Raw genomic sequence first — 68,165 nt, 5'->3', positions numbered from 1 at the left:
TGGCTCTGTGCCACACTCACGTGCCAAAGCTCTTCTGGGTCTCCTTTGCCCTTCCAGCCTGCACCTCACCGGCAAATTCCACCCCCGCAGAGCAAAGCCTCCTGCCTTCCCCAGCCCTGCCCTCGCAGGGGGCTGAAGCCAAGTGGTCTTTCCCCCTTTCTCCTGCAAGTAGTATGAGGCCACCCGAGTTTGAAGGAGCAGCCAGTTCCACTGGAAGCTGTTCTCTGCAGAAGGAAGGAGGGAGGGCGGTCCTGACTGACGGACACCCCCAGCTTTGTCCTCCCGGAGGGCCTCAGGGAGGGGCTCCTGACTGACGGACACCCCCAGCTTTGTCCTCCCGGAGGGCCTCAGGGAGGGGCTCCTGACTGACGGACACCCCCAGCTTTGTCCTCCCGGAGGGCCTCAGGGAGGGGCTCCTGACTGATGGACACCCCCAGCTTTGTCCTCCCGGAGGGCCTCAGGGGGATGTCTGCACTGGGAAGGAGCTGGGGGTGGTTTTCCAGCACCGAGTGGGTGGAAGGGAAGGGAAAGGAGGATATAAACTTGGGGAAAAGGTCAGACATGCTATAAATAAGTGGCATCCGGGAAAAGAAATGTCAGTGTGCGGCAGCAGCGGCACACCAGCGCCCGGGATGAGGAGGGAAATACCAGCAGGGGGACCAAATCCATGGGAGTCGGGGCCAGGGCAGCGGTGGAGAGGGCTCTCCCCGCATTTGGTGGGTCAAAGCACGGCTGCTGTGCTGCCTCAGTTCTTCCTGAGGAGGTTTGGGGACCCCAAGAGCTGTCCTGCTGCTGTCTGAGTGGGAAACTGCGCTGGAGCCGAGGATTTCCAGCTGCTGCACTGCCGGCACTATCGGCACAGATGGGTGCATGAGGAGAGGACCTCCTCGTGGTCTTCCTGCGTGCGCTGGGAGCTTGTGGTTCGTGAGGATGATGCAGGAGTGGGAGAGCATCCCGGAGAGGGGTTCGCTTTTGGGGAGGGGGGAGAGTCAGCAAAGCAGGGTGCTGTGCTGCCCCCACTCTCAGCGAGCTTGGGGGCATCCCTTGGGGCTGTGCCACCCATTCCCCAGGGCTGATTGCACATTTGTCCCCAGAGTGGTCTGACTCGCTGCCTAATCATCCTCCTGCTGAATGCAGGGCTGATTGCTGCCTGGCTGCGGGGGGTGGGGGGGGGGGAGGGAAGCTGACTCGGGGCCAAGCCCAGCTGCGGGGAAGCGATGCTGGCAGCCACGGTGCCCTTCCCCAGCCGGGCTGGCTCGCTGGGCTGGTTTTGGTGCTGAGCTGATTGAGGGGTAGCCAACTCGTCTCTTTAATTTGTGCAGGTCTCAGTTGAAGGGACAGGCTTAGGAGCTGTGTATCTAGGTGGTCCCCAAGCCCTGGGGGGCTGCCACCTCTCCCCACGATGGCCAAATGCTTTGTGCCCCCTGGGAGTGCCATGGCAGGGCTGGAGAGGGGTGACCCAAGGGAGGTATCACTGCCTTCCTGATTGCTTCCCTGTGAGCATGGGGAGGCACTGGAACAGGTTGCCCACAGAAGTTGTGGAGGCTTGGAAATGTTGAAAGCCAGGTTGGATGGAGCCTTGAGCAACCTGGGCCGGTGGGAGATGTTCCTGCCCATGGCAGGGGGCTGGAACTGGATGAGCTTCAAAGTCCCTTCCAAACCAAACCATTCTATGATCCTGTCTGGGAATTAACCTCCCTGTGGCTGCAGTATCACTTGGCCATTGCACCTCTGTCCCTCAACCCCTCCATGTTCCTGGGGAGGTTTTGGGCTGTCACTATGATGCCCTGAGCTTGAGGGGCACAGGGTCCAGACCTGTGCTGTGTGCTGTGGGACAGAATGGCAAACGAGCACCCTGTGTTTCCTTGAGCCCTTCATTACAGTGACCAGGCTGCAGCTGGAGGGGACCCATGGAAGGGACCCATGGAAGGGACCCATGGAAGGGCCATGGCCTCTCTTCATGCTGCCTGGGCTTATGTGTGCAGGAGCAGACAGCTTGGGGGGCTGTGGCCTCCAGTAATCCTGTTAGTTCTCTCTGCTCGTTCTGGGAGGTGAGGATTTGCCTGCTCACTGCGGGGCAGGGAGCAGTGGAAGGGGGGGCTGAGGCTGGAGTGGCATGGCTGGTCCCCCCCAGAGCTAGGGCTCTGCCAGCTTCCCCCTTCATGCATGCCCCCCCCCCCCCCCCCCCCCCCAGTTTGCTCTCCACAGCTTGGTTTCTGCTAGCTACTTGGCATGCCTGTGGGGAAGTGATGCTGTCACGAATGATCTCTGGCTCTTCAGTCCTTGGGCTCCTTGCTGAGCCCCCCAGGAGGAATGCTGGGTTTGAGGGAGGAGAAGCACAGGGGCAGGGGGGTGCAGGGGGGTGCATGGCTCCAGCCCCCCTCACGTGCCTGCTGCTGCCCTCTGAACAAAGGAGGCTCTGAGCCTCCCTTGCCTCCTGGCACGGTACAAGAGAGCCCTTCTCTCCAGCAGCAAAAGACTTTTGCAAGCCTGGCACCCACCCCTTCCCTGGACTGCAACCCCCTTCACTGCCCTCTGCCAGCCCTGCCCAGGTGGCTGGAGCCCAGCCTGGCACCTGCCTGCCTGTCCCTTTCCCGGGGTGCTGCCAAGCTCAGCTGCAGAGGGGACCCCAAGATCCTTGTCCCCCACTGCATCTGGTCCAGAATGTGCCCTTATTGCCGCGATTTAGGGGGGGGATGGGGGGGGGGGGCGGGATGGGAGGGAGGGCACTATTTACACGGCAGAGAGTCCTGGAGCCTGGTGCTGAAGGTCCTGGAGGAGTAGAGTGGGGCTCAGCTCGGTGTGCTGGTCAACCCCTGCACACTTCGGGGTGTCTGCTGGGCTGGGGTGGGCTCTGGCCACAGGCAGCAGGGTGCCCAGCAAGCCCAGCTGCAGCAGGGAGCAACGGGGACGGGGAAAGAGCTCCTGCCGGCGGTAATTACCGGCGGGGCTGGTGCCACATGATCGGGGGACGTCAGCAGAGTGTGTCACAGCTGATGACACGCTGCATGTGCAGGGGCTGGAAAGGATGCCAGGGCGAGAGGTTGGAGCACCGGGACAGCAGTGTGCTGAGCCAGCCTTACCGCCCGACCTTCAGTGAGTCACCTCCTTCCCTGGCCTGCCGTTGCACCCTGAGCTGGCCCAGCCTGCCCACCTCCCTGCAGGAGCCCAGGGCAGGCATGATGCCAAAGCCCCCCTGCCTCAGTTTCCCCTTGGTAGGTGGCAGCTGAGCAGCTGCCGTGAAGCTTCCCCCACCCCCCAAGGAGATGTAGATTCATGCTGCTGGCTTTTGGGGGACGTGCTAGGGGAAGCCAAGACAAAGTGTCATTACTCACGGCGATGACAGCGCTGATGACAAGTCCCCCAGCCCCCAGGAGCACGTGCTGTGCCCATGCTCCCCGCACAGGGAGGTGTGTTCCCAGTTCCAGAGAGGCCCAGTGAGTAATGGGGTGGGCGGCAGTGCTGGGGTGCCATGGTGGGGGGAGGGGGGGGTGGCAGCTGCAGCGTGGTGCTGCTGGGGGCTGGCACTGAACAGAACACTCTGGCATCCTTTTAGGGTTTGGGGGGGGGGGGGGGGACACACTGCTACAAGCCCAAGGAGTGCTGGGGGAGGGAAGGGAGGGGGAGGTTGTGCCCCAATGTGGGGCAGTAGGATGAGGGCATGGGGACAACAGTCCTTGTGCTAGGGGTGAGACAGGTCCCCAGAGTGGTTGGTGCTGCCTTGCTGCCTCTTTCTTGTCTCCTGCTTGCTGTCTCCTGCTTGCTCTCTCCTGCCCAGGGCTATGCAGATGCCTGACCCTCCACCAACACAGTCGCAGGCAGAAGGTGTGGGATGCTTCTCCCCAAGTGCCTGCATCCTCTGCAAGGGCTGGGGCTTTGTTTGCCTCTTTCCAGGACACACAGAGGAAGAAGGAGTGGGAAGATCAGCAGCTCTTCCAGCCCTTCCCCAGATACTTTCACAACAACTGTGCCAAGGGGATGATGGTGAATGCCAGGGACAAAATGGCATGCCCCCCCCCCCCCCCCCCCCCCCCGTGTGAACTTGTCCCCTCCTGTGCTTCCCGGGGAGATCAGTGGTGCCTTGCTGCCCCTTGCATGGGGGAGCAAACCCTGACTCTTGCTGCCTCGAGGTGGCTGCTGTGGGGCTGGGATCTCTCCGCCCCAGCCAAGGTCCCACGGAGCAGTGCCCCGAGGATGAGCCCGACGGAGCCGGCTTCCACAGGCAGCGCTGGGACAGGGCTGCTCTGTGCCGGGGAGAGACATATTTTGGCTGGAGAAGCAGGTGATGAGATAAGGATGGGGTATCGTGTTACCAGAGCCGGATCCTTCTTTGAGGTTAATCAGACAAGACAGACAATTGCTGCCGCTTGATCCAGGGAGTGCTGTGTGAGTGAGTCTATTAGTGGGCTGATGAGTAATCAGCTACGTTGGAGACCTGCTAACTGCAGGGGGGGGAAAAAAAGTTGCTAACGTGACTCAACTGACCCCTCTGTGCAGAAGTTGGTGTGTCTCTTCTGAAATACCACAGGTGGATCATTCCACGACTTGGCTGTGCAGCCGGGAAGCCGTGGCAGGATGGTTCCCCTTGCTTGCCAGCTGGAGCCACGCACCGGCGATGAGCCACCGGCGACGGGCGAGGGGCTGGGGGGAAGGGGGGCGGGGGGAGAGTGGAACCAGCCTAACCCCAGCTCGGCTTCAGCTGAGCCCATCTGGCTGCTTGTCCTCCAGTGACTCCGTCGAGGGGCTTTTGCAGTCCTCCCCGTGCAGGCTGGCTGTGCAGGCAGCTCACTGCAGGCTGCCTCAGCACTTCCCGGCTCAGCTCCTGCGGTTTCAAGGTTTCTGCCTTCCCTGCCCGGAAGCCATCCTCTTCGTCACGGTGGCAGGGATGGGGCAGGCTCCTTTCTCCCGGTCCCGGTGCGGAGCAGGGAGGGGGGGGTGACAGCTGGGCAATGTGGGATGCCGTGAGACACCGAGTCCCACTTTCCAAATGTGGGCCGTTGCCTCCCGAGTGCAGGAGGCAGCTCTCAGGGGAGATCAGGTGTTGTGAGACTCGTGACTCCACCATGCAAATGCTGGAAGCTGTGAATAATCCATGTTCTTGTGCAGGGAGACTCAGCCCAGCGTGGGCTGGAGCGTCCCGTGGCCAGGCAGGAGGCAGCTGAGCCCGGAGCTCCTGTTCTCCTGGCTGGGTTGCTGGCAGTGAGGGGCTAGGAGGAGAGCAGCAGGGATCTGCACCCCAGGAAGCCACATTTTCAGGCCAGCCCCTCGCCAGCAGCAAGTATTTCTGCTGCCCTGTGTGGAGGTTGAAGCACAACCTCTCTGTTCTGAAATCTCTGAATTTCCAGGCTGGATCTGTAGCTCACTCCTGCTTTTCTTGCACCAATACCCAAGCCTAAACCTGCCTGGATGTGTTCCCGTGTGACCTGCCCTAGGTGATCTTGCTTTGGCAGAGAGCTTGGACTCGATAATCTTCAGAGGTCCCTTTCAACCCTTACCCCATTCTGTGAGTCTGTGATCCCTAAATCCTCAAAGCCAAGTCCCAGAGAGCTGGCAGCAGGACCTGACCAGGGTTGTGTGTATGTCTCCCAGCTGACCACACATGTGATGGGAAGAGCTGCACCCCCCTGGAGTCTCTCATTCCTGTGCTAATCTGGGAGCTCCTGCCTCATCTGCTGGAGTTTTCAGGAAAAAAAAAGAGAAGCCCAGCTGCCAAAAGAAGAACATTTTTATCCTCCTTGTCAGGCAAAGTGGCAAATTTATTGCTGGGCAGTTGTGAAGTGACTCAGTTGTGTGTGGTGGGTTGTGCTCCCCGTGGTGGGGTGGAAGGTAGGGGCAGCCTTCCCCAGTCCTGCTCTCCAATGGCTTTTGTCTCCTTTTCCATCACATTTTGAGCCAGGGAGACCATGGGAATCCCCAAGCAGGCATTACAGAAGATGGATGGGGCTCAGATTGGAGAAATGCTGCTGCCAGAGCTGTTCTACCTTGGAAAGAGAGATTCATAGGTTGGGTTGGAAGGCACCTTAAAGATCATCCAGTTTCAGCCCCCTGCCATGGGCAAGGATACCTCTCACCAGCCCTGGCTGCTTAAGCCCTCATCCATCCCGGCCTTGAACAACTCCAGGCAGGGGACATCCACAGCCTCCCTGGGCAAACTGTTGCAGTGTCTCCCCACCCTCACACTAAAGAATTTCTTCCTAGCCTCCAGTCTCAATCTCCCCTCCTCAAGCTTCAATCCTTTCCCTCTCAGCTTTCCCCAGCAGGGTGGGATGGTGCCATCTCCACGACCACCCACATCTGATGGGAGCTGCATCGCTGCGCTCGGATGGGTCCGGGCTGTGCGTGGCTGCTTCGGCTCCCTCTGGTTCCCCAGCAGCTCCTTGCCTTGGCAGGGAGGGCTGCCTGCCTGCCTCCCACGTGGCGGGCAGGAGGTGGCCACGGCCGAGGCCTTGGGTGCTCCTTGCCTTGCTGCTTGCTGCCTTCCCCTGCTGCCGGCTCCGCAGACTGACGGGAAAGTACATGGAGTGCCCTGCTCATGTAAATAAACCCGGCTATAAATAGAGAGGGAGAGAAGTGTGAAAACAGCGGGGAATGGATTTCATAAAGCCAGTAAATTAGTCTGGAGAAACAAGGGTGTGAACCAGCAGCAGTGCTCCAACCCAAGCCCACATTTCCAGTTTACTGGGGGATGCTGCTGCGGCCCTGGGTGCCGTGCGCAGCTCGGGGAGGCACACGTTGGGTGCAGGGCTGGGTCCTCCCCATCCACCCTGGGCTCCTGGTGGGGCTGTGCTAACCTTGGTGTCAGCAATGCCCTTTGGTATTTCTTTTTTTTGCTTCTTTGAGATGGTGGCAGCACCCAGCTAAAGACATGAAGCAATTCTTGACAGTGAGGGGTGGGGAGACACTGGCGCAGGTTGCCCAGGGAGGTTGTGGATGCTTCCTCCCTGGAGCTGCTCAAGGCCAGGCTGGATGAGACCTTGAGCACCCTGGGCTGGTGGGAGGTGTCCCTGCCCATGGCAGGGGGTTGGAACTGGATGATCTTTAAGATCCCTTCCAACCCAACCCATTCTGTGAGTCTGTGATCTGTTTGGTAGCAAACTCTAACTGGGCCAGAATATATTGACCCTGTCTGGCTAGGTACAGGTGGATGGAACTCTGCCAACCTTTTGCTTGCTCCCTCCCAGGCAGTGGGTGATGGCTGGGAGTTTTTGGGTGCTTTGAAGCAGGGAGGGTGGTGGCAAAAGGGCTCTGCCCTCCTGGCTGGTGCAAACCTGACTTTCAGGAATCAGGTGGCACCGACCTGGCTGGGTGAGTGATCCTGAGAACGGCACAGGGAGCAGACCTGCCCCAGCAGAAGGGTCGTCCTGGGCTCTGCCAGCCCTGCCAACCCACCTTGCAGATTTGCAAGCTTTCAGTTCCGACCTCAGCACTAAGAGCTGAGTCAGGCATTTATGAGGTCTTGGATTTTGCTAGGGAAGCAAAGTGCCCAGGCGCTGGCGTGAGCACAGGATGGGCTGGGGGATGCTCTCTGCCGGGCCTCCTGCTGCCTGCAGGCCCTTGTCTCCTGCCCAGGGCCATGCTGATGCCTGACCCTCCACCAATGTAACCACAAGCAGAAGGTGTGGGATGCTTCTCCTCAAGGACCCTCGTCCCCTACAAGGGTTGTTTTGGGTTTTCCCCCCTTCTTTCCAGGACATACATGGGAAAAAGAGGTAGGAAGGTGATGGGAAGAGGAGGGCAGGGCAGCCTTTACCTGTCTGGGTCTGCAATGACTTCTGTTCCCTTTCCATCATATTTTGAGCCAGGAAGACCATGGGAATCCCCAGGCAAGCAGCACAAATGAGGGATGAGGCTGATGCCAGTGAAATGCTGCTGCCAGAGCTGCTCCCCCTTGGAAAGAGAAGGGATTCACTAAATGGGTGGGATGGTGCCATCTCCCAACACACGATGCCCTCCCAACATCTCCCTAGATACTCTCCTGGCAGTTGTGCCAAGGGGAAGATGGTGAGTGTAGGGGACAAAAAGGCATGTGCCCCCCTCCTGTGAACCTGTCCCCTCCTGTGCTGCCTGTCATCTCAGGGGAAGTTCAGTGGCCCATTTCTCCTGCTGGCACCCTCCTTGGGGAGCGAGCCCGGCTGTTTGCCCATCTGGCATCACCAGAGGTCTTTGCAGGGAGGAAGAGGTGGACTGAGATGGGAGAGAACAGGGGGGGCTTGCTATGTCCTACCCATTTTTCCTTTGGGATGGACCCAAATTCGCTCTTTGCAAATGGTGGTATGTGATCAGAGGGGCACAGAGCAGGGTGACACAGAGCTGCCGAGTGCAAGGGTTTATGGATGAGGACTAGGGTGTAGAGCAGTAGTAGGGGGAGGGAGATGATGGCACTGAACCTCTGCTGGGGGCACAGATGGTGGCAGGTACTTTACAGTGAGCTGATGCAGAGTACAAGGTTGCAGTGGCATCAGGCAAGTGGTAGAGATGTGACCTCAGGCTGGTACAAGGTGGCAGGGACAGATGGCACAGCTGATGTTGGTTGGGGTGATGTGATGTTGGTGCAGGGGGCAGGTGGCTCATCCCATGGTGGGGAGGTGACCCTGTGGAGGTGAAAAGTGACTCTGGTGGGTCAGAGAGCTGGTGTAGGGCAGCAGGGACTGGTGGCAGAGCCGGGGATAGGGAGGTGACATTGCACCAGGGTTGGGGGGGCGGGGTGGGGGGGCGAACTTCTGAAGCAGGAAGGTGATGCTGAGCTGGTGCTTGAGGCACATCTGGAGCCAGGGAGGTGTTGCTGAGCTCGTGCTTGAGGCACATCTGGAGCCAGGGAGGTGTTGCTGAGCTGGGGTGTGAAGCACATCTGGAGACAGGGAGGTGTTGTTGAGCTGGTGCATAAGGCACATCTGGAGACAGGGGAGTGGTGCTGAGCTGGTGCATGAGGCACATCTGGAGACGGAACTGATGCTGAGCTGGTGCAGGGGACACATTTGGGAGCAGGGAGGCGACACTGAGCTGGTGCAGGTGGCAGATTTGGCAGCAGGGAGGTGAGCTAACACTCTGCTGATGCGGGAGCACATCTGGGAGCAGGGAGGTGGCACCGAGCCGGGACAGAGGGCACATTTGGAGGCAGGGAGATGTCACTGTGCCCATTCAGGGGCATGTTGGGATACAGGGAGGTGACAGTAAGCCACTTCAGGGGACAAATGTGGGAGCAGAACGGTGACACGGAGTCAGTGCAGGGGGCGCATTTGGGAGCAGGAAGATGTCACGGTGCAAGTGCAGGGGGCACATTTGGGAGCAGGGAGGTGACACCGATCCGGTGCAGGGGGCACGTTTGGGATCAGGCAGATGTCACTACGCTGGCGCACGGGACACATTTGGGAGCAGGGAGGTGACACCGGTCCAGTGCAAGGGGCGTATTTCGGAGGTGACACGTTTGGGAGGTGACACCGATCCGGTGCAGGGGGCACGTTTGGGAGGAGACACCGATCCGGTGCAGGGGGCACATCGGATAGCGGGGGGGTGCGGGGGGAAGCGGGAGGAGCCGGCGCTGCGGGGCGGGCAGCGGGTCCGCCCGGGATGTGCCCGTCCGGCGGAGGTGACCCCGAGCCGCCCCGCTCCGCGCCGCGCCGCTCCCGGCAGTGCGCATGATACTGCGGCGCTGGAGCCCCGCGCGCGCCAACCCACCTTGAAACGGGCCCGGGCCCCGCCGCCGGCCAATCACCGCCCACTCCGCCGGGGCGCGGCCAATGAGCGGCGGGCGGGGGCGGCCCCGAGCCGCTAAAGGGCGCAGGCTAGGCTGCGCCCCGCGCCGTGCGGCGGAGGGCAGGTGCAGCGAGGCGGCGGCGGGCACGGGCATGGGCGCGGGCATGGGCACAGCGGCGGCCGGCTCCCGGCCCTGAGCCGCTCCTCCGGCCCGGCCAGCCCCGGGGAGCCGAGCCTTTGCCGCTCCGGCCCGGTCAGCCCTGCCCTGCCCCGCCCCGCCCCGGCCGGGCCGCCCCGGCGGGCGGAAGATGCTGCGCACCGGGGGCCGGTAGTACTATGATTTGGTATGTGGCCGCTTTGGTAGCAAGTCTGCTCGGTGCCCGCGGGCTGCCCGTCCAAGGTGAGTGGGGCCGCGGTTCGTTCTTCCTCCGGGATGCCTCCGCATGCCTCCCCCACCTCTTTCCCCCCCCCCCCCCCCGCCAAACACCGGTGCACCGGCTGCGGAGGGAGGAAGGGGAAGGGATGCGCATGTACCGGGAGCATGCAACGGACTGGGGTGCATGCACGGCTCCGGGCAGCTTGCACCGAGATTGCGGGGAGGGCGGTATGTCCCCCAGTTCTGCCCCAGTAGGGATCTGGGGGCTGCCCCCCACGGGGGTGCGGTTCGCTGCGGCTCCGGAGCGGGTTTGCGCCCTCCTCGGTACCGGTGCGGGGTTGGGGGGTTGCGGTGGTGATGCTGAGCGCTGCCTGTGTCCCCGGGCGCTCCTCCTGCTGCTGCTGCAGCATCTTTATTCCCCCGTGCCGGGGGGGAGCTGGGAGCGCCCGGCGCATTTTCCCCGGTTCTCAGCGGGTTTTTGCGGTGACCTCCTGGAGGGCAGCGGCTGCAAGTCGGGAAGTTGGAGGAGGCAGGAGCCGGTGTGTGCGGCAGGTCCATGCTTCCCTGCCTGCATCTCCTCTGGAGAGGCTTGGAATTCCCCTTGGGAGAACGCAGCGGGCTGTGATGAGTCCTTTGCGGGGGGCACAGCAGGCTGGGTGCAGGGGAGGTGAGGTTGGCAGTGTGGAACCCCGACTAGGGCTAGAGTGCAGACAGAGGGTGGATAAATGGGGTTTTTTTGCACCCCTTGTTCCCTCTTCCAGCCTGGCAGCAGCTCGGCAGGACGCAAGCAGCGTTTGCCCTTCCCTGCAAGGGTAGTCCGGTTGGGCAAGGAGAAATGCAGAAGGGATTTGGTGCCTTCCCCTGCAGCGCCCTGGCTGTGCCTGTCAGCTCCTGGCTGCGGGTTTGGGGGTGACTTTGCTGCCTCCTGCTTGGGGGAGGCTGCCCTCCTTCCCTCCCTACTGCAGGCTGGCTGCTGCACTAGGGGAAACTGAGGCACAGGGTTGTCCAAGGTCAGGAAGGAGACAGTGCTGGGGAATAACCCTGATTTTCCTGCTCAGGCTTCTTTTCCTGCAGCTGCCATCCCCCTCCTTCCCCCCCAGCCATCCCTGCAGGTAGAAGGGGAGCTGCCTGCTGCTGCTGCAGCCCTGTCTCCTATCCCTTCTTCTGGTACCTTGTTGGGCACAGGGTTATCCCTGCGCCCCAGTGGTCCCTACACATGGTGGGACCCAGGAGCTGCTCCCTGGGTGCCACTAAGCCCTGCCTGTGGGGATGCAGTGGCTGCTGGCAGTGAGCGATGCCTAGCTGGCAGCCACCGCGGCGTGGGGGAACACCGCCTCAGTGGGTGCGGGCGGGTTGGGAGGGGGCACCTTGGCACGTGCCAGGGTGCTGCAGCCCCCCTCCTGCATCTTGGTGCACCTTGAGCACGTGGGGGCACATCTGCCCCCTGTCATGGTCCCTTGGCATCCTTGGCAGCTGGCTCCTTGAAGGGGATGTGTGTGTGTGGTGGGGGGGTGGCGGGGGGTGGTTAGGATGGGGCTGCTCTTGCCGGTGAGCAGCTGCCTGCCTGAAACGCATCCTGCGGTGTGGTGAGGCGGTGGCTTGCAGCAGCAGTGTGGAGAGGGATCCTCTTGGAAAAGAGCAGAGGAGCAGAGCAGCAAGTTCAGCACCTGGGAACTTGGAAATACCCTAGAGCTGCTTAGATGAGGCTCCCAAACTGGTGCCAGGGTGGGTGGGTGCGGGGGACCCCTAGGCACGGAGGTGCCATGTGCTTACGGAACGGCATGTACCTGATGAATGAGAGTGCTGTGAGTAATGCCTGGGTGGGTGCTGGGTGCTGTGGGAGGGTTCTGTGGGGACAGTGAGCCTGTAGGATTTGCCCCAGCACTGTCCCCTCCTCATGGGGGGCTGGCATACTGCATTTCTCAGGGCTAGGGCTTTGGAGCAGGACTGGAGCTCACCGTGTGCCCATGCCCTGGCCTTTCCCTTGGCTCTGGCCTTTGTCCCACACCATCTCCCCCTTGCTGGGCTGGGCTGCAGCAGTGCTGGCCCTGGACAGCCCTCTTGCATGGCCTGGCTCTGCGAGGGCTTTCCAGGCGTTAATCGGCTCAGGGAGGGAAGGAGGGCACATTATCCCCTCTTACGGCATGGGGGAGGAGAACCAGGACGTGACCGCGCTGGGAGCGGGTGCCGGAGGAGGGAACTGGCCTGCTGGCACTGCTGGTGGTGCCGTGACACCGAGAGGCTTTTCCTCCCTCTCCCACAAGCGTGACGCGGCACCGCATGGGCACGCTTCTGGATCCGGCGGGTGCAGCTTACTGAGGGAGGATTCGGCTCCGGTTGAAGAGGCTCCCCCTGGACACCACGGCAGGTGATGCTCATTGAGTTGACCTTGGCCAGTTGGAGCTGCTTGCTGTGGCCATCCCGGTGCTGCATCCGTCCCTGACTGGCTACTGCTGCAGAGCCGTTGCACACAAGGGCTGGTGCCTCTTCAGCCAAGGTGGGGCTTGGACCAGCAGCCACCGCCTTTGGCACATGCAGCATTGGCCCTGCTCTCCTCTGGCAAGAGGATGGTTTGGCACAGGAGTGGCCAAGGGGATTGGCCCAGCTCCCGTTTCCATCCATCCATCCATCCTTGGAGGATTTCTGCTCCTCTGGACCTGTTGGACAGGCACACAGGGCATGGAGAGATGTGCGCAGCTTGGTTGTTGGCTTGGCTTGCTGGAGCTTGGAAGATGGAGCTTTGCTGGATGGGTGGACCCTGCAAGTTCCTCTCCTGAGCTGTGGCATGATAGGTTAGTTCCCATTCACCTCCACTCGTCTGTCTTGGAGGTCATGGCTTTGGGTTGGAAGAGAAGCCCTGCAGGTGGGCGAGTGGTGGGGCCAGCCCCGTGCCGTGCCGATGGTGGGGTCCTTCCCCTGTGGTAGGCATCTCCTGAGCTGGGGACCCTGAGCGACCAGCTGGCCTTTGGAAAAACAGCTCCCTTCCTCCTGCTCCGTGCTGGAGAGGCTGGCGTTGGTGGGAGGGCTGCCTGAGCCAGGAACAGCGTGATTCAGGAGCTGCTGGCGGGCAGCTCGGAGCGCTGCCTGCATCCCCGTTCCCAGTTGGGCTGTGGAGGCATCGCTGCTCCGTGGGGAGGGCACTGCAGGCAGCCTGCCCGTGGGTACTGGTGCCATGTGGGTCTGGATGGAGGCAATAGCACCCTGGCAGGGCTCTGGATGCAGAAGGTCTCCCCAGGAGCGATGTGGTGTTTTTTCTTTTGGCTCCAGCCTTCCACTGCAGCTGCTGGGAGGGAGTGCACAGGTAGCTGCTGGTCGTTGCTGGGAGATGATGGCTCCTGTGAGGCAGCTGCTGCGTGGCACGTGGGGACGGATGCTCTACACTAGGCAGGTGGCATTCAGAGGTAGGGAACACCGGTGTCCTCGTTCCCACCCAGGGATCCCCAGAGCGATCATGAGGAAGTAATTTTCTTGCAGGCTTCATTTCTGTGCCTCTCTAACCACTGACCTGCGCTAGTACACGTGCCCACTGAGCTGCCAGCCAGACATGGTCCCACCTGTGCCATCCTGGGGGAGCTGGGACCCACCACAGTGGGTTGGAAGCCACGGTGGAGTGGAACCCTAAGCATAGATGGTCCCCTGGGGATGCCAGGGCAGCTGCTCGCCTGTGTGTGGGTGGTGCTGGCAGGCCCGTGGGTCACCCCCTGTCCCTGGGGGCAGGTTTCCAAGTCTGTGCCGGGGGGCTGTGCAGGGGGCAGTGAGCCACCCCTGGCTGCTAATCCTGCTCCTCGGCTGGCCCCACATGACCTTGAGGCACGTCACTTGACCTGCGCGTCGCCCTCCATCCATCTGGAAAATCTGGTTTAAAAGGCAGGAATCGCGCTGAAAGCCCAGATGCTGCTGCCCAGCTGGGTGGGGGGGAGGAAGGGCTGTGCTCCCAGCCCCTGGGGGTGCACTCAGGGGGCTGTGGGTACCCCTGGTAGGCAGGGGGGGCACTGATTTTTGCGGTGGGGACATGCAGCCCCGTTTAGCTCTCCGGGGGGGGCAGGCAGGTCTCCCACTGCCCCACACGGGGTGCTCCCCATCCCCGACCCTGGGCCACGGTCGCTGCCCTCCTTGTTCTGTGGCACTGGTGGCTGCGTGCTCTCCTTCCCTGCTGGCCTCCATATGCCACGCCGGTGGCCTTGTCCTCAGAGATCTCCACCATATCCTGCCCCCACCGCCGCGATCGGGATGTGTCAGAGCAGATCTCGTCTCCGCTCGGCAGGGAGGAGAGGTCCGTGGCCTGGAGGCCTCATGCCTGCTGCCTTGACTGTCCCCATGGGGAGGACAGGGATGGGCATGAGTGCCTAGGGTTAGGAAGTCAGGATGGGATCCCCTCTCTCACTGCAAGGCACGGGTGTCTGCTGTGCCAGGCACAGCCTCCCTGGGTATTCCTGCATTTGGAAAGCTGCTCTGGCACTGCTGTAACCTCCTCACAAAGCATCTGCGGGAAGGGTCCAGCTTCAGCAAGCGCACCTGAGCTGCCAGCTACCCTCAGCTTCACCAAATCCCATGTCACCTTGCGTCTCTGCTGTTGCAATGGGAGGAACTGGAAGCCCATTCCCTGGTGAGGGTATTGCCCAGCCCCTGATGAGGGTCTTCCCAGCCTGCTGGGGAGCCCCGCGGTGGCACCGTCTCTCCGCAGCATCAGCTTTCCCTCCTCTCCCTTTGGGATGCTGTTCAACTCCACCTCCGCATCTTGTATTCTTGCCTCCTGGCACGCAGCGTGCTTTTATTTTTCCTGGATCTGCTTGGATGAGGAAGCCTGTTGATTACTTGTTGGGTGTGTGGTTTTTTTTCCCCCCCCCCTTTATGAGGCATTCCCCCAGCTTCATGTGAGCTCCCGTGAACCGACGGTGGGCTTCGGAGTTCCCGTCCCCGCTGCGGCTTCCCCTGGTGTCAGCCCCGGTTTCCAGCCCATAGGTTTGAGTCTTGGAACCCTCCAGCCCTGAACTTGGCTGGGGATGGGGGGAGGGGAGGGAGCAATACATAAAAATATCAAGTGGGTTTAAAAATACCTCGTCTGTTTGTGCTCTGTGTCTTCTGGCGTCTGCGGGGTGTTTTCAAGCATTGCCACACAAATGTGGGGGTGAGAAGCGCTTCCTTGGATTGAGAGCTGCAGCCTCCCATCGCTCCTCTGCCTCCAGCCGCCGGGACTTGGAAGGAGAACCTGGGGCAGGGCTGGGAAGCTGGGGGAAACCCGAGCCAGGGGCTCTGTAAAGCGTCTCCCTCCTGCCTTCATGCCGTCTCTGGAAGCAGGGGCAGGAGGGCACCGGGGCTGGTGGTGGGGGCGGGTGGCAGCTGGGGAGAGCTGGGGGCCGGTTAGCCGCCCTGGCTGCCAGTTGGCCCTGCGTGTGGGGAGGTGATGCTCAGCCGTGCGTGCAGTTCCCCACCGGCCTTACCATCAGACACCGGCGCTGCGAGCTGCTGGGGCTGACCTATTTTCTTCCACCCGGGCAGCCCTGGCCAGGCGTGGGTCCAGTGGAGTGGCTGGCTTGTCCATTACTGGGGGCCTTACCCACCAGCTTGCTGGGGAGCCAGTCAGGAGCTCCTGCTGTCGGGCTGTGACTCCCCAGTCCCCACCCCTGAGCATCTGGGTGGCCTGTTGGATGATGGGCAAGCATAGGCATCCTAGGATCCACTGGGCGTTGAAGAGCTGGAAACCAAGCCCCCACCCCAGGAGCTGGTGGGCTGGGGCAGGTGTGGAGCTTGGGGAGGGGGGCTGGGGCGCTGTCCTCTCCATCCTCTGCTGCTGGGGGAGAGTGGGATGGTCCTTTTGGAGGCGGTGAGGCGCTGGGGACCTGCTTGTGCGGGCAAGGCGTCCTTGGATGCTCTTGAGCAGCACGTGACAGCCACTGTCCCCGATCGGCGCTGCGGGGTTGTGGGCAGGGAGGGGGGGTCCCGCCCCTGCAGCACAGCCCTCCTTCCTTCCCCCCAACCCCCAAGTTTCTTCCCAGCCCTTGGATGGGCACATCGAGGTCGGGACAGGTCCTTGCAGATCTTTGCTGGGGTGGTTGGGGAGGGTTGACACCATCCCTGCTGACAGGGTGTGAATGCTTGAGCTCATCGGCGATGCAGTGATAACAAGAGGTGCAAGAGTGTTGCTGGGAGGGTGGAGGGCAGGAGCAGGGTGCATGTCTGCATATTGCACGTGTGTGCTCATCAATCCCACCCCCAGAATGGGGGCCGGGCAGGGACCCGGCTGTGAGGACCTCTGTGCAATGCAGCATCTGCTCCTTGCAGACGCTCCTCAGCTTTGCTCCCTAGCTTCGCCCTCCCTGCTGCCACCAGCCAGCCCTCCCAGTTAGACCAGTCGCCGTCCAGCCTCGCTGCTGCGGGTACCCAGGATGCCAGGGGTGCTTCTCTGAAGCGGGGCGGGGGAAGGTTCGGCTCTGCCTCCTCCCCGGGAGGGCCGCGGGCCGGTGAGCCCGTGGGGTGGCACGGAGCGCGCCTCTCGCCGGTACGCGCTTGTGCCAGAGCCAAAAATAGCCGGTGATGCTCAGCTCCCCTGGCGGGGAAGCGGTGATGTCACTCGCCGCCAATCACCGGCAGCCCCGAGGAGCAGCGCGGAGGAGTGGGAACGTGCTTCCCCGAGCATCCTTCCCCCAGCAGCCCTCCTTCAGCAGCCCTCCCCAGAATCCCCCCTGGAAGCATGCGGTGGCCGTGTGTGCCAGCAAAAGGGGGTGTGTGTTCCTTGATGGGAAAGGAAATGTAGGCCTGCAATTTTGGGGACCCCCCCCTCCATCTCCTAGCTTCCCCTCCTAGCCCAGCCCTGGGTTTTCCCTCTCCTTTTCTGAGAGCTGTGCTGAGGATGCAGCTTTGCTGCTGATGGTGAGAGCAGGATGACGCCAGGCTGCAGCTGAGTGCTGCCTTGGCTCCAGGCTCAGACCAAAGCCCAATTTAATTATGGGGGCTGGGTGGGAGGAGCAGGGTGCCAGACTTGATGCACAGGTTGCAGACTGGTTTGAGGCCTGGGGCTCTCCAGCATGCCCGAGGGTGGGGGAGCTTGGCTGAAGCATCACTGCTCTGGGGGCTCAGCCTGGGCTGGCACATCTGAGCTGTGGGGTGGGGGTCCCTGCATGCTCCATCCCCCTTGCTGGAGGATGTGGGGACGCAGGCAAGGCTGCAAAAGCTTCTTCCCCCTGATGGTGCTGGGTGGGGAGCAGTGTTGGATATATTCTGCTGAGAGCAGGGTGTCCCCGAGACTCCTGTAGGGTCACCTGGTTAAGAAGCCATCCTGGAACAGGAGATACTTGCCAGTCACCGTCATGTACTGGGACAGGTTACCCAGAGAGATGGTTGAGGCCTCATTCCTAGAGAAGTTTGAGGTCAAACTTGATGGGGCTCTGAGCAACCTGATCTAGTTGTAGATGTCCCTGCTGGCTGCAAGGGTGTTGGACAAGATGACCTTTGAGGGACCCTTGTGACCTGATGCGTTCTGTGTGTGATCTGTGATCATGAATCCTGTGGAGGTGGCCCCAGAGCTGGGTGGAGGAGCTTGGGGAATCCCTCTTGGTTCTGAGAGGGTGAAGACCCAAGGGCCACCCGTAGTGAAGCCAGGCAGTTTGGGATGGTGGGCATTGTCTCTGCCACGGCTCTCTTGGAGGCCTCAGGCCGATGGCTAACACTGATGCTGGGGTCCAGCGGTGGGATCAGGCACAGCATCTTCCTTTGCCCCCCGGCAGGTGCCCTCGGCTCGAGGGAGGAGCCCGAGTTCGTGACCGCTCGCGCTGGCGAGAGCGTGATCCTGGGATGCGACGTGATCCACCCGCTCACGGGGCAGCCCCCTCCCTATGTCGTGGAGTGGTTCAAGTTCGGCGTCCCCATCCCCATCTTCATCAAGTTTGGGTTTTACCCTCCACATGTCGACCCAGAGTATGCCGGTGAGTCTCCGGGCCGGGCTGGGCACGCTCCAGGTGCTGGCTGAGGCACTGCCTGGGCTGCAGGGCTCCGCTCCAGCCGCCACTCCGTCGGAGCCCGGGGAGGCTCTGCCTCTCGTTGCTTGCTTTCCACCTAGTTGGTTTTAATTAAGCAGCAGAGCTAGGAAGCCAGCTGGGCTGCGTGGGACGGGAGCAAGTGAGGCAGAGAAACCCAGGGTGACGTGGTGGTGGCGGCTGCTGTTGCTGCTGTGCCCCAGAGCAGCTGTGAGCCTGGGGCGGGGGGATGCTGAGGATGGGGCCGGGGCTGTGTGCCGGGTGGAGGTGGCAGGTTGGAGCTGCAGAGCCCATGTGGCCTCTTGCCAATGTGACACCTGCCCCACGTGGCTGGTGGCTTCTGGTAGGCTGGCTGGGCTGGTGACCAGCCCTGAGAGTGGTGGCATGTGGGGAGAGCCCACTTTCAGAGAACTGGAATTGTTTTGGTTGGAGAAGGCCTCTAAGGTCATCAAGTCCAACTGTTGACCCAATACCACCATGGCCATTAAACCATGTCCCAGAGTGCCATGGCCACATGTGTTTTGAACACCTCCAGGGGCAGTGACTCCACCAGCTCCCTGGGCAGCTGTTCCAATGCCTGACCACTCTTGAAAGAAAGAAGTTGTTCCTCATCTCCCACATAAACCTCTCCTGGTGCAACTTGAGGCCGTTTCCTCTTGTAAATGCCATTCAGTGGGAAGAAGGTCTTGAGGATCTTTCCCTGGGTCTTACCCTGTTTCCAGGCTCTGTGAAGCTTCCAAATTGCTTCCCTGGGAAGTCCTGTGGTGGAGAGGATGCCAGCACCTGAGCCTGGGCTAAACTCTGCCAACCTCAGTGATGCTGGAGCCCAGTGGCTGCTGGGCTGGGGCGGAGGCTTGGCCTGGTTTGCTGCCAGTCTGGTTTCCCAGGCTGTGCACAGGGTCAGCCTGGGGCCACCCTGCTTTTTTGGGAAGCTCCCAAGCTGGGGAGAGGCTTTGGGATGTGCCTGTTGTCTGCTGTACCTCCATCAGCACCCAGGTGGGAGCAGAAGGCCAATGTTGCTGTGGGCAGACACTGCTCTAGGCACCTGGTCTGGCTGTGCCAGCTTGCTCTGCCCTCCCCAGATGGGCAAGTGCATTATTGGCTGCCTGCCACCAGCAGCACTGTGCCATGAGGCGCCCCAAAACTGGGGGTGGTGGGCCTCTGCCTGGTCCCAAAGCTGCTGCAACTGCTTGGTGCCTGCAGCAGGCTGGGATGTCACAGAAACCTGGAATGGTTTGGACTGGAAGGGACCTTGAAGACCATCCAGTTCCACCTGCCCCTGTGATGGGCAGGGACACCTTCCCCTAGACCAGGTTGCTCAAGGCCTTATCCCATATAGTGCTGCTCCATTGGGGCTGGTGTGGTGGTGGTGGTGAGCCATTCTGTGGGACTGGGCAGGGTGGGGGCCACCAGAGTGATAGCTGTGTCCTCCCCACAGGCCGGGCCAGCCTGCACGACAAAGCCTCGCTGCGCATTGAGCAGGTCCGCTCCGAGGACCAGGGCTGGTACGAGTGCAAAGTGCTCATGCTGGACCAGCAGTACGACACCTTCCACAACGGCAGCTGGGTCCACCTCACGGTCAACGGTGAGCTGCTGGGCTGGGGGCAGCACCCAGCATGGCTGAGGGGCTTGCATTTGCTGCTGCTGAGCTGGGTTTGCCTTGGATTTCTGGTGGATGGAATCACAGAGTGGTTTGGGTTGGAACTGACCCTCGGGATCCTCGAGTCCAACCATCAACCCAACACCAGCATGTCCCCAAGTACCTTGTCCACACCTTTCCTGAACACCTGCTTCCTGGGCAGGCTGTTCCAATGCCTAACCATGCTTGCAGGAAAGAAGTTCTTCCTAATTCCTAACTTCACACAGTTGTGGCTTTTCCTTTGGTTGATCCTTTCCCTTGCTTTTGTCCCTTTGCTCATCCCCTTCTTGCACATGTGTTTCATTTCCCCCAATGTCTTTCCTCACTTCTTCCACTTCCTCCCTCCTGGCCTCCCATTCCCCTTCTGTCCATCTTCAGGAGAGTGCTGTAGACCCTACAACAGCTTCTCTGCCCTTCTTTGGATGTGCTCCAGCCCCTCAGTCATAGAATTGTGTTGGGAGGAAAAGACCTTTAAGACCATCAGGTTTAACCTGACACCACCATGGCCATTCAGTGCTGGGCCTTGATGGTGTCTGTGGCGAGCGAGCCTGAAGCCATCCAGCCCGACTGCACCAGCTGGGGGCACAGCTTCAAAAGGGACAAACTTTTATTAGGAGTCCCACAGTTTAATTATGCTGAGCTTGTCTAGAGGAGAGGCATCTGAAAGTGGGGCTGGGAGCGAATCTCCTCTTAACAAACAGATCAGAAAAGGCAAATCTTTGTTTTCTTGAAATTCAAATGCACTCAAACGACTTCCTCATTTTACTGAGGCTCTGTATTAAACTAATTAGCAGATTGTCACTCTTCACCATCAGGAGAGGTCTTGGTATTTTTAGCTGTGCCTCTCTCTCTCTCTCTGCTTGCAGTGGGGTGGCTGGAGAAGGAGACGTTGGGCACTGGTAGCTCCTTCCTGGTCTTGCCTGACCTTGAGCAATTAGTTGCAGCTTTCGGGGCCCGGCTGGGCTGTGGCACGGCGCGGAGCCACCTAATTGAGCCCAATTAGTGAGTGAGAGCTTTGCGAGCTGGGCTGCGAGCTGCACCAGCCCTGTCCTTGCTGCTGCCTCCTTTCTCCTGCTCCCCTGCCCTCCTCCTGCTAACAAGCTCAGAGGATTGGGGAGAAAGGCGGTGAGAGGGGGGGGGGAACGGTGCCTGCTTCACCTCCACCGCATTGCATGAATCCTGCAAACTGCCAGCTCCGGGGGCTGGAAGTGGCAATCGGTGGCCTTGGCCCACCCTGGGCTCAACCCCTTTGTACAGAATGGGTTGGCTTGGGGGTTTTAAGCAGCACAGGGCACACGGGGGCTTAATAACAAAATCACAACTTAAAATAATAACCATAATCTTTCTGACTTGAGGCACTGCTTTCAGAGGAAAAAGCTGTGGCTTTCCCCCCCCCCCCCCCCCAGCGCATTCCCAGTGCTTAATTTCTCCTGGGGGAAAATAAAAATCATTTGGGGAGAAACAAAACATATATGGTTTTATTTTAGTTTTATTCCCCCCCCCCCCCCCCCTTCTCCCCCTGAGCAGATTAACATTGCCAACCTGTCTTCCTCGAAAGTGGGTTTTAACAACTGCTGGTAATTAGGGGCGGGCTGTAATCCCGCCAGCCTCTTTCATCGGGAAGGAGCCTTTCGATCTGCACTGCGGTGTTTTCCCCTGTTTTGACAATAGCAACTTAATGTACACCGGGGGCGGGGGTGGGGGGACGCGGTGACGTGTCCTGGAGCTTGCTGGGGGAGCAGAGGGGACAGGGCTGGCGTGTGGTGTGAGATAGAGGGGATGTCCTTAGCTGCCCTCCCCGGGGACAGCCCCTGCGACAGCCCTGGCTGTCCCCATCCCTCATCCCATGCGTGGTCCCAGCCCTGTCGTGAGGACGTGGGACCCCACGGCCCCCCATTTGCAAGTGGGGGCTTGCCCTCTGTCCCCATGGGTCCTCAGAGTGACAGTGGGTGAAACAAGGGGGGTCATGGTGGTCTCCCCTGCCCCGCAGCTCCCCCCACCTTCACGGAGACACCGCCGCAGTACGTAGAGGCGAAGGAAGGCAGCAGTGTCACCTTGACTTGCATGGCATTCGGGAACCCCAAGCCCATCGTCACCTGGCTGAAAGAGGGAGAGCTTTTGGGTGCCAGTGGCAAGTACCAGGTAGGTGGGTGCTGGGGGAGCTCCTGGGCGTCCCACTGGCGGGGATGGTATCGATGGGACCGCAGCGGCGGCAGCTCCGCTGTGCCTGGAGCCAGGCCTGCTTTGTCAGCACTTCTTCCAGAGATGGCCATTTCACCCCACCCCCATCTCAGCAGCCTCTGCCCTTGGTTTCAGGCCAAAGCCCTCATAGAATCATGGGCTGGTTTGGGTTGGAAGGGACTTCTCTAGATGTTTAAGGCAGCCCCATTCCTTTCTGCTCCCTGGGGATCCTCTGTTGCTCCACCAGGTCACGGCTGCAGCCCGGGGACACATTGTCCTCAAGCAGGGATGGATGCTGTGGGGCTGGGGCAGGGGGGGATTTGGGCAGGGAAGATTTGCCACGCCCCACCTCCTCTAGGACCTTCTTTGCATCCCAGAGGCTCCCAGGCAGAGATTCCCCCCTGAGCTGTAATTGGTAAATCAGGCATTGGAATCAGCGCAGGCACTAATGAGAGTAATTAGAAATCATTTGTTACTAATTGAAATAGAAGGATGAGGCAGAATGTTGAGGAGGGGGGTGGCTGAAGCCTGGCTGGAAGCAAGGCTCCTTGTGCACGGGGGGGAGCTGCCTCCCTAGAGGTGACAATCCCTTGCCCTTCCTTTCTCCGCTTCATCCCTGGGGAGGAGGAATTCAGCTGCTCCTCTTGGAGGTGGCCCTGTGGGGAGGACAGTGGCCGAGCTGGGGCCACCCTCCTCGTTCCACACCCCAGGGATGGAGCAGATCCCTTGGGGAGCAGGGGCTGCTCTGGTGACGCCTCCCGCTCCTTGTGCGGCGCTGAGGGTGCTCCGGAGCCTGCTGCCTGACAGTCGCTTCAGCAGGAGAGGAATTTGTCGTGGGGGTTATTTATTTCTCTTAATCTTTTCCTTTCCCTTCCCCGTGGCACCCAGCCTGTGGCGCTTCGTTGACATCCAAAGTCTCGCAGCGCAGAGAAGCCCACCAGCAGCTCTCACCGGCAGCTCCCTGCTGCGGCAGGCAGGGAGGGAGGGGGGTGCTGAGCTGGGGTTAGGGGTGCAACCCTCCCACCCTGAGGGTCCCTGCCCGCGCTCCAGGGTCATCCCTTGTTGTCCCCAGGTGAGCGATGGGAGCCTAACGGTGCTGTCGGTCAGCCGTGAGGACAGGGGAGCCTACACCTGCCGCGCCTACAGCATCCAGGGAGAGGCTGTGCACACCACGCGCCTGCTGGTGCAAGGTGAGGCCATGGAATGGTTTGGGTTAGAAGGGACCTTAAAGATCATCCAGTTCCAACCCCCTGCCATGGGCAGGGACACCTCCTGCTAGCCCAGGTTGCTCAGGACTCAGGGTGTGCCCTTGCCTGTGGAAGCAGTGAAGATGGGAAGCAAAGGGAGTGCTGGAGGACTGGAAAGCCCTGGTTGCTCCCAGGCTGTGTCCCATGCTGGATCCTACCCTGCTCTGTGGAAAGGGACATCTCAAAATCATAGAATCACTGAATGATCTGGGTTGGAAGTGACCTTAAAGATCATCCAGTTCCAACCCCCTGCCAAGGGCAGGGACACCTCCCACCAGCCCAGGTTGCTCAAGGCCTCATCTGACCCGGCCTTGAACACCTCCAGGGAGGAGGCATCCACACCCTCTCTGGGCAACCTGTTCCAGTGTCTCCCCACCCTCACTGTCAAGAATTTCTTCCTAATCTCCAGTCTCAATCTCCCTTCTTCCATCTTCAACCCATTGCCCCTCATCCTATCTCTACAAGCCCTTGTAAAAGGAGATCCTCCACCTGAGCCCCTCCTCAGGGGTCTTGGAGTGGGCTCTTTCTGGGGACCCACAGAGCCACAGTGCCACCCTGACGTGACCCAGAAGCCTTGTGGGCTCGGCTTCGTGGCAGCTGCCCTGTGGCTCCACATCCAGTTTGTAGGCCAGAGGAATTCAGTTAATTGGGGCAGCTCGGTGGCCGTGCCGGGGCCGCCCTGGCGCTGAACAGCTGGGCCCCGGTGGCAGCTCAGTCTTGTTCAGGGAGAGGGGAAAAGATTGAGGCTGTCAGAGAGTGCCTTGTCAGATGGTGGTGATGCATGGCAGGCCTCCCGCTCCTCTCTCCCTCTCTTATTAAATAAATCTTTAATTAGGTCAACAGCTACCGGCAGGGAGAGGAGCGCAGGGTGTCCTCTGCTCTGCTTTCCCCGGCTTGGTGAGCTGGGGATGCTCGCTGCTGGCTCCTGGCACTTTGCTGCTTTTCCTCCCCTCCTGGATTTTTCCTGTGGGCAATGTGATCCTTCCTGGAAATGCGGTGGGGATGAAGGGAGGCATGAACTTGTGTGCTCTGGGAAAAGCAGAGCCGTGCGCCCTCCCCCAAAGCTGCAGAGATTAAGGGGAAGGGTTGGGAATAAAAGGGCAACCGTGCTCCTTGAGGTCACCCTCTGTGCGCTGTGATCCTGTGGGATCAAGGCCAGCTCTGCCCCAGAGCCCCCCCAGCATCTCCCAGCTAGCAATGCTGTGATGGAGCTAAGCCTGAGCTCCCTTAGTGGGGACACCTGTAGTGGCAGGGGTGACACTTTTCTCTCCCCACTCCAGGACCTCCCTTCATTGTTTCCCCTCCGGAGAACATCACAGTCAACATCTCCCAGGATGCTCTCTTCACCTGCCAGGCCGAGGCGTACCCCGGGAACCTCACCTACCTGTGGTACTGGGAGGAGGAGAACGTCTACTTCAAGAAGTGAGTCTTAGCTGGTGGGACAATGTGTCCTCACCCTGCTGCCCAGGCGTGCTGGGACCACCAGTGGGGTGGATGTGGATAGAATCAACCAGGTTGGAAAAGACCTCAGAGATCATCAAGTCCAACCTATTACCTAATACCTAACACTTCCTGACAACTAAACCATGGCTCCAAGTGCCACATCCAAGCCTTTTTTGAACACCTTCAGGGATGGTGACTTCACCACCTCCCTGGGCAGCACATTCCAGTTCCTGGGAAGAACTTTATCCTTACATCCAGCCTAAACCTCCCCTGGCACAGCTTCAGACTGTGTCCTCTTGTTCTGGTGCTGCTTGCCTGGGAGAAGAGCCCAAGCCCCACCTGGCTCCAGCCTCCCTTCAGGGAGTTGCAGAGAGCAAGAAGGTCTCCCCTGAGCCTCCTCTTCTCCAGGCTAAGCAACCCCAGCTCCCTCAGCCTCTCCTCACAGGGCTGTGGCCCAGACCCCTCCCCAGCCTCCTTGCCCTTCTCTGCACACCTTCAAGTCTCTCAATGTCCTTCTTGACCTGAGGAGCCCAGAGCTGGAGACAGGACTCCAGGGGTGGCCTCAGCAGTGCTGAGCACAGGGCAGAATGACCTCCCTGCTCGTGCTGGCCACACTGTTCCTGCTGCAGGCCAGGATGCCCTTGGCCTTCTTGGCCAGCCGGGCACTGCCCCTGGGTCTCGCAGTGATCCTCCTCTCTCCTCCCGCAGTGACCTGAAGCTGCGGGTGCGGATCCTGATCGACGGGACGCTGATCATTTTCCGTGTGAAGCCAGAGGATGCTGGGAAGTACACCTGCATCCCCAGCAACAGCCTGGGCCGCTCCCCGTCAGCCTCTGCCTACCTGACCGTGCAGTGTGAGTGTGGGCGGCGGGGCGGGCTCCGCAGGCGCGGGGCTGGCTGGGGAGCTGGGCAGGGAGAAGCTTAATGAAGTTCAGCAAGGGCAAGGGTAGAGTCTTGCACCTGGGAAGGAACAGCTCCGTGCACCAGGTTAGGTTGGGGATGGACCTGCTGGACAGCAGTGAAGGGGAAAGGGACCTGGAGGTCCTGGTGGATGGAAGGGTGACCACGAGCCAGCAATGTGCTCTTGTGGCCAGGAAGGCCAATGCCATTCTGGGGTGGATTCGAAGGGCTGTGACCAGTAGGTCGAGAGAGGTTCTCTTCCCCCTCTACTCTGCACTGGTGAGGCTGCATCTGGAGTCTTGTGTCGAGTTCTGGGCCCCTCAGTTCAACAAAGACAATGAGCTGCTTGAGAGAGTCCAGTGCAGAGCCATGAGGATGATGAAGGGAGTGGAACATCTTCCATACGAGGAGAGACTGAGGGAGCTGAGGGCTCTTTAGCTTAGAGAAGAGGAGACTGAGAGGTGACCTCATCAATGTTTATGAAGATGTAAAGGGTGAGTCCCCAGAGGATGGAGCCAGGCTCTGCTCAGTGGTGCCCAGTGACAGCACAAGGGGCAGTGGTGGAAGTTGGGGCAGAGGAAGTTTCATGTAAATATGAGGAAAAATGTTTTCCCTGTGAGGGTGACAGAACCCTGGAGCAGGCTGCCCAGGGGGGTTGTGGAGTCTCCCTCTCTGGAGATACTAAAAACTCACCTGGATGCCTTCCTATGTAATCTGGTGTAGGTGATCCTGCTCTGGCAGGGGGGTTGGACTGGATGAGCTTTCGAGGTCCCTTCCAGCCCCTGAAATTCTGTGACTCTGTGATTGGGAATGCTCAGCTCTGAGGGCAGCCCCAGGGGCTCTCTCATCTCATTATGATCCTGGGAGGTTCAGGTTGATGTGACAGCAGCCTTTGGATGAGCATGCAGGCATCCTTGGCATGCATGTGCTGCTGATGCAAGAAGGCAAAGCTGGAGGTGAAGGGAAGGTATCTAATTGGAATCAGAATTACAGATGGGTAGGGGTTGGGAGGGGCCTCTGGAGATCTATTCCAGCCTCACTGCCAAAGAAGGGTCACTCGAGGAAGGTCACACAGGAACACATCCACTTGTATACCTGTATACAGAATTAACCAGGTTGGAAAAGGCCTTTGAGATCATCCAGTCCAACCTATCACCCAACACCATCTGATCAACTAAACCATGGCACCAAGTGCCTCATCCAGACTCTTTATAAACATCTCCAGGGATGGGGACTCCACCACCTCCCTGGGCAGCACATCCCAATGGCCAGTCTCTCTTTCTGTGAAGAACTTCTTCCTAATATCCAGCCTAAACCTTCCCTGGTGCAGCTTGAGACTGTGTCCTCTTGTTCTGGTGCTGGGTGCCTGGGAGAAGAGCCCAACCCCCAACTGGCTCCAACCTCCCTTCAGGGAGTTGGAGAGAGCAAGAAGGTCTCCCCTGAGCTTCCTCTTCTCCAGGCTAAGCAACCCCAGCTCCCTCTCCTCACAGGGCTCCCTCCCCAGTTTTGTTGCCCTTCTCTGGACACCTTCCAGCATCTCAACATCTTTCCTAAACTGAGGAGCCCAGAATTGGACACAGGACTCAAGGTGTGACCTAAGCAGTGCTGAGCACAGGGCAGAATGACTTCCCTGCTCCTGCTGGCCACACTGTTCCTGATGCAGGCCAGGATGCCATTGGCCTTCTTGGCCACCTGGGCACACTGCTGGCTCCTGTTCAGCCTACTCTCAACCAGTATCCCCAGGTGCCTTTCTGCCTGGCTGCTCTCCAGCCGCTCTGTCCCCAGGCTGTAGCACCGCATCAGGCAGGGAAACACCAGATCAGGGCTCTCAGTCTCAATGCCTGCTATTTTTTGGCCTTTATTTGGGGAGCTCGTTCCTGTGACATGGTTTATTTATTTTTTTTTTAATCCCCCCTTGTCAGCAGCCTTGCCTGTCATATTTTTTCAGGCAGTTAACTGATCTAAAGCAGAGGAGGAGAAGGGGCTGCAGCGGGAGCGTTGCTTCCCACGCTCGCTCTCCCCGGGCGGTAATGGGTAGTGTGCCACCGGCGTCCTGCGGCATCCGACAGTAATGGCCTCAATTGCTGCTGCTCACAATGGCAATATTGCTCTGCTCTGAGAGGCTGCAGAGCCTGAGTTTTATTGTATAATGAAAGACAGGGCTGGAGAGGGGGCTTGTGACTTGGGTTTTGAAGGCTGCTGCCTGCAGACCCGGGGCCGGTTAGCGTGGAGCTGCCGCGAGAAGGATTGCTAGGTCATAGATCCATAGAATGGGTTGGGTTGGAAGGGACCTCGAAGATCATCCAGTTCCAACCCCCCTGCCATGGGCAGGGACATCTCCCACTAGCCCAGGTTGCTCAAGGCCTCATCCAACCTGGCTTTGAACACTTCCAGGGAGAGGGCATCCACAGTCTCTCTGGACAACCTGCCCCTGTGTCTCCCCTCCCTCACTGGAAAGAATTTCTTCCTCATCTCCAGTCTCAACCTGCTCCTGTGTCTCCCCACCCTCACTGGAAAGAATTCCTTCCTCATCTCCAGTCTCAGTCTCCCCTCTTCCAGCTCAAAGCCATTGCCTCTCATCCTGTCATTCCAAGCCCTTGTAAAAAGTCCCTCCTCAGCCTTCTCGTAGCTCCCTTCAGGCAGTGGAAGGTTCTTTTTCTTCCATGTGGGAAGCTATGGGAAGGTCCCATCACTTCCCTTTGGGGATGGATGATGGGGCAGAGGGGGGGGTGATGTGACTGCTGCTGTGCCCAGGCAGAGGAGTGATTTGGATGTGCCTGGCTGGGTGGCTTCTGGGAGAGCTTGCAGCCTCAGGCCATTAAATCTGCCCTGCTGCTAATCCAGGGCTGCTCGTCAGGGATGACAGCTGTTAAAAATAACTAATGGCAGGAAAAAGGGCCCTTGGACAATCCACCCCTCAGCCAGCCCCGTGCAAGGAGTCGTCTTGTGCCTCCAAACCCTTTCCTCCACAGCAAACCCTCTCATCTGTACCAGGGCTGTACTCAGGAGGGAGGTTTCCCACCCATGGACGCAGCCCCTGGACTGGGCTCTGGGTCATTAGTGAGCTGGGCTGGCCCCCAGCCAGTGACCTAGTAGTGAAAGGCTCGATCCCATTACCCTCTCCCAGGCTGCTGGAGCCTTTGATTACATTTCCTAAGAGGTGGAGTCAAGTGGGGGTGGGGTAAAGCCTGCTCCATATGTGGTGCTTGGCAATCTGGGTTACGGTGCCACTGCCAGGGTGCACCGTTCTGGGCAGTGCTTTGGGGCTGTCCCTTTGGGCAGGGACAGAGCAGGGGTCCCACACTTGCTGGTTTTACCCCAAGAAAGGAGTGAGGAGGGCACTGCCACATCCTTCATCCCTTCCTGAATAGGGCCAAAGGGTTGAGGGAGGTTCTGCTCCCTCTCTGCTCTGGTGAGGCCACATCTGGAATACCATGTCCAGTTCTGGGCTTCCCAGTTCAAGAGAGACAGGGAGCTACTGGAGAGAGACCAGTGGAGGGCCACAGGGATGCTGAGGAGGAGAAGATGAGAGATCTGGGGCTCTTTATCCTGGAAAAGAGCAGCCTGAGGTGGGGGGGGGGAGGCAGTGTTCTTCTCAAAGTTGATCAATAGCTGAAAGGTGGAGTTTGGGGCTGGACTACTCTCAGTGTTGCCCAGTGATAGGAGAAGGGGAAATGGGCACAGACTAGAACCTAGGAGGTTTCACTTGAACTTAAGGAGAATCTTCTTTACTGTGAGGGTGCTGGAGCAGGTGAGTTAGCTGTGGTCTGGGAAAGAGTTGAACTTTTCTCACTACCACAAGCAGGCTGCTCAGAGAGGTTGTGGAGTCTCCTTCTCTGGAGATTCCAAACCTGTATTGGGGAAGGGGGGGGGGCGGGGGGGGGGGCTGGACTTGATCTGTAGAGGTCCCTTCTAACTCCTGCCATTCCATGGTTCTCTTGTTATAGTATCATAGAATCAGTCAGGGTTGGAAGGGACCACAAGGATCAGCCAGTTCCAACCCCCTGCCATGGGCAGGGACACCCCACACTAGATCAGCCTGGCCACAGCCTCAGCCAGCCTGGCCTTAAACACCTCCAGGGATGGGGCCCCAACCACCTCCCTGCACAACCCATTCCAGGGCTTCACCACTCTCACGGGGAAGAACTTCCTCCTCCCCTCCAGCCTCAATCTCCCCACCTCCAGCTTCATTCCATTCCCCCTAGTCCTATCACTCCCTGAGATCCTGAGCAGTCCCTCCCCAGCCTTCTTGGAGCCCCCTTCAGATCCTGGAAGGCCACAATGAGGTCACCTGGGAGCCTTCTCTTCTCCAGACTGAACAGCCCCAACTCACAGTCTCACAGTATAACTAAGGTTGGAAGAGACCTCGAGGATCATCGAGTCCAACGTATCAACACAGACCCCATGACTAGACCATGGCACCAAGTGCCACATCCAATCCCCTCTTGAACACCCCCAGGGATGGTGACTCCACCACCTCCCTGGGCAGCACATCCCAATGACAAATGACTCGCTCAGTGAAGAACTTTCTCCTCACCTCGAGTCTAAACCTCCCCTGGCGCAGCCTGAGACTGTGTCCTCTTGTTCTCGTGCTGGGTGCCTTGGAGAAGAGACCAACCCCTTCCTGGCTACAACCACCTTTCAGGTAGTTGTAGAGGGCAATGAGGTCTCCCCTGAGCCTCCTCTTCTCCAGGCTAAGCAACCCCAGCTCCCTCAGCCTCTCCTCACAGGGCTGTGCTCAAGGCCTCTCCCCAGCCTTGTTGCCCTTCTCTGGACACCTTCAAGTGTTTCGATGTCCTTCTTAAACTGAGGGGCCCAGAACTGGACACAGTCCTTCAGTCTGTCCTCATAGCACAGCAGCTCCAGCCCTCTGCTCATCCTCCTGGCCCTTCTCTGGATACCTTCCAGCACCTCCAGATCCCTCTTGTCCTAGGGGCTCCAGAACCGGACGCAGTACTCCCGGTTGGGGGAGTTCCTCTTTAGATACCTTCTCTTCACCTCCAGCATTGCCTTCTTGCATCAGCAACACAGGGATGCTTCTCCCCACACCCCACTAACACTCCCTCATCCCTTCCAGCAGCGTAAGCTCCGTCAGGCTTTTCCCATAGCCTCATGCTGCCGGTGTCTAGACGAGGGCGTAGAAATACTCACTCTTCTTATTAAAAGTAACTTCTTTTCCCCTTCCCCCCCCCCTTTTTTTTTTGGTGTTGTTTTTGGGCCCTTTTTTTTGCTGGAAAAGCTTCTTATTAAAGAAAGTCTAGGTTCTTCTTCTACCCACTCACACTTAATTAAAAAGCTCTTAGAAGCTCTGTTAATGACACATCCTAGACGGGAGGATCGCGAGACGCCTCGCTGCGTGGGTGGTGCAGCAGGGGAAAGGGGTGTGTGTGTGTGTGTGTGTGTGTGTGTGTGTGTGGAGGGGGGTTAGCTGTGGTATTTTAGGCATCTTGCATCCTGTTGGAAAGGCTGGAGGTGGCTGATGTGACCCAGCCCTGATGCTCGATGTGACCCAGCCCTGATGAGACACAAGCTGCCAGTACAAACAGACAGACAGGAGGCAAAAGGCTGACGGCAGCCTGGCTGCGGATCCCTTCTCTCCCACCTTGGGTCGCTGCACTTGGTGTGTTTTAGGGCTCAGCTGTTATGGCTGGCGGGGGGGGGCTTGTGGGGTGTGCACTGCCTCTTGCACGTCCCACAGGCTGAGTGTGGTGGAGCAGTTTGGGCTTCAGGTCAGTGTGGAGGCCAGGGGAAGGCGTTATTGGATGTTTCTTCTTTGGTACAACTTTTAATGAGCACCCTGGGCATGAGCAAAGCCTCCCAGCAATGCTGGGTATTACAGGGGATTTGTGTGGAGAGAACAGCCTGTGGGTGCTGAGGTGGTGCTTGGGCTTGGAATTTGTTATCCAAGTGATGTAGGTCACAGAGTGACAGAACTGTTCCAGTTGGAAAAGACCTGAGAGGTCATCGAGGCCAAATGTCAGCCCCACACCACCCTGGTCACTAAACCATGTCCCAGAGTGCCATGGCCACAGGTTTCTGGAGCACCTCCAGGGATGGGGACTCCACCACCTCCCTGGACAGCCTGTTCCAATCCCTGACTGCTCTTGCAGCAAAGAAGTTGTTCCTCATATCCGATCTAAATCTCCTGTGGTGCAGCTTGAGGCCATTTCCTCTCCTCCTATCACCTGATCCTAGGGAGAAGAGGCTGACCCCCACCTCACTGCAACCTCCTTTCAGGGAGCTGTAGAGAGCAATGAGGTCTCCCCTCAGCCTCCTCTTCTCCAGACTGAACACCCCCAGGTGTCTCAGCTGCTCTTTTCCAGACCCTTCCCCAGCTTAGTTGCCCTTCTCTGGAGCTGCTCCAGACCCTCAATGTCCTTCTTTTAGTGCAGGGCTCAAAACTGAACCCAGCACCTGAGGTGTGGGCTCCCCAGTGCTGAGTGTGAGGGCACAATCAGAGCCCATCTGCTGGTCACTCTGTTCCTGATCCAGGCTGGGATGCTGATGGCTTTCTTGGCCACCTGGGCACACTGCTGGCTGGTGTTCAGAGAGCTGCCAGGCAGCATTCAGATCTTCTGAAGCCAGCTGTTGGGGGAGGGGTGGGCTCTTGGCCCGTGCTGACGTGGTGCTGCTGGTCTCCCAGATCCTGCCCGGGTGGTGAACATGCCTCCAGTCATCTACATTCCCATCGGGATACACGGATACATCCGCTGCCCGGTGGAGGCGGAGCCCCCGGTCACGCTGGTCAAGTGGAACAAAGACGGCCGCCCCCTGCGCATCGAGAAGGTAAGCAAGCCCCTGGGGGCGTGGAGGGGTCCCCTGCAAGTGCCAGGGAGCATCACCGGCTCCCTGTGGCTCCAGCCTGCCCCACGCCTGGGCTGCTGCTGCTGCTCTTCCTTAGCAGCTGCAGGCAGAGTTGAGTCCTTGTGTGGAGCCCACGGTGCCTGTGGATCATAGAATCATGGAACTGTCAGGGCTGGAAGGGAGCTCAAGGCTCAGCCAGTCCCAGCCCCCCCGCCATGGGCAGGGACACCTCACACTGCAGCAGGTTGCTCACAGCCACATCCAGCCTGGCTGCAAATCCTGCCTGACCAACCTGGTGGCCTTCTATGAGCAGGTGACAAAATTAATAGCTGAGGGGCGAGCAGCTGATGTCATTTACCTGGAGCTGAGCAAAGCCTTCGACACAGTCCTGCACCACATCCTGGGCTCCAGGCTGGTGACACATGGGTGTGATGGGTGACCACTAGATGGATAAGCAACTGGCTTGATGGCCGCACCCAAAGAGTGGCTGTCCATGGGTCCATGTCCCAGTGGAGGCCAGGGACAAGCAGAGTCCCTCAGGGATCAGTCCTGGGACCAGGCTTGTTCAACATCTTTGTCAGTGACATGGACAGTGGCACTGAGTGCAGCCTCAGCAAGTTTGCTGATGACACCAAGCTGTGTGGTGCAGCAGACACGCTGGAGGGAAGGGATCCATCCAGAGGGAGCTGGACAGGCTGGAGAGGTGGGCACAGGCCAACCTCATGAAGTTCAATAAGAGCAAGTGCAGGGTCCTGCATCTGGGTGGAGGCAATCCCAGGCACAGATCCAGGCTGGGCAGTGACTGGCTGGAAAGTAGCCCTGAGGAGAGAGACTTGGGTGTGCTGGGGGACAAAAAGCTCAACATGAGCTCTCAATGTGCACTTGCAGCCCGCAAAGCCAATCAGATCCTGGGCTGCATCAGGAGAAGTGTGGCCAGCAGGTCGAGGGAGGTGATCCTCCCCCTCTGCTCAGCCCTGGGGAGACCCCACCTGGAGTACTGTGTCCAGTTCTGGAGCCCCTATTACAAGAGGGATGTGGAGGTGCTGGAACGTGTCCAGAGAAGGGCCACAAGGATGATCAGAGGGCTGGAGCACCTCTCCTATGAGGACAGACTGAAGGAGTTGGGGCTGTTCAGTCTGGAGAAGAGAAGGCTCCCAGGTGACCTCATTGTGGCCTTCCAGGATCTGAAGGGGGCCTACAGGAAGGCTGGGGAGGGACTGCTCAGGATCTCAGGCAGTGCTAGGACTAGGGGGAATGGAATGAAGCTGGGGGTGGGGAGATTCAGGCTGGAGGTGAGGAGGAAGTTCTTCCCCATGAGAGTGGTGAAGCCCTGGAATGGGTTGTGCAGGGAGGTGGTCGAGGCCCCGTCCCTGGGGGTGTTTAAGAGCAGGTTGGATGAGGCTCTGTCCAGCCTGATCTAGTGTGGGGTGTCCCTGCCCATGGCAGGGGGGTTGGAACTAGATGATCCTTGTGGTCCCTTCCAACCCTGAATGAAACTATGAAACTATGAAACCTCCAGGCTGGAGGCTTCCACCACCTCCCTGGGCAGCCTGTGCCAGGCTCTCACCACCCTCATGGGGAAGAACTTCTTCCTCACATCCAATCTGAATCTCTCCACTTCTAGCTTTGTTCCATGCCCTCTGCATCTGTCTGCATCACCCAGACCCGGTGCCAGCTTCCCTCTGAAGCCACCTCTTGAAGACCCTGGTGTTTTGTATTTTTCCAGTGGCAACTGGTGGTTGAAAGACTCTTCTAACAAGTCTGTCTCCCTCTAATCATGGTTTGAGACTCTGAGCAAGGGTTTTAGCCATTAAATATTTAAAGCCAAGGCTTCTGTGCTTTACATTTATTAACGATGCAGACTTTGAATTCCACCTGAACCTGTTGCTGCTGTGGGTCCCTGGATGTCCCTGGTGCCCTCAGCCTCTCAGGTTTGGTTGTCTCCTTGGATGAGTTTTACTTAGGGTGTGACAGACTCTGGTGTGAAGTTTTTTGGGCTTCTTGAAGAAGCCTGGATGTGTGTAGAGAGGACGAGGGCAAGGGAAAGCAGCATGTTGTTAGGTGCATGCAGAGCAGGACAGCTCTGTTTGGAGGGGCTGCTCTTGCCCATGTTTGCTCTCTCTGCACTCAAGGAGATGACTTGGGTGCTGGGAATGGAACAGGGCATCTCCTGGGAGTGTGAGAGCCACCTTGGGCATGGGTGGGGGGAGCTTGGCTGAAGGAAAAATAACTGAGGTGTGGTTGGTGTAGGGTAAGTCAGAATGACAGAATGCATTGGGTTAGAAGGTATCCTGAAGGGCCATCTTGTCCAGCTCCTCTGCAGTGAGCAGGGACATCCCCAGCTAGATCAGGTTGCTCAGGGCCTCACCAAGTTTGACTTTGAATGTCTCCAACTCCACTCCTTTCTCTCTCCTTTGCCCCTCAGTTTAGGAAAGATGTTGAGATGCTGGAACATGGCCAGAGAAGGACAACAAACCAGGTTGGGGGGGGGTTTGGAGCACAGCCCTGTGAGGAAGAGGTTGAGGGAGCTGGGGTTCTTTAGCCTAGAGAAGGGGAGGCTCAGGGGAGAACTTACTGCACTCTACAGCTACCTGAAGGGAGGTTGTAGCCAGATGGGGCTTGGTCTCTTCTCCCAGGCAAGCAGCACCAGAACAAGAGGACACAGTCTCAAGCTGTGCCAGGGGAGGTTTAGGCTGGATGTGAGGAAGTTCTTCATAGAAAGAGAGATTGGCCATTGGAATGTGCTGCCCAGGAAGGTGGTGGAGAGACTATCACTGGAGGTATTTAGGAAGAGACTGGATGGGGTGCTTGGTGCCATGGTTTAGTTGATGAGATGGCGTTGGGTGATAGGTTGGACTTGATCTCGAAGGTCTTTTCCAACCTGGTTTATTCTGTCCTATCCTACCCTATCCCATCCTATCCCATTCTCTGCTGCAGTATTCTGGCTGGAACCTGCTGGAGGACGGGTCGATCCGGATCGAGGAGGCCACCGAAGATGCTCTCGGCACTTACACCTGTGTGCCTTATAACGCCCTGGGTACGATGGGCCAGTCTCCCCCTGCCCGACTGGTACTGAAGGTAACCTGCCTGCTGAAATCCTTGCCAGCCACTCTGCTTGGGGGGGTGTCTCCTCTCATGCCAAGAAGGGCTCTGAAGGGCTTTGCAGGGTCTGGAGTCCCAGTTGCTCCTGGTGCTGGGTGGTTAATTGCTGCTGTTGGAGCAGGTCCAGAGGAGGCCACGAAGGTGGCTGGGGCACCTCTTCTGCGGGGACAGGCTGAGGGAGTTTGGGTTATTAAGCCTGGAGAAGAGAAGGCTCCAGGAAGACCTTAGAGCAGCCTTGCAATACCTGAAAGGTGCCTAAAAGAAAGCTGAGGAAGGACATTTTACAAAGGCTTGTAGTGCCAGGACAAGGAGCAATGGCTTTGAGCTGGTAGAGGGGAGATTGAGACTGGAGATGAGGAAGAAATTCTTTCCAGTGAGCGTGGGGAGACACTGGAACAGGTTGCCCAGGGATGTCATGGATGCATTCTCCCTGGAAGTGTTGAAAGCCAGGTTGGATGAGGCCTTGAGCCACCTGGTTTAGTGGGAGGTGTCTCTGCCAGTGGCAGAGAACTGGATGATCTTTAAGGTCCCTTCCAACCCAAATCCTTCTGTGATTCCATGACGTGAGCACCAAGTCAAACCCTGAGTGCAGCCTGGAAATACCCCTCTGGAAGAGTAGCAGCACAGGCTGGGTCACAGTGCAGGGCTTTGATAGTGCTGGGCCAGGGTAGTCAGAGGAAACACGTCCCTGGGATGGCCTTTGTGCCAACACAAGACTTAGCCCTGCTGCCCTGGGCTTGAGTTCACAGAGGCCTTTAATGAAAGGATGACTTGAGCTCTGGGGATGCTCCACGTGCTCCTGCTGCGTGCGGAGCCCGAGGCGCCCTGGGCTCTCAGCGCAGCTCCTGATGCAGCTGGGGGGTGGGAGCTGCTTGCCTTTTCCTTCCCTGAACAAAAAGTCCTCTGCTGCGAGTAGTGGTGATTCATGGCAGCTCGCTGAGGTTCCCATGATAGGGCTTTGTGTGGCACAGACGCATCCGCTGAGGCGGCTGCCGAGTCAGTGAAGTCAGGTTGGTGTCTGCTGTGATGTGGGTGGGTTTTGTTCCTTCTTGTTTCCTTACAACTTGAACAAGATGTCCTTGGTGGAGGAAACTTTTCCTGCAGGTGTGTAATTTGGTGTACCACAGAGCCTCCTTTGAGTGCATGCTCTCCGATGTGGTTTCCCTCGTGATGCCTCAAGCTTCTCCACGTTGATGATTCATTTGTTTTGGGAGAGGGCTGGTCTGGGTGGTGGGAAGCTGCTCGGTGTGTGGTGGGACATCGAGGTGCTGGAACATGCCCAAAGGAGAGTAAATAAGCTGGTGAAGGGCCCTGAGCACAATTAACAACTGAGGGAACTGTTTAGTCATAGAAGAGGAGGCTGAGGGGAGACCTCATTGCTCTCTACAGCTCCCTGAGAGGAGGCTGCAGCGAGGTGGGGGTTGGGCTCTTCTCACGTGCAGCAAGTGACAGGACAAAAGGAAACAGCCTCAAGTTGTGCCAAGGGAGGTTCAGGTTGGAGATGAGGAAAAATGTCTTCCCAGCAAGGGTTCTCAGGCACTGGAACAGGCTGCCCAGGGAGAGGTGGTGGAGTCCCCATCCCTGCGGGGCACTGTGGGTGTGGTGCTGAGGGATGTGGTTTAGTGGTGGGGTGGTGAGTGCTTGGATTTGATGATCTCAAATCTCTCTTCCAACTCTGGGAGTTCTGTGGTTGCATGGATTTGGCACTGGCTGACCCTCCTTCCCTTTTCCCTTGGCTGCAGGACCCCCCCTATTTCACGGTGCTACCAGGCTGGGAGTACAGACAGGAGGCAGGGAGGGAGCTGTTGATTCCTTGCGCTGCTGCCGGAGATCCCTTTCCCATCATCGCCTGGAGAAAGGTACCCGGCCTGCCAGACAAGTCTGCAGTGCCTTTGGCTTTGGGTGAATATTGCAGACAGAGAAGCCACCCTCTGTCCTGGTAAGAGCAAACTGCAGGTGCAGCTGCTTCGCTTTGGGCTGAGCCACTGCCCTCCTGTCCCGCAGCTGGGTGGGGGAAGCCTGGCCTGAAGCCACCAACTACTTGAATCCCATGAAACTGCCACGGCAGCACCTGCAAAGCTGAGTGCTGCCCCTGCCCCAGCCGCCCTCCTCTTCCTCACTGCCTCTGCCTGCAGGACATCCTCCTCCTTGCCTGCCTGCTGGGTGGTCTCCAGCAGGATGTGGCAGCCCCGGTGATGCCACTCTCATGGTGGGAGGGGAGGTGTTACCAGAGTGTGTCCAGGGATCTCCTGACTGTTCTGGCAAGGGCCTGGAATGGTCAGCAGCTGCTCTGCTGCCCAGTGACTTTGAAAACCCTGGGAAGAAGCTGTTTTAGTGATGCTGGACTGGACATAATGAATGGAGAAGAGAAGGCTCTGAGGAGAGCTTAGAGCAGCCTTCCAGTACTTGAAGAGGGCTACAGGAGAGCTGGAGAGGGACTTTTGCCAAGGGCTGGGAGTGACAGGACAAGAGACTATGACTTTGAGCTGGAAGAGGGGAGATTGAGACTGGAGATTGGGAAGGAATTGTTTCCAGTGAGAGTGGTGAGATGCTGGAACAGGCTGCCCAGGGAGGCTGTGGGTGTCCCCTCCCTGGAGGTGTTCAGGGCCAGGTTGGACAGGGCCTTGAGCAACCTGGTCTGGAGAAAGGTGTCCCAGCCCATGGCAGGGGGGTTGGAACTGGAGGATCTTTATGGTCCCTTCCAGCCCAAGCCATTCTGTTTCTCCAATTTGGAGGTGTCCCTTTCTGTAGAGAAGGATCTGAGGTGGTGGCCAGCCTGTGGCAATTAGAGCTTTCCAGTCCTCCAGCATTCCTTTAGCTTCCCACCTTCACTGCTCCATGGGAAAGCCACTGTGCAGGGGACCTCCTGGGCTCCCAGTCCCCCTGTCAGGATCTTCTCTGCAAGCCTCTTGTCTCTGCAAGTGCCCAGTGGGCACTATCCCAATCCCTTGTGGTGTGGAATGCTGGAGTTCCTTTTAATACCATGAGAAGGACCACAGATTGCAAGTGACCTACCCAAAACGTGCTGGCCGTGCAGTCCTTTTCTCCAACACGTTTTTCTTCCTCCCCTCTCTTCACCACTCTTATTCAGGTTTCTTTTCAAACCCTCTTGTGCCTTCTGGCAGTCTTCATCTCATGACTGTCAACTTATCCCTCTGACTCCAGTCAGAGGTGGATTGGGCTGGGCTCAGTTTCCCAGTGACAGATGCAAGCTCCCTCACTCCTCATCAGCTCACCAGCACTGATCAGTCTCTTGAAGGACTCCTGAAGGCCACTTGCCCATCCTGCATGGCATTGAACTGTGGGTCTGGTGTCCATCAACACAGACCCCTGCATGAAGAGGACACAGGTCAATGTGGGATTTACAGGTTTCCTGGCTGATTGGCTGATCTTGTTCCAAGATCCTTCTTCTCACTCAGCTTGACCTCTCCTGGGCACCTGTGTCCCTGTGGGGCCCCTGCTGCCCAAACCTCTCATGTGAAGGGTCCTGCCTGCTCTCTGCTGCTGGTAGAAGGCCAGTTTGGGCATCTGGAGCTGGTGGTGCCATCCCCATCCTGGAAGGGTGTTGCCCTGGAGGTGGCTGGCGCACCTTCCTCCAGAGCAGGTTCAGCTTTGGACGCCAGGTTGAGCCCTGGCAGGGAGCTCGCTGTCCGTGTGGGCGCTGTGCGGGCTTCCAGCGGTGCGTGAGCGCTGAGCATCAGCCTCCCTCACCCTGCCTCTCGCCTTGCCCCGCCAGGTCCTCTCCAAAACAGGGGAACCGGCTGCCCTGCCGCGACCGGACAGAGCAGATCCCTTGCTGGTGCCCGGCGGTGGCCCCTGGGCCGTGCAGGTAGCTTAGTGCCCCCCGCTGCCGCCTCGCCCTGCCCCAGCCACCCGCTCCTGAGTCGTGTTTCTGTTCTCTTTCCACCCTCTTTTCCCCCCAACCCCTGCTCCTTGCCCAAGGTAGGGAAGCCCAGCAGGAGCAAGCACAACACGCTGCCCGGCGGCACCCTGCAGATCCGCTCCCTCGGCAAGGACGACCACGGCGAGTGGGAGTGCGTTGCCACCAACATCGTCGCAAGCATTACTGCCAGCACCCACCTTACTGTCGTAGGTATGGCCAGGAGGGCATGGGTCCTAGGGGACAGATCCCTGGGGGTGGCCAGTTAGTGGGTCCTGAGGAGAGTCCTTGACTCTGGAGCCATTGATTAGTAGAGTCATTGACTCAAATGGTGAGACACTGGCACAGGTTGCTCAGGGAGGCAGTAGATGCCCCCTCCCTGGAGGGGTTCACGTTGGGTGAGGCTCTGCGGACAGGTCCCTGAGTAGAGTCCCCAGCCTGGGGCAATGAGGAAGAAATTCTTCCCCAAACAAGAGATAAGGTCCCACTGGGCCCCTCAGTTCAGGAAAGATGTTGAGATGCTGGAATGTGGCCAGAGAAGGGCAACAAAGCTGGGGAGGGGTCTGGAGCACAGCCCTGTGAGGAGAGGCTGAGGGAGCTGAGGGTGTTTAGCCTGCAGAAGAGGAGGCTCAGGGGAGACCTTCTTGCTCTCTGCAACTCCCTGAAGGGAGGTTGGAGCCAGGTGGGGGTTGGTCTCTTCTCCCAGGCAAGCAGCACCAGAACAAGAGGACACAGTCTCAGGCAGTGCCAGGGAAAGTTTAGGCTGGAGGTGAGGAAGAAGTTCTTCATAGAAAGAGATTGCCCATTGGGATGTGCTGCCCAGGGAGGTGGTAGAGTCACCATCACTGGAGGTGTTTAAGAAGAGCCTGGATGAGGCACTTGGTGCCATGGTTTAGTTGATCAGATGGTGCTGGGTGACAGGTTGGACTTGATGGTCTCAAAGGTCTTTTCCAACCGGCTTGATTCTGTATTATCATTATTCTGTGTAATGTGTTGGCAGGGCAGGAGGTGTGGGGATGTGTGGTGGGTTGAAATTTCACTCCCCCCCAACACTAACTTTGCCAGCCTGGCCCAGCTGGAAGCAAATGCAAGCTGTATTTAGAGGCAAAACTACATTCTGCAATGGAATGCAAGGAATATGTACAAAATATCCAGGATTTACAGGGATCTACAGTTAACAAACAGCACAGGAACCCCCTCTGGTCAAAGACCGTGGGAAGCTACTACCTTCTCTCTTTCTGCTACTCCCTGCCCCCCCTGCACAAAAGAAGGGAGAAAGGAGCAGAGAATTTAATACCAAACCAGTGCAGCCAAGGTCAAGCAGAAGCAAGTTAGGATCTCTCCAGAGCATAGAAGTGAGAAGAGAGAATTGTTTTGGTACAACCAATCTTATATCCAATCTCCATTGGGGCTGTTTAGATTTATCTCTGTGTTCCCTTTTTACACCCAGTAGTGATTTATTTGCATTTTGCTACTTTTCTGCTCGAGATCTGTGGAAAAAAGTTAAAGGCATAGCCTTTAAAACTGCCACACCGGTGACAGGTCCCTGAGTAGAGTCCCTGCCCCTGGGGCAGTGCGCTGGCAAGGCAGGAGGTGTGGGGATGCTGCCACTGAAGAGCAAGGTCTGCTTTAAAGGGTGGTTGCTGGGAGAGCTGGGGGTGGCAGGGCACTGGAGCAGGCTGCACAGAGAGGCTGTGGAGTCTCCTTCTCTGCAGAGCTTCCAAACCCACCTGGCCATTGTGAGCCTGGGCCAATCAGATCCTGGGCTGCATCAGGATAAGTGTGGCTAGCAGGTCGAGGGAGGTGATCCTCCCCCTCTACTCAGCCCTGGGGAGACCCCACCTGGAGTACTGTGTCCAGTTCTGGAGCCCCTATTACAAGAGGGATGTGGAGGTGCTGGAGCGTGTCCAGAGAAGGGCCACGAGGATGAGCAGAGGACTGGAGCACCTCTCCTATGAGGACAGACTGAAGGAGTTGGGGCTGTTCAGTCTGCAGAAGAGAAGGCTCCCAGGTGACCTAATTGTGGCCTTCCAGGATCTGAAGGGGGCTCCAAGAAGGCTGGGGAAGGACTTCTCAGGATCTCAGGTAGTGATAGGACTAGGGGGAATGGAATGAAGCTGGAGGTGGGGAGATTGAGGCTGGATGTGAGGAGGAAGTTCTTCCCCATGAGAGTGGTGAAGCCCTGGAATGGGTTGTGCAGGGAGGTGGTTGAGGCCCCAGCCCTGGAGGTGTTTAAGGCCAGGCTGGCTGAGGCTGTGGCCAGGCTGATCTAGTGTGAGGTGTCCCTGCCCATGGCAGGGGGGTTGGAACTAGATGATCCTTGTGGTCCCTTCCAACCCTGAATGATACTATGACCTGCTGTGTGTGATCCTGCCTTAAGTAGGGGGCTGGAGGAAGCAGCAGGCCTTGGGTGCACACCAGGGATGTCCCCAAGCCCCTCCACATGGCTAGAGCCAGCTCAGGGCAAGGGCTGGATTTAATACACAGAGGAAGTGCAGCTTGGACTGTCCCAGGTTAGTTTCTGAGGCAGTTCCAGAGTCAGTTTCTCCAGCAGAACTCCAAGGCTCTCCCTGTCCCACCAAACAATCCCAAGCCCCCGAACAGAGCACAAAAGAAAACCTTTCCCAGCAGCTAGCACCGAGGAGAGATCTGTAGCCCCCCAGGCATCCTGGGCTGGATGATCTTCAGAGGTCTCTTCCAACCCAATTCTGCCTTTTCCTGCTCTGCTGGTTTGGCCACTTGTGGAGACAGCTGTCCTGCTGCTGTCTCTGGCAGAAATTCCAGGTGGCCTTTGTTTGGTGAAAATGCCATCCTTTGTGTCATGATCACCACTACTGCAGGCATCCACCTTACTGTCATAGGTATGGCCAGGAGGGGATGGGTCCTAGGGGACAGGTCCCTGGGGATGGCCAGTAGTGGGTCCTGAGGAGAGTCCTTGACTCTGGAGCCATTGATTAGTAGAGTCATTGACTCAAATGGTGAGACACTGGCACAGGTTGCTCAGGGAGGTTGTGGATGCCCCCTCCCTGGAGGTGTGCAGGTTGGGTGAGGCCTTGAGCAACTTGATTTAGTGGGAGACTTTCAAGACCCATCTGGAGGATGATTAGAGGGCTGGAGCAGCTCTCCTATGAGGACAGACTGAAGGAGTTAGGGCTGTTCAGTCTGGAGAAGAGAAGGCTCCCAGGAGACCTAGTTGTGGCCTTCCAGTATCTGAAGGGGGCTACAAGAAAGCTGGGGAGGGACTTTTTAGGGTGTCAGGGAGGGATAGGACTGGGGAGAGGTGGAACAAAACTAGAACTGGGTAGATTGAGATTGGATGTTAGGAAGAAGTTCTTCCCCATGAGGCTGGTGAGAGACTGGCAGAGGTTGCCCAGGGAGGTGGTAGAAGCCTCATGCCTGGAGGTGTTTGCAACCAGGCTGGATGTGGCTGTGAGCAACCTGCTGTCGTGTGAGGTGTCCCTGCCCATGGCAGGGGGCTTGGAACTGGCTGAGCCTTGAGGTCCCTTCCAACCCTGACAGTTCTGTGATTCTGTGTGTTCCTGTTCTTGTGCTGTATTCTGCTCTGGCAGGGGGGGTTGGACTCAGTGATCTTCAGAGGTCCCTTCCAACCCCTAGCATCCTGTGAGCCTATGAGGTGTCCCTTCCCAGGGCAGGGGGCTTGGAACTGGCTGAGCCTTGAGGTCCCTTCCAACCCTGACAACTCTATGATTCTGTGTGACCTGTGCTGGATTCTGCTCTGGCAGGGGGGGTTGGACTCAATGATCTTCAGAGGTCCCTTCCAACCCTTAACATCCTGTGAGGTGTCCCTTCCCATGGCAGGGGGCTTGGAACTGGCTGAGCCTTGAGGTCCCTTCCAACCCTGACAATTCAATGATTCTGTGTGACCTGTGCTGGATTCTGCTCTGGCAGGGGGGGTTGGACTCGATGATCTTCAGAGGTCCCTTCCAACCCCTAGCATCCTGTGAGGTGTCCCTGGCCAGGGCAGGGGGCTTGGAACTGGCTGACCTTCACGATCCCTTCCAACCCTAAGCCATTCCATCAATCTATGAAAGGACTCTTTGGAGGGCTCCTGAACGACTGGCTGGGAGCAGCTGGCTTCCTCTGCTGCCCAGCACATGGTCTTGCTCCCCCTCTCAGCCGCCCCCCTCTCTCGGCAGGCACAAGCCCTCACGCCCCGACCAGCGTCCACGTGGTGGCCGCCATGACCTCAGCCAACGTCTCGTGGGAGCCCGGCTACGACGGTGGATACGAGCAGACTTTCTCAGTTTGGTACGGCCCTCTGTGAGTCATCCTGGCATGCTTTTGCTCTCTGCTTCTTTTCCTTCCTAGCTGACCTGAGCTTCCAGCAGCTGGGGTGGGAGGGAGGAAGGGGTGGGGGGGGAGGGTGGTGTGCGCAGCTCTGCCCCCCTGGGCATCGCAGGGCTGAGCCTGGCAGAGGTGGGGTGGTGGTGGGAATCAAGCAGTTCTTGTGTTGCCTCTTCCTTCTGTGCTAGTTGGTGCCTCCTGCTGCCCCAGCAGGTTTTGTTCTGCTCCTGGTAGGAGGCAGACGCTTTGCATTTGGGAAACTTTGCCTCTGGCAATCGAATTTCAAGATAAACTGTTTGCGAAGCTTCACAGCCAGGGGGAGGGCGGAGGATGCAACCTTTCTAGAGTGTGTGTCCTGGAAGAGCTGTGACTAAGCAGAAATGATGTCTCCTTGCTCTCTGGCTCCCTGAAGGTGCTTAAATCTCAGCTGAGTTCACAACCAGGCGCTGTGTTATGCCAGCTATGCCTGAGCTTTGTGGGGCTTTGCTCCCATTGCTCCTGTACCAAGCCCTAAGACCCTGGGTCCCACCTTCCCACGTTGGAGCTCGGCTCAGCCCTGCTGGATTTCCTCTGGAGCAGGGGAGGGTGAAATGTAGCTGCAGTGAGGTCGGGGGGATGGGGGTGGGGTTATTTTTGGGTTCTGCACTTGCTCATCTTCCTCTTCTGTAGAGCTGTCCTTGTAAATGTGATGATGCTTTCCTTTCCCAGGCTCGGGCTGGCATTCTGCAGCCTTCCTTCTCACCCCCTCTTTCCTCCCTCACCTTAATTTGCCCTGATGGAGACTGCTGATAGAGTGGAGATAGGATAGATGCTGCCTGTAATGATTCCTGCTCAGCTCCAGCCTGAGGCTGGACACTGGTGGGGTGGGGTTTGACTGTCAGGAGATGGAAATGAGGAGGAGTGGAATGAGCAGAGGGGGAAAGCAGAGCAGACCTTGTTCTGATGAAAATGTCCTTGGGAAGCAGTGGTTAAACCTCTCTGCTCTGGGCACATGGCTCAGCTTGGAGGAAGGCTGCTGCTGCTGCTGCTGTCTTTGCTCTCAAGCCAGGTTCCTGCTTTCATAAGGCTCTCCCAGACCCCACATCGGGGTTCAAACCTGCCTCCAGGAGTTGCTAGCTGCTGGGGGGACCTGGAATGGGGAGGCAGAGACTAGCCTTGCCCTGTTGTAGGGTGTGAGCCCTAAGGGCTGGGCTGCTCCCTGAGCCCAGGGTCCTGTGGTGGTGTCTGTGGAGAGCTGGCCAGCCCTGTACCTCCCTCCCTGCCATGGCTACGGGATGCAGAATATGGCTTTGCCTCCCGCGGAGTTCCTGCCCTCTTCCTGCTTCTGTGCTTGTGGATGCTGCAAGTGCAAACCCCTCTCCCCAGGGATTTCCTGGGCCACCACAGCATCCTGCCTGCACACATACTGTCCCTCAGGAAGGGCAGTCTCCTATCCCAAGGGAATAATTAGTGCTGCATTGACCCCTTGCTGTCCCCACCCTCAGCCCCTTGCCGGCCTGCCCGCAGCAGCTCCAGGGAGAAGGGATGTGAGGCTGGTGGAGTTAAATATGGCAGGGAAACCTGTGATGGGCTTTGCCTCTGCCCTCCATGCCTCTGCTGCAGTGGTGGGGGATGCTGGGAGCTGTAGTCCCAGCTGGAGCTGCGGTGAGGCTGTGGAGCTGTAGAGGCTTTCCTGCCCGCAGCTGCTCCCGCCTGGCTCACCACCAACTTGCTTGAATCCATGGCTTGCTGCTGCTTCTCCTGCCTCACCTTTTGCTCTTTACAGCAGCATTATTTTTCTGTGCTCCATCTTTTCCTTCCCACTCAGTGGATTTGCCTGGCTGTGTGCTGGTAGCTACAGCTGTAGCCCCTTCCCTCTGCAGAGCAGACCATCTGCAAGAATCCTTCCCAAGTCCCTGTGGACACCCCTGAAACCCACAGCTGAGGGCTGGGGCTCCCCAAAGCATCTCTCATCTTGCAGTATCATTGCAGCAAGGTGATGCTGCTTTGGAACATGGAGCTCTTCCACTATGCTGCTTCCTGGCAGGATTTTGGCTCATGGAGGTGGCTGCACACTCATCTGTGCTGGGCTTGCACTGGGCTGGCTCTGGGAGCTTTTTTTTTCTTACCATGGGTTTGTGGGTTAGGCCCCAGCAGAAAGGCTGTGTCCTGTGCTCCCTGCAAGTGGCTCTGCTACACTGCCAAGCCTGGGGTTATGCCCTGGGCATCACTTAGGCAAATGTGGTAAAAAAAAAAGGTGATTTAGTTTGATGCCTCTTGTGGGACTGCATGTACAGGGTGACAGCTGAGAGAAACCTGGCTCTGGCTTGGGAGCTGTGGAGGTATAAACGGGAACAGGGCCCATCTGCTCCAGTCATCCCCTTTGCAGCACTCTCTGGAGTTAAAATGCACCAGCTTCCACTGTATAGAGTCACAGAATTGCTTCAGTTGCAAAATACCCCCAAGGTCATCGAGTCCAACCTGCAATTTCAGACCAACATGACCATCAAACCATGTCCCAGAGTGCCAAGCCCACGTGTTTGTGGGGTCCGCTGGAGGTAACCTCAGAGCAGGGCTCTTGGCCCTGCTTTTGTCCCTGACCCTGCTCAGGTGGTGCAGAGCAGAAGGGAGGACTGATGGCCATGTCCTTGTGAGCTGAGGGGTGCTGGCCTGGCACAGAGACAGTGCCCAGTGCCCAGCTGTCCATTCCTAAGCCAGCCCTTGGGTGGTGGGTGGCTGCCCCACATCCATCCACATCGCTGCTGTCAAATCAAACCATTGCTCAAGGAAGCTCCATTTTTTCACTGGAGAAGTGACTGCTGCTTCTTTGTCCTCCCTGTCAAAGGCTCCTGCCCTGAGGATGCTCCCATTTTCTCTTGGCAGGATGAAGAGAGCCCAGTTTGGCCCCCATGACTGGCTGTCTCTCCCCGTGCCAGCTGGTTCCAGTTGGCTACTGGTGGATACCTTGGAACCAGAGACTGCTTACCAGTTCAGTGTCTTGGCTCAAAACAAGCTGGGTACCAGCTCCTTCAGTGAGGTGGTCACTGTGAACACTCTAGGTAGGTTCTCTGTGGGCATGAGGAGGGAGAAGGGATTCAGGAGAGCTGTGGGGAGATGCTGCCCTTTGCCTTGGTCTGTGTGCCTTACCTGCTGCTGCTGGAGATGGCGATCAGCAGCAGCGGTTTCCAGCCACGTAGGAGAGAGCTTGTGGAGGGTCCTGGATGAAGCTTGTAGGCTTTGCTGGAAGCGTGAGGCTCCTGAAGGCTTGTCCCAGGAGACAGTGTGGGAGAGCTGTGCTGCACCAATTGCCTTTCAGATCTTGCTGAAGTGCAGCTGGGGTCAGGAGGTGTTAATAGAGCACAAAATCACTTGCGTGCAGCTCCGAGAGGGAGCTACCACAAAGGGCCTTGTGCTGCTACCTGCCTTGGGGCTGTCTCAGGCGGAGGTGGGAGGAAGCAGGAGGTTTTCTAAGGCTGTGCCCCTTTTCTTTGAGTCAGCTGCACCATTAGTGCCCTGCTTTTTAGAAAGCCACTTTTCTGTCTCTGAGATAAGAGAGCATGTGCCCAAGAGGTGCCTGAAACTCCTGGGGGGGTGGGACTGGTTAGGCCACACCTTGAGTCCTGTGTCCAGTTCTGGGCCTCTCAGGTTAGGAAAGATGTTGAGATGCTGGAAGGTGTCCAGAGAAAGGCAACAAAGCTGGGGAGGGGTCTGGAGCACAGCCCTGTGAGGAGAGGCTGAGGGAGCTGGGGTTGTTTAGCCTGGAGAAGAGGAGGCTCAGGGGAGACCTTCTTGCTCTCTCCAACTCCCTGAAGGGAGGTTGTAACCAGGTGGGGGTTGGTCTCTTCTCCCAGGCAAGCAGCACCAGAACAAGAGGACACAGTCTCAAGCTGTGCCAGGGGAGGTTTAGGCTGGATGTTAGGAAGAAATTCTTCATAGAAAGAGAGATTGGCCATTGGAATGTGCTGCCCAGGGAGGTGGTGGAGTCCCCATCACTGGAGGTGTTTAGGAGGAGACTTGATGGGGTGCTTGGTGCCATGGGTTAGTTGATTAGATGGTGTTGGGTGATGGGTTGGATGTGATGATCTCGAAGGTCTCTTCCAAGCTGGTTTATTCTGTTCTACCTGCCCCTGCTGTGGGGGTCCATGTGGAGCCCTGCATCCCCCATAGGCTTCCCTTCCCCTCGCCCCATCTCAAAGGCGTCCCTGTCCCATCTGCTCTGTCTGCAGCATTCCCTGTAACAACTCCAGAGCCTCTGGTGTTGGTTACCCCACCGAGGTGCCTAACAGCCAACCGGACACAGCAAGGCGTCCTCCTGTCGTGGCTCCCTCCTGCTAACCACAGCTTCCCCATCGACCGCTACATCATGGAGTTCCGCGTCGCCGAGAGGTGGGAGATCCTGGACGACGGCATCCCAGGCACCGAGGGCGAGTTTTTTGCCAAGGACTTGTCCCAGGTAAGCAGGGACTTGCCCACACCATGCCTCTGGTCTTGCACTACCTACTGCAGCTCTGGGGAAGCTTTTGGTGCGGCGCGATCCCCGCGCTGGGGTCTTCAAGGAGCTGGAGGCTTATCTCAGTGGTGCCCAGTGACAGGACAAGGGGTAACAGGCACAAGCTGGAACATACAAAGCTCTATCTAAAGATGAGGAGGAACTTCTTTAATTGAAGGGTGCCTGAGCCCTGGAACAGGCTTCCCAGAGAGGAGGAAGAGTCTCCATCTGCGGAGGCATTCCAAACCCACCTGGACATTTTCCAGTGTGACCTTTTTAGTTGAACCTGGGACTGGATGATCTCCAGAGGTCCCATTCTGTAATTCTGGGTGATTCTGGGTGAGGCTGAGGGCTGCAGTGGGGGATCTGACAGATGGTTGGTGTTTCAGGACACCTGGTACGAGTTCCGGGTCCTGGCGGTCATGCAGGATCTCATCAGCGAACCCAGCAACGTTGCTGGCGTGTCCAGTACAGGTAAGGAGTGGCTCCTTCTCTCCCCAGCTGTGGGAGCATCTCTGCTTCTGAACTAGCACTCAGATCAGCAAATGAATCAGTGGGCAAGGACAAACCATCCTTTTTAGTCCTTCCCATGAAGGACTCTGCTAGTGCAGAGTGGCAGCTCAGCTCTGCAGGGTGCCTGGAGAACAAAGCTGCCACCGGGCACTGCGCAGCCTGCAAGTGGGAGTGAAAGGTGCAGAGAGGGAAACGTGGCACTGCAGTGCAGAGTCCAGGGCGAGAGAAAAGCTTTGGAACAGGAGACTGCAGCATGCCGCAGCTCCTGCACCTACCCTGAGCCCTGCTCCAGTTTGGAGGATGCTCCTGTTCGAGCAAGGGACAGGTGAGAGGTGTGCAGTTGTGATGGGAATGGTGAGGGCAGTAGGAGGAGATGGGGATGTGGTGAATCCTGCTTCCATGGAAGAGCTGAGGAGCCTCCCAGCTCTGCTCTGCGCAGGGCTGGATGCAGCGGTCTCTCTCTGCCCCCAAGTGGTACCAGCTCAATGCAGAGAGCTGCCTGCTGCAGCCTGCCTGCTTCACAGGATCACAGAATGCAAAGGCTTGGAAGAGACCCTCCAAGGTTATCGTGTCCAACGCCCCTGCAGTGAGCAGGAACATCTCCAATTAGATGAGGTTGCTCAGAGCCCCATGGCAGGGGGGGTTGAAACTAGATGCTCTTTAAGGCCTCTTCTAAGCCAAACCATTCAGTGATTCTCTATAGAGCTGAAGCACGTTGTGCTGGTGCCCAAGGGAACATACCTTGTGCTGCCACAGCCTGAGACACAACTGCAGGACTGGTGCAGCTGTGCCTGCTCATACATAGTCTTCTCTGGAGACTATGTAGCCCTATCTGGATGCACTCCTGTGCGACCTGTGCTAGATTCTGTGGTGCTGCCCTAGCAAGGGGGTTGGACTAAATCTTCGGAGGTCCCTTCCAACCCCTAACATCCTGTGAGCCTGTGATCAGTGTGGATTTGGGCGACCTGGAGGCTTCTTCCTTGCTACATCCCTTGGCAGTGGCCTGCAGCAGCGCTGCTGGCTGTCCCCAGGGGCTGGGCTGGAAGCAGAGTCTTTACTCGGGGGTGATGGTTCCTGGGACCGGTGCCTTTGCGCTGTGCTAGGTCCCTGGGGAAGGCAGCGGGTGGAGCTGTGTGCATGACACCTGACCACAGGGTTTTCCTCCAGACGTATTCCCTCAGCCTGACCTGACGGACGAGGGCCTGGCCCGCCCGGTGCTGGCTGGCATCGTTGCCACCATCTGCTTCCTGGCCGCTGCCATCCTCTTCAGCACACTCGCCGCCTGCTTCGTCAACAAGCAACGCAAACGCAAGCTCAAGCGCAAGAAAGGTGAGCCCGTCCCTGCCGCCTCTCCTCCCTCCCTCCCTCCCTTCTGTCTCCTCCTGGTGTCTCCTCCCTGTTTGTGTCGTGGTGGTAACCTTCTTCCCTGTCTGTCTCTTCTTCCGTCCGTGCGCGTCCCCAGGTGAAACCCTGACTGCATCCCTCGGCTGTGCCTGAAATCCTGCGGTCGGGAGCGGGAGAGGCAGGGTGGGTGAAGAGGCGACAGAGACACTAGCCTGGGATTGCCGAGGGAGCTCTCCCGCCTGGTGATAACTCCTAGAGCTGGGGGTCTAGGGCTGGGGTGTCCTCGGGGCCCCAGAGATGGGGGGCACCACTCACCTCATCGAGATTCCCCCTCAAGCTGGGCTCTCCAGCTGCTTCCTGCCCAACCCAGAGTGGGCAGTGCCCGATGGCCATGCAAAGGAGCCCCTGCCACTCTGCTTCCCAAAAGCTGGGACTGCAGCTGCGGTGCAGGAGTGACCAGCAGGGAAGAGGGCAGCTGGGGAGCCGGAGAGGGCAGGGAATGAGCTCCTTCTCCTCTAGCCTGCGAGGCTGGGGCAGCAGGATGGGCAGGACCCTGTGTCGGGAGCTGTTTGTTGTCAGCAACCATTAAAGCTCTGGAGCAATGAAACCTTGGCCTCTTGTTGAGTGTCTTTTATTGCCTTGATGTTGAGCTTGTCCTTCTCTGTGCCGTGCTGCGCCTCCTCAGCGGTCTCTCTTCTTTCCCCTTTTTATTCTCTTCCAGACCCTCCTCTCTCGATAACACACTGCAGGAAGAGTTTGGAGTCCCCGTAAGTATCTGTCTTAGATGTGGCACTGTGCTGTGGGTCTTCAAGGTGCCTCCTTCCCACAGTTGTTGCACGGCTCCAGTGGAAACGTCTGACCTCGTTTGGTTGCTCCTGAGGAGCTATTTCGTGTGCTCCCTGAGCTCATGGGAACGCAGGAGGTGTCCACAGGGGGCGACTGAACTTTGGAGCAGAAAGCAGCAGGGACAAATGCAGCAAACTAAGCTGAGCTGAGAGATGAACCCTTTGGATCTGTGGACATTGGCCAAAGCTGGAGTTGGCTGGTGGAGCTCAACTCCATGCCCAGCTTGAAGGGGCTCCTCAGGAGAAGGGTAGCCTGCTGCATACGGGGTCCTTCATGCAGGCTTGGTGTAGTTTCTGAGTCATTCTCTCTTGGCTCTGCCTCACCTGTATCTTTTCTCTTCCCATGAAGAGTGTCCCACTGAAGCTTCTTTCTTGTGCCCAAAGGCGGCGGATCATGGTGCTGCAGTAGCCACAGCTCCTTGCAGAGTCCATCAAAAGCATTTTTAATGGGAATATGTTCCCAGTGTGAGCAGGAGAGTCCAAGATGTGGACACCTTTATGCTTTGGCTCCTGGACCCTTGTAAAATGTTCTGGTGCTGGTGGATCTTAATCTTGCTTCGTTTTGGTTTGTCCACTGCACTGAGCCACTGTCTCTGTTGCTGCCTTCTGCCTTACAATCCTGCTTGAGGCTTTCCAGATAGAGATGAGTGAAGTCTTCTGATGCTCTCTGCCTTTTGAGGCTCTCAGCCTTAAGTTTGAGTGTTGAAAATGGGGGAAAATGTTGGTGTGAAATGATCCATCAGCTACTCCAAGTGAGATGTTGAGTTCTGTGGGAGGGGATGTTTGCCTGCTGTCCCTCCTCCTGGGGAGTTCCCAGGGTGTGGATAGCTCAGGTGAAAATCGGAAACCTTTGAAGGAGTTGGCAGGGAGCTCTGGATCTGTCTTTTTTCTTGCTGGGGCTGTGAAGCTTGTTGCAAGGCACTGCTGTGAGCTGCCTGTCCAGAGGGGACACCAAGTGTGCTGAGCTCTACTCCCAAGGAGCAGAGATGATGGACACTGATGCTGGTCCTCTGACCTATGCTGCAGCCAGGCAAGACTCTGCCGTCCTGGTTAGCCCCAACAAATTCCTCCTGGTGGTTCCTGTCTCGAGAGCTGGTAGCACTTTGTTTTCTGGATCTGTCTGCTGGCTCTTCTGGGCGAGCAGACCTCTTTTCTCCTCGGGGTGACTGTCCCCTCTTGCCTTTTTTCTCCCCTGCGGTCCAGGTTGTCTTCCGGCAAGGTGAGTCCTGAGAGCATCCGCACGCTCCGTCCCCCCTCGGAGTCCTCTGATGACCAAGGCCCGCAGGCCAAGCGGATGCTGAGCCCCACCAAGGAGAAGGAGCTCTCCCTCTACAAGAAGACCAAACGAGCCATCAGCAGCAAGAAGTACAGCGTCTCCAAGGCGGAGGCCGAAGCCGAGGCCACCACCCCCATCGAGCTCATCAGCCGCGGGCCGGACGGCCGCTTCGTCATGGACCCGGCGGAGATGGAGCCCTCCTTGAAGACGCGGCGCATCGAGGGCTTCCCCTTCGTGGAGGAGACGGACATGTACCCCGAGTTCCGGCAGTCGGACGAGGAGAACGACGACCCCGTCGTCCCCGCCTCCGTCACCGCCCTGAAATCCCAGCTCACCCCTCTGTCCTCCAGCCAGGAGTCCTACCTTCAGCCACCAGCATACAGCCCCCGGTTCCACCGGGCGCTGGAGGGTCCCGGCGCCCTGCAGGCCACCGGCCAGGCCCGCCCGCCGGCCCCCCGGGCTTTCCACCACCAGTTTTACGGTTACCTCAGCAGCAGCAGCCCCGGGGAGGTGGACCCGCCGCCCTTCTACATGCCAGAAGTCAGCCCGCTCAGCTCGGTCATGTCCTCCCCGCCGCTGCCCCCCGAGGGGCCCTTCGGACACCCCACCATCCCCGAGGAGAACGGGGAGAACGCCTCCAACAGCACGCTGCCCCTGGCCCAGACCCCCACGGGTGGCCGGTCCCCCGAGAACTGGGGCAGGGCCGAGTTCCCCTTCGGCGGCCTGGAGCCGGCCCCCGCGCCGTTCCCCCACCAGCTCCAGCCCTGCGAGGCGGCTGAGGGCACCCAGCCCACCGGCTGCCTTCCTCGGGGACCACCTCCCTCCTCCCTCCAGGTGGTCCCCGCATCCTACCCGGGCATCTTGCCCCTGGAGGCACCAAAGAGCTGGACCGGCAAGTCACCCGGCAGGGGCCAACCCTCTGTGCCCACCACCACCAAGTGGCAGGACAAACCTATGCAACCCATGGGATGTCAAGGGCAGCTAAGACATACCAGCCAAGGTATGGGCATACCCGTGTTGCCTTACCACGAACCGTCCGAGCCCGTCGGCCCCAGCGGCACAAGCACATTCAGCCTGGACACCAGGTGGTACGAGCCCCAACCCCGACCTCGGCCCAGCCCTCGGCAGGTCAGGAGGGCTGAGCCCAGTTTACATCAGGTGGTGCTACAACCTTCGAGGCTATCTCCTCTGACCCAAAGCCCCCTCAGCTCCCGTAACAGCTCCCCGGAGCTGACCGCCCGCGCCCGGCCCCGCCCGGGCCTCATCCAGCAAGCGGAGGTGTCGGAGATCACCCTGCAGCCCCCCGCGGCGGTCAGCTTCTCCCGCAAGTCCACGCCGTCCACGGGATCCCCCGCGCCCAGCAGCCGGGGAGGCAGCCCCAGCTTCCGACCTACCACCGCCTTCACCTCCCTGGCCACCGGCTACTCCAGCTCCCAGGGCTCCTCCCTGCCCGTGGACACGATGGATGTTTTCGGAGACATCCCTTCCCCGGGGAGGGACGGCGAGGAGATTCTCCAGCCGGAGCCGACATCCACCACGGTAGCTGCCACGGGGTAAGTGCGTGAGCCCCGTGGTGCCCCCCCACCCCCCTCCCCAGCCCTCTCCTGGCTTCCCCCACCGTGCCTCACCCGCTCCCTCTGACTCCCTCCCCACCATCGCCATCCCAACTTGTAGGGTCTCTCTGGGCGTGCTGCAGCATCCCTTTTGGAGACGGCGTCCTGCAGGCTTGGCTAGGCAGAGGCTGGTGCCGCGGGCGCGGGGTGCATGGCCGAGAGAGCTGGGATTTAGGTAGGAGACCTTCCCGGTGCCGGCGGCGTGCTGGCCTCCGTCCCGGCTGCTCCCGTGGGAAGCCGGGAGCGCCGTGGCTTGGGCTACGGGCCGTCTACCAGGCAAGCAATGACCTGGCTCCCGGCTCGCTTAGGTAAGTCCTGGTGTCACCGGCGGTTGTTTCCTCTTCTAGCTGCTGGCTCTTGGCTTTCTTCGAACGTTAGGGCCACCACCGCCGCCGCCGCGCCTCTGTCTTCCTCCTCTTCCTTCCCGCGGAGTCTAGAGAGCTTTAATGCATGACAGAAACAGCTATCACAGTCACCGCCCCACCTGCAAAAGGGATGCTGCAGCCCCAGGACGCGGGCAGGGAGAGAGCTCAAGGACTTAGCCACACCAGCAGCATGTCAGGAGTGGAGGAAAAATAAAACAAACCCCAAAAAAAACAAACAAACCATAAAGTAACCCCAGCGGAGATCGGGAGGCTGCCGGCAAGCTCAGATCCTGCCCTAAAGAGGGATGTGGCTGCAGTAGAGAGTAGCGGCTGGTTTTCCAGGTACCAGGGTTGCTCCAGGCAGAGCGTCTCTCTCTCTTTCTCTCTCTCTCTCTCTGTATTTCTCCTCTTTCTCTCCGTCTTTCACAGCACCTCAGCCCCCGTAGCTGTGCTTCCGTCCCATCCTTTCGTCTCGCTTCATCTCGGCTTGTTGTCTGGCGGGGTTGAACTCCCCCTCTCCCCCCCACCTCCTCCAGCTCTGGCTTATGGCAGAGAGGAGCTGGGGTGGGGGGCCCGGGGCAGCCGGCGCCGCCGAGCCGGCGCCTTCGGAGGCGTGCGGAGAAGTGTTCTTGGGGGGGGCGGGGGGCGGCAGCGATTCACCTCCGCATTTCACTCCCGCCCTCTGGTACCTGGAAGCGTTACGGCCTTAGGAAGCCACCCTGCGCGGGGCGGGGAGGGGGAGGTGAGGTGGGGGGGGAAGGAAGGAAGGAAGGAGGGGGCTCCGGGGAGGCTGAACGAGCCTGCGAAAGGGACTTTTGGGTGCCCGCGGAAAGCGCAGCTCCGGAGCGACGCTGGCTAAGCGCCTAGGCTTTAGGGTCCACGTCTCCTAAGCAGGGCAGCCCCCCGAGGAGCCCCAGCTGCAGGCCAGCTCCGTGTTAGCGCAGCGCTGTTGTCCGTTGCTTCTCCGCAGTGTATCCATTCGCTTCGTTTGGTTGTTGGTTTTGGTTTGTTTGGTTGGTTGGTTTGGTTTGTTGGTTTTTTTTTTCCCTTTCGTTTGTTTCTTTTTGGTTTTTCTTTTTTTAAATTGGTTTCCTTTTCTGTTTTCTTTTCCCCCATTTCTTCTCCAGCCTCTTTTTTGTTTCGTTCTTGTGTTCTCGGTTTAGGTTTCTTTTCTCCCCCACCCCCCCCTCCCCCCTCCGTATTTTCCTTTCTGGAGTTGTTGACGTGCTGATGTGTTGCGGAGCTCGGCTCCTTGCGGGTGTTGATAACTGCTTTGTTTTTGATTAATCTCAGCTATCTGGGCAGTGTTGTCGAGACAAGCTTCTCCTCAGCTCAATAGGTAAGGGTGATCCATGTCCGAAAGGATGGTGTGGGTGCTGTGGAGGGTGGCTGGGGAGCGGGGCATGAAGAGGGGACACGGAAGGGGCTTTTCCAATACCATCTCTTCCTTTAAAGGGGAATAAGGAATCAGAAAACACTAGGAAACACCTCTGGGTGCAAAGTTTCTGTGGCTTTTGGGTTTCCCCTCCCAGCAGCATGCCGCCGCTCCCCTGCCTTTGGGAGGCTGGAGAGTCTGGTGGCTTCCTGCTGGGGTTTGGGATGAGCCAAGCTGCCATCTCCCCCATGGCTGCCCTTCCGTTCTTGGAGGATGGTGACAGGTGGCACCCTCATCCCTGGTGGGGCTTGTGTGGTTTGAGGGTTGTGTGTTGTCAAGCTGGGGTTGTCCTGGACAATCCAAACCAGGAGGGGCTGGTGGCCACCCCCTGGAGCCAGGTAAAACACCCGTGTCTGGAGCAGCCAGCTGCAGACAGTCCTCTTGGAGTAGGGCTCCAAAAATTAGCCTCCAGTTGTAATCCAGGACATGAAGAATTTTGCTCCCATCAGTATCTGAGTACTGAGTACCATCAGTACCTGGCTCTGAGTCTCTTCAGTCATGGAAAAGGGGAGAAGTTTTCCTTTCAGGATGGGCTGTGTGGTTGGCAGCAGTGTAACCACAGTTCCAGTCTGCTGGTGAGGCGTTTTATGGTTCCCATCACAAGTGCAGTCCTCCTTCTCTGAAATGCTCCTTGGAGAAATCTTAAGGACTTCTTCTGACCCATTTGTAATTAAACAGCCCTAAGCAGATCTTGAAAGATTCTCCTAAGAATATATCTCTTGGGCTGCCTTCTTGGGGCTGGTTTCCTAAATGGCCATGGGCATCCCTGGAACTGGGATGGAGTAACCAGGAGATGGTTTTCAGACCTCAGAAGCAGGAACTGTTACTAGAATTGCTCAAGGCAGACAGGATCATAGTCATTCATCATCCCAAGGCCTGGGAAGGCTGGCCCATTTGGCTGTCAGCCAAGCTGGTTATGAAAGGAGAGGTGGGATTGAGGATGGGACCTTTCCTGGGGCCTGGCCTTGCCCCAACTTCCTCACACAGGTGTTACAAACACTGGGAAGAGTCAAGATCCTGGCTGGTGCTCTCCTAAGAGCTTGAGGAGCCTTTTTGGACTGGAAAAGAGCCTCAAGAGAGAAAGATCAGATGCCTAGAGAAATCTGGTAAATGTTCCCAGGAGAAGAGAATTCCTCCAGCTCATCTGGAGGCTTGTCCTGAGATGGGGAGAGCAGGAGCAGTGAGGAAGGATTGTTGGGTCATGGTGATGGGAGCAGGTACAGGATGTGTGCTCCATGGAGGAGCCATCCTCTTGGCATGGCAAAACCCCTCCAGTAGGAGCCTTGCAAAGCCTCCAAAGCTCTGGAGCACTTGCCCACTTTCTGTTTTTCCCCCCCTGCTAATCCCAGAGCAGGGTGTCCCATGAGGAGCAAAGCTAGCAGCAGGCCTGGGGCTGTGGTAGACTTGTGGAGAAATGGGGAGACCCCCAGGTGAGGATGTGGCTGTTTCATCTTTTTCTGTGGGGGGCACAGGAACCCAAGTGAACATGTCTTTAGAGTAGCAGAGGTGAGTCCAAGCTCCTGTCTGGGATTGATGTGGCTCTTGCACAGATCCTGACTGGCTCCTGTCTCTGGTGCTGGGTTCCATGGGGTTTCAGGAGTCCCATTGCCCAGCAGGATGCTGAGGAGCAGCCATGCATTCTACCCTGGAGGCTGGAGTCGCAGGAGAGGCTCCAGAGTCATTCTCCCCAAAAAGGGGAAGCCAGGAAAATAAATCTCCCTTTAATAAGCCAGGAATCCTGTAAAGAGCCCAGCCAAGTAATTTCCTGATGATTTGGGATCATAAAATTGTCAGTGCATGTGGAGCCCAGGGATTTCCTGCCAGAGCAGCCAGCTCTCTGCACTGCAGCAGTAAAGGCTGAGAGGAGGAGAGGGAGAGGCAGTGCCTGAGCTCGGTGGTGGCTGCAGCATGATGGCTTTTGCTGGGTGAAGGTTAGGAGGTTCTTACCCATGGGCACAAGCCGTTTTCCCACCTTCCCCTGGGGTGCAGTGCTTGGTGATGCATCTCCCCACAGGGAAGAATCATAGATTCATCAAATGGTTTGAGTTGGAAGGGGCTGTAAAGATTATCAAGTTCCAACACCCCTGCCGTGGGCAGGGACACCTCCACCAGCCCACCCAACCTGGCCTTGAACACCTCCAGGGAGGGGGCATCCACAACCTCTCTGAGCAGCCTGTTCCAGTGTCTCCCCACCCTCACTGTATAGAATTTCTTCCTCATCTCCAGTCTCAGTCTCCCCTTGTCCAGCTCAAAGCCATTGCCTCTCATCCTGTCACTCCAAGCCCTTGTCAAAAGTCCCTCCCCAGCTTTTCAGGTACTGGAAGGCTGCTCTAAGGTCTCCCTGGAGCCTTCTCCAGGCTGAGAGGGCTGCCACCTCCCTGCAGAGGGAAACCCAAAAACCACAGACAAGGCACCAAGCTCCCATGGCCCTCGGCACCGCAGCCTGCCCTGGGTGGCCTGCCCTGGGCCCTTCCTTGCCGGGGCAGCGCTGCCGCCGCTGCTGGGAGCTGGGGGGCTTGGGCGCAGCATAGAGTTGAGTGACGAAGGGAGCCTGGTGTGTGGGAGGAGGAGCACCCCTCGCTCCCAGCTTGAAAGAAAAGAGGTTCCCCTTTAAAGACTGTCCATGTGCTGCTCCTCTGCATGTCTTTCATGCCTCCTCCCGCTTGGAGAAGTTGTGAGTCCGCTTGTCTGAGTGCGTTTCCCTGACCCCCCCTCCCCCTTTTTCTTTCTGTTGTATTATTATTATTATATTATTATTATTATTATTTTGTTATTTTCAGTCTCTTTAATTTACTTCTATAATTTCTCACTCCTGGTTTTCATTTATCTTCCTCTCTTGCCCTCCCTTCCCTGTGACACTGTCCCCCCTCTTCCTCTCCGGTCCAGCCCCTTTCTCCTCGCCCCTCTCTCCTCCCCCATGCTCCTCTCCCGTCAGCATGATGAAGTCTGTTGTGTAGGTGAGTTGTGGTGTCTGCAGACCTGGAGAAGGGACTCCCCCTCTCTGGTGTGCTCCCTGCTGTGGCCAGCCCTTTCCTCCTTCATCCCAGTGCCTTGGCAGCAGCTCTGGGGCTGTCACTGCTCTGTTTCTCGAGCATCTCTTGTGCTGAAGGATCTCAAGCACGCGATGGTTTCCGGGATGGAGGCAGCAGCCAGCTGCCTCTGAGCAGAGGGAGAATTCCATCTTGCAGGACATCTCATGGGATCACACAGGACTTGAGCTTGAGGTGGAACCTCCTGTAGGCAAATTGAGCTCCTCATCTGAGGAAGGTGAAGGGTTGAAGGATACAGTGGGCTGTGGTCCAGTTGGATGCTCTAAAGTCCAAGTGGATGCTCTAACATGTCCAAACTATTCCTGTTGGATGGCAGTGCCTTGACTCAAGGAGAAGAGGAGACAGGGCATGTGTATTGAGACCTCCATGAGGTGAAATAGATGCATTGTGCCCTTGAATCTCCTGGACCCTCCCTGTATGTGGGCTCCCTCTTTTTGAGTGGAAGGAGGCTGGTGATGCTTCCATGTGGCATCTCCCTTAGATCTTTGCTTCTTATGTGGAGACACGTTTGAAGAAGAGCAGCTGAGATGTGTGCTGGGTTGGGTAGCTTTTCTCCCATAGCTACCTCCTCCTATCCTGGGGCCCTCTGAAGACCCTCAGTACCTTTGTGGCCTCTCTAGTACCTCTTCAGAAGGACTGTCCTTCGAAGACTTGAGGAGAACTGCTGCTCTGGATGTTTGTAGCACCTCACAGAAGGGTCATGTCAGGAATTCATGTGTGCTTCTGGAAGCTCCTTGGCTTGGCTCTACACTGAAGTCTCTAGAAGAAGTTTGCCTGCTTCTCTGAACCTCTCATCTGTTGGTGTTGAAGATCTCTCTCATGCACGGGCAGCTGCCCAAAATGCTAACTCTGGGGGCAGGAAGAGGCTTTTGGCTGAGCTTAAAATGAAAATGCATTGGAAGGAGTCGGAGTCCTTTGAAGAAATAAGGGGTGGGTAGAGCAGTTAGAATTTGGCTGGTGAGCAGCTTCATTTTGTCCTCCTCTGGATCTCCTCCTTGCCAGAGGTCAGGCAGTATTTGTGGTGCCACGTGGGCTCTGTGTGTATAAACACAAGTCCAATTACTGGGAGCTGGTGGAAATGAGCCTCAGGCAATTTCCTCATAATCCCTTGTGTAAATCTGTCTAATTTTGTCAGCGTGCCACAGTAAGATCTTCTTGGAAGGGAAAAACCAGAATGGAAAGAGCAAGAGCCCTGTTACAAGTTGAGCTTTAATAGTGTTAGCAGTGTTGGCTGGGTGGTGGGAACAGGCAGTGGCAGGCAGGTGCTGGTCGGGGGCAGGACCATTGACCTCTCAAGTGTGCAGGACTCGGCACACTGGAGCCAAGATGGAGTGGAGCTGGTCGAGGTCACCTTTAACCACAGAATGCATCAGATTGGAAAGAACCCTCAAAGGTCATCTTGTCCAACCCCCCTGCAGTCAGTAGGGACATCTCCAACTAGATCAGGTTGCTTAGGGCCCCATCAAGTCTGACCTTGCATGTCTCCATGGGGGCTCCACCACCTCTCTGGGCATGAAGATAGCAGGTGTGCAAATCACAGGACCATGGATTGAAGTGGGAGAAGCCTGCTATGGACCATTCAAGCAGGAATCACTGCAAGGAAGTCCATGCTGGTGGCCCTTTGGGTCACTGTGCTCTTGCTCCAGGCCAGCATGTGCCCAGGTTGTCAGCATTGGTGCAGCTCAGTGTGTAGAGCCCCAGCAGAGCTTGGAGCTGCTGCTCACAGCATCTCTCACTAGAGACTGGGTTGCACTTGAGAAGAAGGCACCGAAGCACCACAGCTGTACAGGCTGGTGAATGTCATCTTTCCTTGGATGCAGCCAGCAGGCCTGCCAGCTTGTCTAATGAGTTCCTTCATCTTCAGCTGATGTGCTGCTCTGCTGGGAGCTGGAACAGAGGCTCTCCAGGAGCATCCGTGCCTTGATGTCTCTGTTGTGATGGGAAATGATGAAAAAAGGGCTTTTCTCTACCCAAGTCTTTGGATTTCTCTTCCATCTGTTGTGTTCCAGCTGCTTCATCAATTCACACTGCACTTCTCTTGGTGCTCTCCAGCGCTGCTAGCAGAACTGAGAAGTTTTGCAGTCACACTCATCTTCAAAACCAGCCCTGTCTGCTCCCCACAGGGGAAAAACATCCCTTGGGAGCCCTTTGCCTGTGCCACTCCAGCTGGAGTGTCAGATGTATTGTGTTGCTGTCACCCTGCTCTCCATGGTGATGCCTGGCGTGGGGACTCGCAGTGGAAAGCCTGAGGACTGTCTTGAGTGCTCCAGCTAAAGCCCAAGGGAGGTGAGAAGCTCCAAACCCACCTCAGATGGACACGTCCTTGTACCACAGCCCAGGTGCTTGCCTGGTCCCTGCTGCTCCCACCAGCACTCAGTGTTCTTGCAAGAGCAAATGGGCTGCACCTTACTGACAGACCAGGAATGAGGTGGATGAGTTCAGCCACAGCTTTTTGCTGACACAGCAGGAGTCTGAATGTATTGATGCTGCCTTCTTGCAGTCACTCAAGGTGACTCTCCTGCCTACCTGTCCTGCTGCTTTGAGAAGAGCCTGTGGCTCATGGGTTTGCTGATCCCCAGAGAGGTGAAGATGTAGGAGCTCTCATCAGTGCTGTCCTCTGCACAGCTGTTGTGAAAAGGTTTGGTCACTGGTCTCTAGTGACTGAGTTGAGGGCAGAAAAGGGTCCTGTCCTCCTTTGAACAGACAGGCTTGGTAGAGGCACTGGTTTGAATCTTCAGGCTTTTCCCTCCAGAGCCTGCCTTCCAGTATTGGCTTTCTTGCCAGGAGAGGTGCTGTGTGGATGCTTCTCCTGTCATCTCTGGGCACCGTGCTCTGTGGTGACTCTGGCTGATCCTAGGTGGCCATTCCCTTTGGCCTCTGCTGCCTTGACTCAGACATCTCCTTCTGTGGCATTGGGTGTTGGTGCAATTGGAGGGATGTGGAAGTGGAGAGGGGGAAGGAAGTGGGAAAGCAGCAAGAGTGGGGGGATGCTGGGATGAGATAGATGGGAGCTGGACCAACCACTCTCTTAAGGAGGTTTTCCTCTAGTGCCCTGCTCTCCACAGCAGTCACACTGCCTGATCCGTGGATGGAAACACCAGGTACAGTGAACAAAGTAGAGCAAAACCCAAACCTATCCAAGGGGAGACCACTTAACCTTGGGCTGCTTCCTGTAGAAGACTTACTCAGGGTCTAAGTCTGGAATACTCACCACTTATCACTGCTGCAGAAAACACCCCTTGGCAAATCCCCTCCTTGTCCCTCACAGTAAGACCTTGTCAGTGTTTCCATTTCGATGTCCTGTCCTGCAGGGCAAGAGCAGCCAGCTCCAGCCTCTCGGTGTCGAGGAGTTGTTGTGTTTCTGTTGTTGCTTGCAGCAGGGACTGGGCAGGAGGTGCAGCTCCTGGCCGTGTCGGCGTCTGCCCGTCCTGTCCCTGTCTGTCCTGTGGCCCTTGGTTGGGTTTTTTTTGGCTGTGGGAGCGTGGAGGATCCTGCCTCCCCTGCTGTGTGTGCCGCCGGTGGTGTCCGCCCGGGGTGGCTCCTGCTGCCTGTCTCGACGCTGCCGTGCCGCTTCTGCCTGTCTCTTCCTCTCTCTCCATCCCAAGGGGGTTTCCCACCGCTTCCTAGAAAGACCTTATCGGACATAGGATCTGCCCCGTCCTTGTTTTGTTTAGCAGTGCTGGCATGGCAGGCAGGTGAGCCGGGCTGCCCACAGCTCTCCGGCGGGGCCGGCGTTGGACATTGCTCTTGGGCTTGGCCAGGAGGAGGCAGGGGGATGGCGTGGACCAAGTGGAGTGGCAGGCTTGGGCACCTGGCTTCCTTCCACCCCGCGCTCCAGCACGCCTGGCTGGCCCTGCTCCCTCGGCCACGGGCTTCTCACCTTTTCCTTTTCCATGGCAGAGCTGGCTGGGGTCGGCCCTTGTCCCGCCGGGGACACCCGGAGGCCTGAGCGTGGCCCAGAGCCGCTGACGGTGCCTGTCTGCTTTTCCTTCCTAGAAAACGTCCATCTCCACCCGGGGACGCTGCTGCACCTGAGAGGCTCGAAGCTCTGAAATACCAGCGGATAAAGAAGCCCAAAAAGTCATCCAAGGGCTCCTCGAAATCCAGAAAACAAGCCAGTGAGTGTGAGGACCTTGCTGTCCCCAAGAGCATCTCCTCTGTCCTCTTGTGGGCAGAGCTTGGGCAGGTCCTTGCTGGCCCCAGCGCCATGGGGGTCTCCGAGCCCATGCCCTGGAAGGGATGGCTCCTCGGGCTGCTCGCCCATGGGCTGTCTGTTCTCTGACCCTGTTGCACTTCCACGCACCTCCCATCTTCTCTCCACGCACCTCCTGTCTCTAGTGATTGGTTCTGTGTTTCATTTCTGAGTGCTGATGTTTCCCCCCCTGCCCAGCATGCTCCCTTCATGCTTAGCAGCCGGCTTTGGGGCCAGGCCTGCTGGAACATCCCTTTTCCGGCACACAAAGCTCTGCCTGCTGCCGCCGGCTGCCAGCTCTGGTCCCATCTGGCTTCTCTCCCCTCCCCAGATGGCTCTGCCTCCCAGGTTCAGCAACTTCCCAGCTCTCAGGTACTGTGGCCTGACGAAGCTGTCTGCCTCCGCAAGAAGAAGAGACACCCTCGTCAGGACCCCTTCGCCCGGCTCTCGGCGCTGAAGGATGACCTCTGCCACCGGCAGCTCCCTGAAGACCAGACAGCCATTCTCAACAGCGTGGACCACGATGACACCAGTGGGCACGCCACCTTGCTTTAGCCCAGTGCTGGCCTGAGAAGGTTAAACAGGAGAGGGTGGAGGGAGCCAACACTGCGCCGGGGGATGGAGGTGATGGGAGAAGCTGCGGGGGGGACACACTCCTACACTGCCACATCTACTGGGGGGTTTGGTGGCTCGTGGGTGGGGATGAGCTGGGGAAACCTTGGGGCAGGTTGGAGGGGACAGGGAGGATGCCTGGAGCTGGGCGCTCCTTGGATCCGCTTCTCCCCCCAGCCAGATGGCTTCGGTAGGGTGGGAAGGGGGACGTTGCACCTGGGTTGTGGAGAAGATCTCTAGGTTTCAGAGGCCTAGGCAGAGCTTCTGACATCTGCTGCTGCTGTGCATGCGTGGGGAGGAAGGGTGGGGGAGAGCAGCTGGCCCTCAATCGCCGGAAGAAATCAAATGCCACAGGGTATAATTAATTGACAAGGAACTAACAACCCAGACAGGCACTGCTAATCCTATGAATCTGATGGTGATGATAAACCACCACCAAATAATCCCAGGAAAGCTGTAATTGTCAAAACCTCCCTGCCTCCCCCTTCCCAGCCTCCTTTTATGTCAAGATAACAGCCACCAACCCACCCCTGACATCTTTCCTTACCTATATCTCTGAAAGGGAAAACCAGAAAAGACCTTTGCATGGGTCTGAGCTGGGAGAAATCAGTTTGTATGTGCAAAATGTTGTCAAGGCATAACCACCACTGTGTGAGCACGCAGGTGTGGGGCTGGTTTCATCCATGGGTGTGGAGTTTACCTCCCTTTTCCCCCCTCTCCCCCCCAACAATATGCTGTGTGTCAGCTTTGATGAGGGTGGTTTCGGTGAATGGGTCCTGACGCTCCGTCGCTGGCTGGCGAATGTTTCTCCAGTGCTGTGCGGTAATGTGGTTTCTGACTTGGGTAACGTTCTGTCATCTTTATTCGTAACTGCAAAGTGGGGAGATGCCGCCACAGGGCCTGCAAGCGAGGAAAAGGGTCCCAAAGGTCTCAGTTGGTCCCAGAGAAAAACCCTCTGTCAGCACCGGCGAGAGCGGCTGGCAGGCCCCCAGCTCTGCAGATGGAGACGGATGGCTCCTCGTGGCGACCGCGCAAAGCTAAGCCCTGCGTTCCGTGTCAGCTTCCGATGCCTTGCTGCTGGTTTTGCTGGTTTCACTGGTTTTCCCCTTCTTTCTCCTGCTCCAGCCTGGCCCTGCAAGGCTGTGCCACCCGCCCGGGGCCGTGTCCCTCCTTTTGCCCCGTCCGAGGAGCCCCCGCGGTTCTCCCCCTTGGTAATGCTGTTCTCGCTCTTCACCAGAATGTATTTCCTCTTCACAATACTTCAGGCAGGTTTGGTGGCCGGTGGTTTTCTGGATTGCATAGGCCTCTTTTGGGTTGGTTTTGTTGGTGGTTTTTTTGGTTTTGTTGTTTGTTTGTTTGTTTGCTTATTTTTCTTCCTGAGCAGGAAAGGTGCAGCCCTGTCTGAGAACAGCTGGGCTCGCTCTCCTGCTCTGCCTCCCCACTCTCTGACTGCGTGGCCTTGGGCAAGTCACTCCAACCTCTCTGTGCCTCAGTTCTCCCATCTGTAAAATGGGGATAAAGTCATATCTGAGCACTTTGGATGAGCACTGGGCCGCCTCCAGACCGCGAGCGCTGCCTAGATGCCGAGTGCTACTACCAAGTGATCCCTCCCTTGAGAAGACTTAGAGAAGTTTGTTTGTTGGATTTTTTTTCCTTGTTTTTTTGTTTTTTAATTTGAAGTGGTAAAATCCACCACTGCAGCCAGGTTTGCACACTTCTTCCTCTGTGGTAAAGTGCTAAACCCTCCAGCCTGCCTGGGAATAAAAACACCCGAGCGTTCCGTGGTGGATATTCTTGCTTTGAGTGGATTCAGGCGGTACAAGAAGAGTCAGGAGAATCCAAGAGCCTGGTAGGCATGGGTGTGTTTTTTTTGCCCCAGGCTCTCTGTTTGCATAGGAAAGTTTTGTTTATTCCCAGGTAGAATTGCCAAGAGATTCTCTGCAATCTCGCCTTTAATTCTGCTTTGCCTTGGTTTATTGCTCTTGCTGCTGGTTGAACCTCCAAAGGGCTTTAGGTGTTTGGAGCCAGACGTGAGCTCTCGGCTGGGGCGGTCGGGCTGCAGCGCTCTGACCGTGCCACGCTCCCCAGGAGCTTTTTGGTCGGAGCCTGTTTGTCACTTCTGCCTGGAAACATCTGGCTCTGGAGGTTGTGCTTCCTCTTCCAGCACGATGCTCGGAAGCCCTCACCCGCGGCAAGCAGAGCACCGGTGGCTTGTCCAATCTCAAAGCCTTCGCTTAGGTTTGAACCACTTGACAATGAATCCTCCAAATCGATCACGAGCTATTGGCCAGCTTTGACAGCTTTGTGTAGGTGGTCTTCAAACCATCAGCAGGTTTGACCTGGGGGGGAGGGAGGTGGGGGGGAGGGCCTGCTGGAAATGCCTCTCTCTTTCCAACCCGCACCAGGGCTCTTTATTGAATCTGTGAGGAGCGACCTGCTGTAACCACCCCGCAACTCTCGGAGCGAGGACTCCACCTTGCTGACGGTGTGACTGCAGATTTCTTTTATTTGAGTGTGTTTTAGGGACTTTCCCCCCTAGAACCTGCTCGGATCTGTGAATTGATTTAATGCCATTCGCCCGCCCGGCCAGCGGGCAAAAACTCTGCCTGGCTGAACTTCAGCTCGCCGGTACCTCCAGCGGCGTGGCGAGCCACGGCTGTCCGGGCTGCTCCCGATGGACAGGTGACAACCCCGGGGGCTGGCCTGGCTGGGGGGAGGCCTGCAGGCTTTGTGCTGGCCCTGCCCCGCCTGACTCACTCTTCCTTTCGCTCGCATTGCCTCAGCCTCTCTGCGAGAAGCTTGCTTTTTCGTTTGAGCGCTATCCAAACTATTCCTGACGCCTGCTCGCCTGGGCAAGGCTCTGTCTTCAGGCTCTTGAGGTGGCTGCCTCGGGACCGTGCCCTCATCCCGTCTTCAGGAGCTCTGGAGGACTTTGGAGCGCAGGGAAGGTTGATGGAGCGTGCTGGCTCGCTGGGTCAGTCTTTTTGAGAGTTGTTTTCCTTTTGCAGGTGTTTTGAGCCGCCGGGCCCCCCCACTGCTTTTCATGGGCTTCGACCTTTAGAGGCTGGAGCTGCAGCCCTCTCTCTTTCAGCCGTGCACCTGCCACGCTGCTGGAGTGGGAAATCCCGCCCGGGCGCCTCCTGGAAGCAGCTCTTCCCTAAAACCACCCTTAACACCTTTCCCCGCTAGACCGAGTTACCTCCCGATAGACTCGGGCCACGCTTTGGCAGACCAGCTCGCCTCTCGCTTTGGCAACCTCCTCGCTTCTCCCAGCCCTCTGGTTTCCCTGCCCTTCAGGGGGTGGCTTCCTCTCTCCTCCCGTGGACCTGGGACATCGAAGCTGTGTCAGACGATGCCAAACGCTTCCCTCATTTCATCCCTGTTTGAACTCCGTTTCGCTTTGGTGGTTTGCAAACACAGCTGCTGCTGCTGCTGCTTTTTCCTTTCTTTCCTTTCCTTTCCTTTTCTTTTCTTTTTCTGTTTCTTTTTTTCTTTCTTTCTTTCTTTCTTTTTTTTTCTTTCATGCTGCAAAATATATCTTGATTTTTATCTTCCTGGGCCAAACTCTCTTCTTTTGTGAGCTTGTCTGAGGTAGATGGCTCTTGCTTTTCTCAGCGTGCGATTCCTCCTTGCCTTCCATTAGATCCCATGGAAAATCCTGGGCCACGGTGGCAAAATATTACCTCTGAACCACGAGAATCTTTGTCCCTGGGCTCTGGTGAGGCCTCAGTGCAAGTGGGCCAACCAGCCTGGCTTTGGGTAGTCCTGCTTGTGAGGTGGTCATGGTGGGGACGCTTCAGCGCTGCTGTGGGCTTGCAGGATTTGGAGCAAAGCTAGAAGTGGGGAGAATCAGAAGAGAGTCCTTGACTCTGGAGCCATTGATTAGTAGAGCCATTGACTCAAATGGTGAGACACTGGCACAGGTTGCTCAGGGACGTTGTGGATGTCCCCTTCCTGGAGGGGTTCAGGTTGGGTGAGGCCTTGAGCGACTTGGTTTAGTGGGAGACTTTCAAGGACGATCAGAGGGCTGGAGCACCTCTCCTGTGAGGACAGACTGAAGGAGTTAGGGCTGTTCAGTCTGGAGAAGAGAAGGCTCCCAGGAGACCTAATTGTGGCCTTCCAGTATCTGAAGGGGGCTCCAGGAAAGCTGGGGAGGGACTTTGGAGGGTGTCAGGGAGTGATAGGACTGGGGGGAATGGAACAAAACTAGAACTGGGTAGATTGAGATTGGATGTTAGGAAGAAGTTCTTCCCCATGAGGGTGGTGAGAGACTGGCCCAGGTTGCCCAGGGAGGTAGTGGAAGCCTCATGCCTGGAGGTTTTTCAGGCAAGCATGATGTGTCCCTGGCCATGGCAGGGGGGTTGGAACTAGATGGTCCCTGAGGTCCTTTCCAACCCTGACAATGCTATGATTTAGCCACCCTGAGCTGGGGGGAGGTAATGTGGAGAGGGAGGTAGAGGGGTGTCACTGAGGTCCTTTGGAAACAGGGGCTGGTTGTGGGGTGCCATCCCTAGCATCCTCTCCACCAAAGCCATCCCTTGGCAGAGGTGGTGAGGCAGGGTGAATGCTTTGCCTGCTCTTCCAGCAGTCAGCAAGGTTTTAAGGTGACTTTGCCCTGCCGGTTTGGTTTTGCAACGTTGACATTAAGGCAGATGCAGGTTGGTGTGAGTATGGAGAGAAGGAGCATTGAGGGCTCTCCTGCAGGGGGCTGTGCCTGCTCTTAATTCCATCCATGGGCACTTGAAGTGGTGGGTTTGTAAGAGGCAGGGTGCTGCAGTGTCCTGGGGTTTCTTCCCAGCTCTGCCACAGATTTGGACGGGAGCCCATGGTGGGATCCACCAGCATCCCTGACCCACTGGCATGGTTTGTGGTCTTGCTGGATGCCTGTGTAGGTGCTTCCTGAGCAGAG

At 57.7% G+C, this 68,165-nt stretch overlaps 1 protein-coding gene across 5 annotated transcripts; it reads left to right on the top strand.

Annotated features, from left to right (window-relative positions):
- The first annotated feature begins 10,020 nt into the window (after positions 1 to 10,020).
- Positions 10,021 to 63,306, top strand: IGSF9B (immunoglobulin superfamily member 9B). Of its 5 annotated transcripts, none has more exons than XM_068160061.1 (21): positions 10,021 to 10,093; positions 17,794 to 17,991; positions 19,481 to 19,627; positions 21,672 to 21,823; positions 22,935 to 23,052; positions 24,390 to 24,531; positions 25,261 to 25,406; positions 32,096 to 32,238; positions 35,194 to 35,334; positions 37,101 to 37,217; positions 39,095 to 39,187; positions 39,301 to 39,451; positions 43,396 to 43,507; positions 46,406 to 46,581; positions 47,749 to 47,975; positions 48,401 to 48,485; positions 49,692 to 49,853; positions 50,590 to 50,635; positions 51,917 to 53,542; positions 62,449 to 62,570; positions 62,976 to 63,306. In XM_068160061.1, the coding sequence occupies exons 1-21, from the start codon at positions 10,030 to 10,032 to the stop codon at positions 63,197 to 63,199; spliced, it is 4,392 nt and encodes a 1,463-aa protein (XP_068016162.1). In that variant the 5' UTR covers positions 10,021 to 10,029; the 3' UTR covers positions 63,200 to 63,306. The 5 variants fall into 5 exon arrangements, with proteins under 5 accessions (XP_068016162.1, XP_068016161.1, XP_068016166.1 ...); XM_068160060.1 differs by having other exon boundaries at positions 43,396 to 43,519; XM_068160065.1 differs by lacking the exon at positions 62,976 to 63,306 and adding an exon at positions 55,261 to 55,306 and having other exon boundaries at positions 43,396 to 43,519; positions 62,449 to 62,524.
- The last annotated feature ends 4,859 nt before the right edge of the window (positions 63,307 to 68,165 follow it).

Source organism: Melanerpes formicivorus, unplaced genomic scaffold (genome assembly GCF_026170545.1).
Source record: "Melanerpes formicivorus ecotype bairdi unplaced genomic scaffold, bMelFor1.0.p_v2 SCAF_47, whole genome shotgun sequence".
NCBI lineage: Eukaryota > Metazoa > Chordata > Aves > Piciformes > Picidae > Melanerpes > Melanerpes formicivorus.
The sequence above is the reverse complement of the archived record's forward strand: the minus strand, read 5'-3'. Positions and strand labels throughout refer to the sequence as shown.

Excerpts from the sequence above, each read along its gene's own strand:
- IGSF9B (XM_068160060.1), top strand. The coding sequence starts at position 10,030 with ATGATTTGGTATGTGGCCGCTTTGGTAGCAAGTCTGCTCGGTGCCCGC. Across the intron at positions 19,628-21,671 it reads GGTCCACCTCACGGTCAACG|CTCCCCCCACCTTCACGGAG; the intron begins GTGAGCTGCTGG and ends CCTGCCCCGCAG. Across the intron at positions 24,532-25,260 it reads GAGAACGTCTACTTCAAGAA|TGACCTGAAGCTGCGGGTGC; the intron begins GTGAGTCTTAGC and ends CTCCTCCCGCAG.